The sequence below is a fragment of the Papio anubis genome, chromosome 4, assembly GCF_008728515.1.
Source record: "Papio anubis isolate 15944 chromosome 4, Panubis1.0, whole genome shotgun sequence".
Lineage (NCBI taxonomy): Eukaryota > Metazoa > Chordata > Mammalia > Primates > Cercopithecidae > Papio > Papio anubis.
The window spans coordinates 105,341,105-105,413,193 of record NC_044979.1 but is presented as its reverse complement, the minus strand read 5'-3'; the positions used below and the strand labels follow the sequence as shown (position 1 = coordinate 105,413,193).

At 41.2% G+C, this 72,089-nt stretch overlaps 1 protein-coding gene and 1 long non-coding RNA gene across 2 annotated transcripts; both read left to right on the top strand.

Annotated features, from left to right (window-relative positions):
- The first annotated feature begins 35,013 nt into the window (after window positions 1-35,013).
- LOC103882903 lies at window positions 35,014-62,004 on the top strand. The gene is made up of 5 exons (XR_644875.4): window positions 35,014-36,221; window positions 37,238-37,372; window positions 38,267-38,391; window positions 43,031-43,105; window positions 59,707-62,004. It is a non-coding gene; the product is annotated as an uncharacterized LOC103882903 (long non-coding RNA).
- On the top strand, window positions 52,594-53,678 carry LOC101013299 (CDGSH iron-sulfur domain-containing protein 2). Its single transcript, XM_031665355.1, has one exon. It carries the CDS (start codon window positions 52,657-52,659, stop codon window positions 53,062-53,064), a length of 408 nt encoding a protein of 135 aa, XP_031521215.1. The 5' UTR covers window positions 52,594-52,656; the 3' UTR covers window positions 53,065-53,678.
- Window positions 62,005-72,089: the final 10,085 nt, after the last annotated feature.

Genomic DNA, 72,089 nt, shown 5'->3' with positions numbered 1-72,089 from the left:
AAGATGTTTTCACCAACTGTCTAGAAACACAGAAAAAAGTAGGAAATTAACCATGGTCTAAGTAGCACAGCTATCACAGATGGTGAAATAAGAATTTTTCAAAATCTAGATTTAACAGAGACTTTTCATCCTTTAAAGAAAATTAAAGAATCTTAATTTAAAATATATATTATAGTCCAAAGTCAAAACTGTTGTGGAAATGCCTGGCCTTTCCAATTCACACACATAAAAAACACTTTTTAAAGATGATCATGTTGGTTAGAATTTAGAGCTAGAGACTTGAGGAACATGTAAGTAATTTACAGTAGAAACTCAGTATTTTTTCTCTCAGCCACATGGCCAAAGCTCAAAGGTATAGTGCTCTCAGCACCAAGGGATAGTCTGAACATGGTAATTCAAACGCCAGAAGATTCCAAGTTAGGCCCTATCAACTGGCCTATAAATGGAAGTGTAGGGACAGCCACATCCGCAGGAAGACTCAGCTAAGGGGACTTTATGAACTCTGGGGCTTCCCTTCCCTGGTGGTAGGCCTACTTTGAAATTCTGCATCCCTCACCATCAGGAACAGCACCAAACTTACCCCCTAAGGCTTTGCCATGCAAGTAATCTGGAATTCGTACCAAGATACTGAGGGGCATGGAAGCATGGTTTTCACACTAGCCCGGCAGGTGCTAGGAGTCTCAACTCCCTAAAATGAGGTGGTGATGCCGTGTGTCAGGAAGGGAGTCCAGAGGGACCTGTGCAGGTGCTCATGTTTCATCCAAAAGTTGGACCCTAAAAGCTGCTGGCTACCCTTTGGGGAGAAGTTTGAGGTCAAGGTAAGAAAATGCCTACCAGGACTATAGAGAAATGACAGAAAAAAGATTTATACAGCACAAACAAGTACTGATACAATTTCCAAAACCTTACATTCACTTTGTGGATGTTTCCTTGTCTCCAAAGAGGAGATAAATGCACAGGTCAGTCTGCAGAGCAAGGAAGATTATCTATGTGGATCTCACCTGACCTTGTCATCTTCCTATTTAATAGGGGAGATCCCCTTGTCAAACATGCATAGTTTTGGGTTTCACCTCATGGAAGAGTGTTGGCAACACCGGATAGTTCAATGTTGGTAGCTACTGAGGTCTGACACTCATTTTACTACAGAGTTATTGGAGCTTGGCAAGGGATAGACTTTATTTAGCTGTAAGTTATTTATAATTTATCATAATATGATAAAAGCTGATATTAATTTACTTCACCTGGTATATGAACCAGTAATTTGTGATGCTGCTAATAAAGATTTAAAACACAGGGTTATATTTGTGACTCATTACAAGATCCTACAGCCTGGGATATTGTTATTGAAAATAATTTCATTAAATATGAGACACAAATGCTTAAGGAAATAGGTAAACGATCGATGCCAATGCTAAACTAAAGCATTAAAAGACCAAATAAAAATGATTTCACCTTTGCCTCAGGGTTCCTACTTGAGAGAAGATCTGCAGGCTGCCAGGTTTGCAGATTCTATGCTGCTCTCTAGGTTTCCCTTCCCAGGTGTGCTATACTGTAGAAAACAGCCTTTCGGCTGGTGATCTTCTTAGACCTGGTTCAAGCTCATTCACTGAATCCCAGTGGAAACAAGCAGAGAAATAAGCATGGCAGTTTGTAGCAGCTAAGAGCTGAATTCTAATTCCAGTGGCTCTGCTCTTGACTTGCTGTATGGACTCTGTGAATCTCATTTTGCTCTGTTGTAAAGCGAGGTATTTAATCAAGTCCTTGAAGGAGCCTTGTGTGAGCTGGTGTTTGGGCAGGTGGAAAGCAGCACATGAAGTCCAGTCAGCTGCCTTGAGACGGTCCCTGTGTTTAAGCTAGACCCATGCCAGGCTTCATCCAGAGTTAGTGGCTTCACTGCCAGTTGCAGGGGGTGCCTGGGCAGGCTTTGGCATTTGCAGGACAATGCATGAGGATGGTTCTAAAATGCTGAAGACCCAGGTTCTTTGTATTCTATTGTCCTTCTCTCCAAGGAGGGAGCCTAGGCATGGGGAGGGCCCACTGGGCTGCAGAACCAGGAAGGTCTTCCCCATAGTTGCAACGCTGAAATAGGTGGTGCAGAGTGTTGAGCTGAAATAGACAGCCAAAACCAGATAATTCATCCAGGGGGAAAAGGAGCAAGAGCCAAGGACAGAATTAAATGGTGCCCAGAATGTCATGGAGTTGAGGCATACTGGCATGAACAGATGCCTGGAGGAGTCCCTAGGAGAAGAGCAGGTGCTTGTAGCACTTTTATTCTTTCCCATAGCGCTTTCTAATGGCAATCTTATGTTGTATCATGTAGACAATCATGGGGGTTGAAACTGACCAGAGATATAATCCAGAGACATGGACACTTTGCCTTATGTTTTCAGCACCCGCTTAATATCAAAGTCAGAATTCCCCAGCTTCTAAATGTCCATGTCCTGACTACTCAGGCTTCACAAGCCAGTGAGTATGGAGGTGGCTGCGTTAAGCGGACCCTTGAAGGCTATGAGTTCCACAACTGATCTGTAAGCATTTCAGTTTTGGGAAGAGTTTCCCTCCCTGACCTGTATCATCTGGAAAGTCTCAAGGGATGCATGCATGAGTCTGAGAATCAGTTCTGGTCATCGCTGGCTACTATGGCTGGTAAACAGATGGCCCTGTAGGTATCTCAGAGATGCCCCTCTGAACCAAACCCTGACCTGCTGCCCACACCATTGCCCAAGGGTAGAAGAGCTGGGCCACTGGGGCTTTCTGAGGCTCAGGGTCAAGGAAACCTGACCACCCTCAGGGCAGCTGCAGCTGGTAGGCCATGCCAAGTTTCAGTGTTAGAAAGCTGCAACCCTTCTCAGCCTCTGCACATGGAATCCAAGTTGCTCTCCCGGGGATGCGAGCACCACCCACTCCCTCACCTACCCCCACCTCCCTTGACGTTAAAATCTGCTGAGGGCAGAGCAAGACTCTTCAAGCCCCCTCGAGTGACACAACTCTTTTATCCCAGGATATATACCTGACACTTAAGTAGCGGCATGTATATGACAGGGAATTGGGGTCATTTTGTGCACAGAATCTCACTTACTCCTCGTGTGGGGTCCCACAGCTGGGCTGAGCTGCAGCATCAGATTCCTTGCCCCTCATGATGAAGTTTTGCTCAGGGGATTCTGCTGTCTTTCTCACGGTCTGACTTCAGTTTAGACCAGGATTCCTATCAGACCCAAAATGCTACTCTTGGATCATTCATTTTTTCCACTCTCTGAGTGACTTGGACTCACAAAACTCACAAAAACTGCTCCCACAAGGAAACCAGGACGCCAAGCACTGGTGGAAAAAGAGCAGATTGTCAAAGGGGCATTTGGAGCATTTGACCTCCTGACTTCACTGGGACCAACTCGGTCTGTCAGTGTCTATAGACATTTAAGTCCAAATTCTGTCAGGATTCGAATTTGTTGTTTATATTATTTTATTTTTATGTATTGCTAGGAAATGCTCGGCACCGGTTTAAGTCAGAGAGTGTAACTGATCACAGGGTAGACAGTTTTTGTTTTTGTTTGTTTGTTTGTTTGTTTTTTTTTTGAGACAGAGCCTCGCTCTCTCACCCAGGCTGGAGTACAGTGGTATGATCTCGGCTCACTGCAACCTCTGCCTCCCAGGTTCAAGCAATTCTCATGCTTCAACCTCCCAAATAGCTGGGATTACAGGCATACGCCACCATGCCTGGCTGATTTTTGTATTTTTAGTAGAGACCCCCAGGCTTTCACCATGTTGGCCAGGCTGGTCTTGAACTCCTGGCCTCAAGCGATCGACCCTCCTAGGCCTCCCCAGGTGCTAGGATTACAGGTGTGAGCTACCGTGTCTGGACAGGTAGGCAGTTTTATCACCAGCCATGAGGCCTGGCCTTGGGGATGTTAATGGAACTACTGTGGGGTGACCAGTACTGGAAGAGGAGACTGGATTGGGTTTGAAAAGACATAATGTAGTGGTGAAGCATCTGGCCTGCCCATGTTCAACTCCCAGCCCTCTCACTCACTGGTTGTGTGACCTTGGGCCACTCACTTTGCCTTTTGTGCCTTGGTTTCTTCATCTACAAAAGACAGACAACACTAGTGTCTACTTTATGGGGTTATTGTGATGATCAAATGAGTTAATCTTGTAAAATGCTGGGCCTGGTATCTTAAACAATAATTAATCTTGCAATTATTATTGAGTTTTAAAGTCATCAAACACATCAAAACTCCCTGAACATTAAATCACCAAGGTTGGGTGGGGCAAGCATCTCAGTTAGTATCCGACAGAGGCCTCCTGGATTCTTCTGCTGTTCCCTGACCTGTGTAGCAGAGCAGACGAGCTGCCCTGACTCACAGCATTCTTCCCGGTGTGGAATTTGAACCAGGATTCTTACCAGGCTCAAAATGCCACTCTTGGACCATTTTTCCACTACCTGAGTGACTCGGACTCACAAAAACTGCTCCCACAAGGAAACCAAGACGCCAAGTACTGGTGGGAAAAGAGCAAATTGTCAAACGGGCATTTGGAGCATTTGACCTCCTGACTTCTAATTATTTTTCCTGTTATTTATACAGCTGAGTCAGAGGTTTCAGGAGAGTGAGGCAATTCCAGGGGGACTTGGGGGAAGGGAGAGTTGAAGGAATGAGAAGAGAGAAAGAAAGAGAATTGGAGGGAATGTTTTTGCTGGGAGTAATCAATTGATTCAAGCTGGTTTGGCACAGAAATTTCAATTTACTGGACATATCGTAGGGACTTTCCAGTACCTTTATAAAAGGATGTCTTGTCCATACCATTTTGGCAGTTTTCACTCTTGGGTTTAGCCAAAATTTAAAAGTTTGAAGACATAGGAAAGTCAATAGTGAGATCACAAAGTGTTGAGGCTATGACTGTAAGCTTTGGATTGAAATTGGTTCCTTCTTTTCATGAACGTCATTACTAGTCAGAAAGACTACTAGAAGCGAAGTGTGTTTATATAGACTGGAAGCCAGGCTTAGAGGATACAGATTGATGCATTCTGCTTGAAAATGTCCAGGGGTCCTCTCAGAGGTTAAAGGGGAACCTCATGTATTTTCTTTTATTTCTTCCTTGAGTAAGGGCTCCTGTGTTATTTAAGGATTTTTTAAATTATAAAAAATGTACCATGGCAGTTTCAGATTGCCTTCCTTGTTTTAATATAATATTAATATTATATGTAATTAATATTAGTGGAATTAATCTCATCTTTGTTGTTTTAATCTAGCAGAGTTTGTGTTTCAAGTAGCTATTAATATCACCAACTATTTTCAAGTGCTCTCCCTGCCCCCGTTTAGGAGAACCCACATTTACTAAGTATCTACTATGTTTCCAGCCTTCTCCTAGGACAATTATGTGAGGGATACTATTGAAAAGAACACTGTATGGTATATTCTGGACCTTCATTTTACTATCTAGGAAATGGAGGCTCAGAGAGATCAGGTGATTTGCTCGAGGCCACACAGCGGGTGGAAGAGGCAGGATTCCAACCTACATTAGCTGTGTCCCAGCTCACAGCTGATTCCACTCACTCCTTGATGCCTGAATGCCCTTTCAAACAAACTTTCTGTTGTCTTTCCCTTTTGTAATTTCCCATTAAATAGGAGGCTCTTTAATTTCATGAATCCCCTCATCCTTGGCCACTGCCTTGGTCCACAGCCCATAGCCTGTGGCCACAGCTCTGGCAATAGTTCCTCATTCACCTCCCGGCACCCACTCTGTTTTCCTCCAGTGTGTCCCTGTGCAGCAGCCAGAGTGAGTGTTTTTTTAACACTTTATTATGAAAATTTTCCCACAGAAAAGAGCAAATTTTACAAGGAATGTTTATATACCACTCCTTGATTCAACTATGAACATTTTACTGCACTTGTTTTATCACAGATCTCTCCATCTCTTTTTTCCTCTCTCTGTCCCTCAATCCATTTTTTGATGCATTTTTGCATTTTGATCCATTTTTGGTGCATTTCAAAGTAAATCACAGACGTGGGTACTCTTCCCCATAAATATTTTAGCATGTATATAGAATGGATTTTTAAAAAAATGAGCGTCAGATTATCTCCTTCCGCTGCTCATAACCTCCAGGGTGCTCTTTACCCTTGAATAAAAGCCCAGTCCTTGTCATGGAGTATAAAGTCCTGCAGGATCCAGCCTTGCTGCCCTCCAGCCCAACTCCGCATTCCCTTTCCCTCACTCATTTGGTTGCAGCCACGATGGCCACCTTTCTGCTCCTCAAACCTAGCCAGAACTTCCCTGATTTGGGGCCTTTGTGCCTGCTGCCCCCTGCCATGCCTTCTCCTTAGAGAAGCCTTTTCTGATGCCCTCATCTGAAAGACTCCCTCTGTGCCCCACTCCATCCATGTTACTGTGCTCCACGTTTCTTTGTGTTGCTCATCATTACTCAGTGTGATGTCCCACATTTATTTATGACATGTCACCCAGAGTAGAATGCAAGCTCGATAAGGACATCAATTTTTGCCTTATTCTATGCCCAGGCCCTGGAACATTTCTGGGTTATAGCAAGTGCATAATAAATATTTGTTGAATAAATAAATGGAGAAAGGAAGGAAGAAAATAAGGAAAGGAGAAGGGGGAGAATAATGGAAGGAAGGAAAGGGAGGAAAGAAGACAAAATGAAGGCGGGAAGGAAGGAAGGAGAAAGGAAGAAAGGGAAGACTGATTTTTGACATGTTTTTCAGGAGCTGCCCTGTAGCACGTCAATGAAAGGATCAGGCTCTTTATCCATGTGGTTCCCTCCTGAACGGTTTCCCCGGAATCCAGTCCTGGACAGAATGTGCACAGTGGTGTCGTGGTGTCGTGAGTGTTGGGAGCAAGGCAGGGGCAGTTTTCAGCTGGTTCTGTGCCAAATGCCTCCCCTAGCAAGGGCTGGTCTCACTACTGATAAGCGGCTCGCAGGGGCCATGGGGGAGCTTCACAGTGGAGGGGTAATTCTAGTTCAGCGTCTTGAATGTCTACTCCTTTGGTTCATGAAGTAGAAAAATATTGCTTCAGGAAACTCTAGACCATCACCAATTATGTCTAAAATGCCATAAAGTCCAAGGTCTCCCCACACCATTTCCCTGTGGATTTTTATCATATTCAATAATTATAACGGGCCCAAATCTCTCTGGTTGCCTCATTCACTTGCCACACACAGGCCCTCCAGAAACACTCAAAGTCTCATGCAGTTTGTTCTTGGAGTCTCTGGGCAGTGCTCAGTAGATGATCAAGCATGTTCTTAGGGCAACCAATGGTCGTGAAAGAATTTGGTATTGTAATAAAAGTATTTGATAGGTCATCCATGGGAAATGAACCTTGGACTTGCTGATACGCTTGAATTGTTCAGTATTGCTTTTAGCTTGATTTACACAAGAGGTCTGCATCGTCTCACCTGGTCCTTGCCTAAAGGGCTGGTATCCATGGGGCTCAGATGCAGGTCTGTGTGTCCTCACTCTCACCCCATCCAGGCAGGCTTTTCTATGGGAAACTGCCCCACCTCCACCTGGGCCTCCCCCGCCCTCATGAATTCATGTCAGGGCAGACCATTAGTTGGCCTGCAGCCTTATAGCTGGCTAGTCAACCATTCTCATGGTCGGACCTCTGATTCCCCACGCTCTTGACTGTGGCATGGGAAACCAGTGTTGTGCATTCTGGGAGTAATTCCCCAGGGCCCAGCCTCCAGCCTACTCCTCCACATGCTTTCATGAGCATGTAATTCCCTGTCTTCATGTGCTTTCTGGCTAGTGTGGTTTCTGCTTCCTGCTCTGAACCCTGACAGATAGGGCATGCCTGTTCCATTTCATTCCTACAATATCTCTGAGGTAGGCATTTATGTCCTGCTTCCAGAGAAGGAATCTGAGCCTCATATAAAATACAGACACAGGCCATCTGTGACAGAATTCAGTTTCCGAAGGGTCAGCTTGTAACTGCCCCATTGCTCTGCTTCACTCGAAAGGAAAGAATGAGGGAGGCAAAAAACATCAGGGAAGAAGGAGAAAGAAGCTCTGCAATGCTAGGTAGTCCTTTTATCAGGCAGAGGGGAAAGAAGCTTTGCAATATCTAGATAGTCCCTTCCTTCTCCCCACAACACCGGGCTTTCTTCTCCCTAAACTCCAGCATAACCAGACTGCCTGAAAGTATGTGCACACCCCAGCTGTCAAGTTAATTCCCTGCTCTAGGAATACAAGAGGGCAAACAGGGACCCTAACATCCCAGACAGTTCTAGAGAATTGCTTGTGGAAATTCTATACCAACTCTTATGGCTTTATTCATGTGTGTCCTTCACTTACTCGCCAGGCTCAGATAATTTCTCTTATCCTCTGAAATCTCATAGTTGTCTAGGTAGTTCACCTGTGGTTTCATTACATTTTCCTTATGGTGTGGTTACTTGCATATGGATCATACCTCTTCTAACAGACTGGAACTACATCTTACCGTTGTATTCCCCATTCATTTATTAGTGCACATTTAATGAATATCCACCATGTGCCAGGCACTGTGCTCGGTACCGAGAATTCAGAGATGAATAAGACATAGTCCCCAGAGTCAAGGAGCTCCTGGTCTGGTGGGGACAGGTAGATGCTGTATAACACAACATAAGTATAGAAATAGAAAGATGCTGAAGGGGCTGGGGCAGGGGCTGGTCATTGCAAGGTGAGGTTTTGAAGTGTGGGTGGGAGTTTTTGAGACAGACAAGGTAGAGGAGGGCATTGCAGGCACAAGGAAAAGCATGTGCTTGGATGAATTTGGGGTGGCCTGAGCTCAGGTTGGGTAGGAGAAGCATGGAGAGAGGAGGCAAAGGGGAGGTCGCAAAGGAGGAAGCCAGAAAGGACTCAGCAGGTGTTTGGCACAGGTAGGTGCTGGTGATTGCTTTTTGCATGATAAAATGAATTATTGTATTATTAATGTGTTGCTGCTCCTCTTTTGCAAGGCAAAGAAGCTTTTGCTCTGTGAATTTCCTGAGCTCTGTTGAGGGCAGAGCTCTTTTTCTGGGCCTGTGTGAGCCATCCATCATGGTGAGAGCATGTCCATGAAGGCTGGGGGAGGGAAAGGGTGAATGAATAGAGTCTAGAGAGGGAGAGGGATAGGGAAGGAAGACTGCCACCCACGAAGCCTCCAGCAGACAGCCAAGTTGCTCTTTAATTGGGGCTCCATTTATCACACTTTCCATGTATTCAATTTGTGGCGGCTCTTGATTTGGCTCTTACAGAGCTTGCCTCATTCCTAACTTCAAAGCCTGTGTTTTTATTAAAGGCTCTGAAATTGTTTCGGCCCTGCAATTTTGGTTTCTTCCCTTTGTCCTTTATCATCCTGGCAAAGAGACTGAGCTGTGCGTCCTACTTTGGGCTCCGAAATGTGAACCACATGCTGTCCCTTACAGCTTCCCAGGCAGGCGGCAGGGTCCGGTGGCCTTGGTGCATGCCATTGAGATACTGTCTTTCTACCTTTTTTTTTTTTTTTTAGAGACCAGGTCTTACTCTGTCATCCAGGCTGGAGTTCAGTGGCATGATCAAGTCACCGCAGCCTCAAACTCCAGGGCTCAAGTAATCTTCCTGCCTCTGCCTCCTGATTAGCTAGGACCACAGGTACATGCCACCATACTCAGCTAATTTAAAAAAAAATTTATAAGGATGGGGTCTTGCTATGTTGTTCAGGCTGGTCTCAAACTCCTGGCCTCAAGCAATCCTCCTGCCTTGGCTTCCCAAAGCACAGGACTTACAGGGTGTGAGCCACTCTGCCCGACCTTCTACTTTTTGAGATAGGCATGTATTGCTACAAACTTCCCTGTTAGTATTACTTTTGCTGTGTCTCATAGATTTTGATATGTTTCATTTGCAATTTTATTTGTTTGAAGACTCAAAAAAAAGTCCTACTTAATTTCTTCATTGACCTATTGGTCATTCAGGACCATGCTGTTTAATTTCAATGTGTTTGTGTAGTTTCTGAGGTTCCTCTTGTCATTGATGCCTGTTTTATTATACTGTAATCAGAAAAGATGCTTGATATGATTCTTACTTTCTTGAATTTTTTCATCAGAATTTTGTGGCCTAAGATATGATCTATTCTGGAGAATGTTCCATATGCTGATGAAAGGAATGTGTATTCTGTAGCAGGTGGGTGAATTTTCTGTAAATGTCAGTTAGGCCCATTAGGTCTAGTGTGTAGTTTAACTCTGCTGTTTCTTGGTTGATTTTCTCTGTGGATGATCTGTCCATTACTGAGAGTGGAGTGTTAAAGTTCCCAACTATTATTGTAATGTAGTCTGTCTCTCCCTTTAGATCTATTCACGTTTGCTTTATATAGTGGAGCTCTGCTGTTGGTGCATAGATATTTATAATGGTAACATCCTCTTGCCGAATTGATGCCTTGATCGTTATATAGTGACCTTCTTTGTCTCTTATCCACAGTCTTTCATTTGTAGTCTATTTTATCCGACACAAGTATAGCCACTCCTGCTCATTTTGGTTTCCAGTTGCATGGAATATGTTTTTTCACTCCTTCACTCTCCAGCAGTGTGTTTCTTATAGGTGGAGTGGCAGCCTTCTTGAAGGCAGCATATAGTTGCTCTTACTTCTTTTTCCATTCAGCCATCTTATGGCTTTTAATTGGAGAATCGAGTTCATTTATATACAGTGTTATTATTGTCATTTTGTTGCTTGTTTTCTGGTTGTTTTGCAACTCCTCTCATCCTTTCTTTATTTCTTCCTATCTTTGTGGTTAAATGATTTTCTCTGGTAGTATGTTTTGATTCATTGCTTCTTATTTGTAGTGAAGCTATTATAGGTTTTTGCACTGTGGTTAACATGATGCCTACACAAAACATCTTGTACATTTAACAAGTTATTTTAAAGCAATGAAAACTTAACTTACATCACAAAGAAAAGAATAGAAACAAAGAAAAAACCAAAACAACAACAAAAAAATGCACTTTAACTCCATCCCTCTCTTGCATTTTGACTTTTAGTTGTCTTAGCTTATGTATTTTTATATTACCTGTCTCTTACCAGGTTGCTGTAGCTATTACTGTTTTTTATATATTTGTCTTTTGGGCTTTATACTAGAGTTATGAATGAATTGTGCACTATATCTATAGTATTATGATATTCTGGGTTTGCATGTGTACTTAATTTTACCAGTGGGTTTTATGCCTTCAAATGTTTTCTTTTTGCACATTAGTGTTTTTTTCTTCCAAATTGAAGAATTCTCTTTAACATTTCTTATAAGATGGGCCTGGTGGTGGTGAATTCTCTCAGCTTTTGTTTGTCTGGGAAAGGCTTTATATCTCCTTCATATTTGAAGGAAAGCTTTGCTGCAATCAGCATTCTTAGATGACAGTTGTGTGTTGTGTTTTGTTTTGTTTAGTTTTGTTTTCCAGCAGTTTGAAAATGTCCTTTACTCCTTCCTCGCCTGTGTGATTTCCATTAATGAGTTTGTTGCCAGATGAATTGGAGCTCCCTTACATGTTATTGGCTTTTTCTTTTTTTTGCTGCTTTTGGATCTTCTCTTTGTCCTTGATATTTGAGAGTTTGACTATTATATGCCTTGGAGTAGTCTTATTTGGGTCAAATCTGTTTGGTATTCTCTGACTTTCCTAGACTTGGATATTTATATCTTCCTGAAGTTTAGGAAAGTTTTCTGTGATTATTTCTTTAAATAAATTTTCTACCCCTTGCTCTTGCTTAACTCTCTCTTGAACACTAATAATTCTTAGATTTGATCTTTTGAGGTAGTTTTCTATATCTTGCAAGTGGTCTTTATTTTTTTCATCATGTTTTCTTCTGTGTTATGTATTTTCTAATAGCCTATCTTCAAGCTCACTGATTCTTTCCTTTGCTTGATCCATTCTTCTGTTGAGAGCCTCTAGTGAATTTTTGAGTTCAACAGATATATTCATCAGTTCCAAGATTTCTGTTTGATTTTAAAAATTATTTCAACCCCCTTGTCAAGTTTCTCTGATAAATTTCTGAATTGCTTTTCCGTGTCATCTTGGAGATCACTCAGTTTCCTTAAAACTGCTACCTTGATTTCTTTGTCAAAGAGCTCACATTATCACTCTCTCATTAGGGTCAGTCACTGGTTCCTTGCTTTGTTCATTTGGGGAGATCATAGGTCCCTGTTTGCTGTTGCTTCTTTGTATGTCTTTGTCTTTGCATTGAAGGATTTTTTTATTTATTCCAGGCCTCTCTCTCTGGCTTGTTTCGGTTTTTATTAGATAAATTTTCTTAGAGATTCTTTACCACTAGGTCACTGGCTTCTTTTGGCTCCAGGTGGCACCTTAACCCCAGGTTCGTCTCAGCTCTAGTGAACTACAAGAGTGCTACCCAACCCAAAAAGGGGAGATCTGAAATGGAATAACCCAGTAGTGTGGGAAGGCTGGGTTCATGCCTCTGGGGCTTTTGGAACATACCTTGCATACCTTTGTTATTGTTGAATAGCTACTCTGATTTGGTGTCTCCTTTGGCCAAGTTATAGAGCACGGTTGTCAGAGTTGAGGTTGGTAGTTCCACCTCCCCCCTTTATCTCTGCCTGTCTTCAAGGATATTTCTCTCTTCTGGCACTTACAATGCTTCCTCTGGCACTTGTGATGGGTTAAGGCAGTACTTATATTGCCTTGACTCATTTTGCTTTCCCTGGCACTTGCTCCTCTGGCACTTGTGATGGGTTAAGGCAGGGACAGTTGCCCTGCTAGGAAACCTAAGATGTTGGGAAAAATTGGTTGTCCAACTTGATCTCACTTTTTCCAGTGTAGTAACCATGAATTGGGGGGAAAATTTTTCATGTGCTTGGTTCCACAGAATGGGGGAAGTGTTGTCACAAATGTGGAAGCATTATTCTCTTACTATTTACTTGGAGTATTTTCACTTCCCTGTGGTCCTGGAGAATGTGTCTCATTCTCATATACTAATTTTGTGTTATTGCTGGTGATAATCTCAGGGTTGTATACTTGTTTTTTTGTTTGTTTGTTTTCTGGGTGGCAGGCAGAGGAGAGTAAAGCCAACTTAATTTTATGCTATCATTTTGAGACCAGAACTCACTATTTTCTCTATTTTATTTATTGCTGCCTTAATCTTTATTATTTTTTCTTTCTGCCATCTTTTGGGTTAGCTTCTTTCTTGTTTTCTAGGGCTTTTTCTTTTTGGTCTTTTTTTCTCTAGTTCCTTATGTTGTAATGTTAGGCTGTTGATTTGAGATATTTCTTCTTCTTCAACATAAGTGTTTGTAGGTATAAATTTCCCTATAGCATTGTTTTTGCTACCGTCTGTAAGTTTGGTGTGCTGCATTTTCATTTTCTCTGGTTTCAAATATTTTCTAATTTCCCTTGTGATTTCTTCTTGGAGCCATTGGTTGTCAAAACTTGTGTTTTTAAACTCCACATATTTGTGAATTTTCCAGCTTTTCTTTGGGTTGTTGATTTCTAATTTTATTCTGTTGTGATCAGAAAAGCAATTCTGTGTAATTGCTTTGCATAATTTCAATCTTTTAAAAAGTATTAAGATGAGTTTTGTGGTCTGACATATGGTCTACCCTGGAGAATGTTTCACGTGCATTTGAGAAAAATGTGTATTCTGCTGCTGTTTAGTGGAGAGTACTGCATATATGTCTGTTAGGTCCAATTGCTCTATAGCGTCATTCAGGTCCTCTCTTTCCTTGTAATCTTCTGTCTCATTGTTTTATCCATTACTGAAAGTGGAGTATTGAAACTTGCAACTATTAATGTTGAGCTGTCTATTTCTCCTTTCAGTGCTATCATTGGTTGCTCCATATATTTTGGAGCTCTAAAGTTTGGTGTATATATTTTTATAACTGTTATGTCTTCTTGGTGAATTGACTCTGGTAGCAGTTTTCAGCTTTAAATATATCTGATATTAGTTTAGCCACCCTAAGTGTATCTTGGGATCTAAAGTTAGTCTCTTGTAAGCAGCATTCATTTGGATTTTTTTTTTTTTCTATTCTGCCAATCTATGCAATTTTGATTGGGAATTGAATCCATTTACATTTAAAATAATTACTGTTGGGGAAGGACTTGTATTTGTCATTTTGCTATTTGTTTTCTGTATATTTTATAGCTTTTTTGTTCCTTATTTTCTCCCTTACTATCTTCCTTTATGTTTAGTTTTCTTTTTTATAGTGACACATTTTGATACCCTTCTCATTTTTTGTATGTATATTCTACAGATATTTTCTTCATTGTTACCATGGATATTGCATAAAATATCCTAAAGTTATAACGACCCATTTTGATTTTATACTTACTTAGCTTCAATTGCATACAAAAATATCTATTCTTATACAGTTCTGTCCCCTGTCTGCAGTTTATGTCACAAATTACATCTTCATGCATTGTGTACTTGTTAACATATAATTATAATAACTTTTGTGCTTTTGATTTTTTAAACCTATAAGAACAAAAAGTAGAGTTACAAATCAAAATTATACTAATATTATTATATTTGCTGATGTATTTACCTTTACTGGAAAACTTTATATCTTTATATGATGATGAGTTACTAACATCCTTTTGTTTCAGCTTGAAAGGCTCCCTTTAGCATTTATTATAGAACAGGCCTAGTAGTAATAAACTTCATCTACTTTTGTTTATTTGAATATGTCTTAATTTATTCCTCCTTTTTGGACAGTTTTTCCAGATACAGAATTATCTATATCATCCCACTGCCTTCAGGCCTCCAAGGTTTCTGCTGAGAAATTGGCTAATAATCTTATTGATGATTCCTTGTGTGTGACATGTCACTTTTCTCTTGCTGCTTTCAAGATTCTCATTCTTTGTCTTTGGCTTTCAAGAGTTTTATTATAATATGTGTCTGTGTATCTTTGGGTTTATGATACTTGGTGTTTATTGGGCTTCTTGGATTTGTAAATTGGTGTCTTTCCTCAAATTTGGGTAATTTTCAGCCATTATTTCCTCAGATAATCTTTGTCTTTTTCTATCTTCTTCTTTTTTTTGGAATCCCAGAATGTAAATGTTGGCCCATTAATGGTGTCCTCTTAGGCTTTGATCACTTGTCTTTTTTTTAATGCTTTTAACTCCTTACATTTGATAATTTCAAATGTCCTATCTTCAAGTCTGCTGATTTTTTTTTTTTTTTTACTGCCAGCTCAAATTTGCTGTTGAGTTACTCTAGTGACTTCGTTAATTTAGTTATTATATATTTCAGCCGCAGGATTTCCTTTTGATTCTTTTTATGATTTCTCTCTCTTTGTTAAAATTCTTATTTTGTTCATGTATTATTTTTCCGATTTCTTTTAGGTCCTGGTGTTTTCTTTTAGCTCTTTGAACATATTTATGAACATTTTTTTTTTGAGTTTTCACATTTATTCAAAGAAAATCTACACACTGATTATGTTGTTATTACAGAAACTCCACATCCTAAACATGTCTATTCTAATCTTTTGTCACTTACCTGTACTTCATGAATCACCCTTAAAATACATGTCAATTAGCTTTAAAAGTTATTTTCCTGTTTACTTCCCATACTGGATTACCAGTTTTCCATTAATAACCCATATAATGTAGTATCTGTCAAATTCAGAAATGTAAAGAATAATTATAAAAATTATCACAATGAAATTAGATCCATTTATGAACACATTTTTTAAGACTTTGTCTAGAAAGTCTGATGTCTGTGTTTCCTCAGGGATGACTCCTAGAGATATATTTTGTTCCTTTGAATGGGTCATATTTTTCTATTTCCTTGTATATTTTATGAGTTATGTTGTTGTTGAAAATTGGGCAGTTGAAAAATAACCACCTTTAACAGCCTTTGCAGACTGACTCTGTGCCAGGGCATTCCTCTACTCATTACCTGGGCATGATTTGACCCTTGGAATCAGCCCATGGTGAAGGCTTAGGTCCTCTCAGGTTTTTTCTGAGCATGTATTTTGCCCAGACTTACGTGTGGCTTTTTCAGTCTCCCTGTGTATATGTGTATTAGTCCGTTCTCATGCTGCTGATAATGACATACCCGAGATTGGGTAATTTATAAAGAAAAAGAGGTTTAATGGACTCACAGTTCCACATAGTTGGGAAGGCCTCACAATCATGGCAGAATGTGAAAGGCATGTCTTACACGGCAGTAACAAGAGACAGAAGTGAGAACCAAGTGAAATGGGTTTCCCCTTATAAAACTATCAGATCTTGTGACACTTATTTGCTACCATGAGAACAGTATGGGGGAACTGCCCCCAGGGTTCAATTATCTCCCACCGGGTCCCTCCCACAACATGTGGGAATTATGGGAGCTGCAATTCAAGATGACATTTGGGTGGAGACACAGCCAAACCATATCAACATAGTTGATTTTTGTTGTCTTAATTTTCCAAAGAATATCACCTAGTTTCTCTTAGAGGCCTTGTGTTATCTAGTGTATGCCTCCATTTGTACTTTCTTACCCCAGGTACCTGCAGGTCTATAGTCCCCTTGAAGGTTTTATGAGCTGTTCCTGCTACTCTTGGCCACTTTTCCTAGTCTCAGATCCAAGCTATGCCACTTTTCCACCTGAGCTCCAAGTTAGGCAACATAGGGTGCAGCCCTGCTGGCAGCAGCCCCCAGACAGACTAAAACATGCAAGTAACTTCTGTTCTGTTCCCCCTGGTTCCAGAGAGGGATTGTGAACTAGGTTGCTACCTTCTCCAGACCAAGACTGCACCATGTGGGGGAGAGGAGGGAACTAGGGTGAGAAAAAACATCACACAATTTCCAACTGTTTTTAATGTGTGTGTGTGTGTGTGTTTTTTTTTTTTTTTCACTTGATCAGGCATTTGTTTAGCTGCCATTGACTTTTGGTTATTTTCCAAAGCTCCCACAAAATTTTATTTGGGTGCTTTTTGTTTTATTAATGTTTCTGTGGGGAAATGAGACCTGAAGCTTCTTAGTCTTGTCATTTTTTTTAAACTAATACTTTTAATTTGTCTTCTCGTTGATATCTGTATTTAAAATTTTATATAAAGAACAGCAATTTCTCTTATAATGAGAAAAGGTTAAAATTGCTGAGAAAGAGACTATTTTGAGAGGGATCTCACTTAGAATAGCAATCAAAGAAATATAAACTGTATGGGAATAGACCTTACAATAGATGCTTATGAACCCAAATAAAACTATATGTTGCATAGGAGTTAAATCACAAACTGAGCTCTCACCTGAAATCTTGTACAGTCAACATAAACACAGTATCACATCCAGCACCCTGAGATGCCTACACCATGAGAGATGTAAGGAGCCGAGGCTAATCTCTCATTTCACTCCAGGATGTGCTCTGTAAGTGGACCATAGGCAGAGTCTCCCACACTGCTTAAATTCTCTGTCCCTTAAATACATGCAGTTAATTTACATCATTATTTACATGTATATTTGTTTAGTCTTCAGTCTATATAAATAGGATTACAAAAGGTTATAAACAGATATAAAAGAAGACTTGAATAAACAGCAAGACGTACCATATTTTTAAATAAAAGATCATGTATCATGAATATTTTATCCTTTCCCATTCATAGATTGGCAAGATGCAGTTCCAATAAAATATATACAGGATGTTTTGCAGGGAACATGACAAAACAATTCAAAATCTCACATGACAAAAGAGCTAAATCAGGAAAATGAAAGATGACTCTGAAAAAAGAGAGTATGGAGCAAGGGGCAATGCCTTCCTGGTATTAAGTCACACTGTAAAGTTACAATAATTTAAACTTGTGGCACTGATTCAATGATAGCGATGTCAATTGAATAGAATAGATTATATAGAAATAATCTTTTATATTTAAATTGAGTAGTTTATAAAATAGACACTATAATTTAGAAAAAGAACCAACATTACATATCAACGTGTAAAATAACAGATTAACATTTTGTAATAAAGTGCTATTTAGACCATTATTTTTATTATAAACCAATATCAATTCAAATCAAATATTAGGAAAGATTGGAAATTTGAATTAAGTATTTATCAGAGCTTTTGTGGAGGAAGAATTTATAAATTTCAAAGTAATGAAAGAAGTTCACAGGTAAAAAGTGCAATTGATTTTATGCAAACAATCTCAACTGCCATTAAAATGATATGCAAAATAAAGACAAAAAACACTGGAAAAGATTGTCAGTAAATTTTATTGAGAAAAATTCAGTATCTTTATTATACAGAGTGTTCATCTAATGATGGAAAACATAAAAAACTCAATCAATTACCAAATAGTAATTTATAATTTATAAAGTAGGAATTGCAACTAATTAATAAACAGAAAAAATATTCAACCTTACAAATGACCTCAGAAATGAAAGATTAAATAAAACTTAGGAACACTACTTCATCCTTCAAATAAGCTAAAATAAATGGTTTTGTTTGTTTTAGGAATCATTAATGTCTTATTTAACCCATGTTAAAAATTTCCTCCATCATACTATGCAACCATAAAAAGGAATGAGATCATGTCCTTTGCAGGGACATGGATGGAGCTGGAAGCCATTATCTTCAGCAAACTAACACAGGAATAGGAAACAAAACACCACATGTTCTCACTTGTAAGTGGGAGATGAACAATGAGAACGTATGGGCACAGGGAGGAGAAAATGAACACTGGGGCTTGTCGGGGGTGGGGCAGGGGGAGCGAGAACATTAGGATAAATAGCTACTGTATGCTGGGCTTAATACCTAGGTAATGGGTTGATAGGTGCAGCAAACCACTATGGCACACATTTACCTATTTAACAAACCTGCACATCCTGCACTTAAAATTAAATTAAATTACATTAAAAAAATTTTCCTCCATCAGAATTTTATAAACAATCCAGAATTAGGTATATAAAAGTTGTCACAATACTAGAACTCAGTGCATTTTTTTCCTTAAGTCTGAATCCGTTTAAGTTTAATAATAGCACACCTGATTTTCCTTCTCTATAAGGGAGAGAATGGGTCTTTTGAGTGGATAATGACATCACACAGTGGTAGAAAAATTATCCTAGCAATATGAATAGCTTTTCCCATAGCTGTATGTACTTGTGTATACGTGTGTGTGTGTGTGTGTGTGTGTGTATGTAAATGCATATATTTTGTGTTTTGTTTTTTCTTTTTTTTAAAAAAATAAATGTTTTTAATGGTGGTGCCAAATGCGAAGATAGAGTGTAAATGATATTTGTACTTATTACTGATGGTATTATAAAGCAATACATACTAATCACGATGAGTTAGGCTATGCTGCTATAACAAGTAACATAAAAATATAAGTGGCATAACAAAGAAGCTTATTTCTCACTCATGCAAAGCCCAGTGGGTGCTTGTTGTGGCTCTCTTCCATGTGGTGAGTCAGGGGTCCATGCTACTATCTAATGTATAGCTATTAGTTCTGCTTTGCTAGGTAGAAGGGAGGCATGGAAACACCTCTCTTAAGTGTATGTTAGATGTGTGTCATTTCCACTCATAGCCCATTCGCCAGAACTAATCACAGGACCCTAAACTAATTACAAGGAGGTTAGAAATGTAAGGGAGTATATTAGGTATTTAGTGAACACTGTTTCTGACACAAGGTACAGCTGTTTTGGAAATTGATTCACAGCATAAATCAAACGCACTAGTAATTTTACTTCTGAATATGTATCCTTGGGAAATAAAAAAAGGTAAAATCTACATGTATAAAAATGGTCATCACTCCACAACTTCATTATTACCATCTACAAAATGGTAATCCATTGCCCTGTTAGAGCAATAAATTTGACCCAGGCTGCAAGGTGACTAGAAAGGTGCACTTAGAACACACCTTCATGCCAAGATAGGATCTCCCAGAAATAAGCTGCTGTTCACTAAATCTCCTCTTATGACCCCATCACCTATTATGTCATATGCATTTTAAATTCTGAACTTGGCTCCTGATCCTGGAGTTCTTTCCAGTGGGTGTGAGGCATCTTCCACTGTGATTTTTGACAATGACCCTGGCTTTGACCTTGACATCACCCTTGCCTCATGTCGTGGATTTTGTGTTTGATTGAGACACTGGCAGTCTGAGAGTCACTGATGGCCTTTGTGCTTTGTTTGACCTACACAGTGTTTTGAAAATGTTTGAAATCATAGCCAACACTTAAACCTGGGAAATTTCACATATATATCCAGATTTTATGCTTTTTTCAAAAAAAAAGGAAAGCCTGATAACCTGTATCGTGCAGTGTTTAGGCTGCACAGCTTGTCACGGTGCAGCCCTCTCTGTCTTAATCCTTTTCTGCTCGGCTCACTCAGTAGTGGGCCCTGGAGATTGCTACTCCTTGCTCAGAACAGTTACTCCACTTGTCCACCACCACACTGGTTAGATTTACTTTCCTACCATTTCTGTGACCTCTCGTTGCCCTCAAGAACACCTTTATTATGATTAACAATGGCCCAAATGATCTGCCAGCTTCTTCAGGCTACCCTGCAAAGGCCCCTGGGACCAGATCTTTGCATCTTTAGGGAAGTCCAAGTCCACAATTTCTTCCTCGGTCCTCTGCAACCTGCACCCAATCTTCTATCTCTGGGGTCACCTCTTCTGTTGGAGCCCCAGCAAATGGCAGCTGATTGGCCTTCTCCTGGCAGGCACAAGTGGGTGCTAATGAATGGAAGAATGTGCTGTCCTTACACCTGATAATGAGGTAATTGACCCCCCACCTCCTCTCTCCACCCTCAGTGTTTCTTTTTATGTTTCTTTTTCTTACACTTGACTGAGAGCTCACAAAATGCTTAAATGTTATTCCAAGGTGCAAAGTTCCCACAAAGTGTCATGACCGAAAACATATGTTTAAATAACACACTGAAGCATGTGACGCTGGTACTGCCTGACCACAGTAAAACAAAGGGCTGAGATGTCCATCTGTCTGTCTGTCCACCTGTCCTTCCATCCATCCACCCTTCCAGGCAGCATTTATTTAATGCCTACTCTCTGCCAGACCCTTTTATGTACTGTTATCCTCACAATGCCAGAAGGAGAGCCCCATTTCATTGATGAGAAAACTGAGGCTTGGGGAATTAAAAAAATGTGCCTAAGGTCATGTAACTTAGAGATGAAAATTTAAACTCTAAAGCCTAAGACCGTTACAATGAACATTCTGCCCTGAAGAAGTTCATGATCTGGTAGAGACATATTTTAGGTGTGATGACTATTAATTCATTCGAAATTTCCCATTAAAAATTCTTACCGTCCCTTCAGTTATTTGGAAGCTTTTGCCAAAAGCCCTTGAGGGATCACATTATCCAGATGATGACTTGACAGACAGCCTCAGAATGTGGACTCTCCTAGTAGTAATAACATCAAAGCCTTGAAAGTGTGCCTGGCAGTGTGCTTCATGGACATATTCATTTGTGAAGCTCTCCCTGGGCTTGCCCTCTCCCACATTCCAAATGAGTCCTTAGCCCTTGTATTTCCTTGCCTTGGGGAATTTTTGCAGGCAGCATGTAAACAAAAACTGCTGGAAGTCTATGATTCCTCCTGTGTTCAGTAAATGCTTATGGCAGATTGGGTAGAGGAGGTGGAGAAAAGAGGGATTCTAAGGGTCAAAGAAAGACAAGAGAAAGCTTACCCCCATCCTGGGGAGAGGTCTTTGGTTAGTGAATGGCACAAATAGTGTGGGATCCAATCCCACCCTATGGCAGCCCCTGGGGAGGTGGCCAGACTGTGAGGACATGGCTCTGTGGGGCCCCTGGAGGCTTGCCTCTGTGCAAGACTCAAAAAACATACAAGGTCCTGGATGGGAGCTGAGAAGAAGGATGGCTCCATCACAGCTGTGAGCAAATTTCCTGCCAACCCAGGAGAATAGGGCCTTACTGTCAGAAGGCAGATGATTACAAAAATTGCACACTTTATTGTGCCAGTGTTTCTCCCTAAAACGCTCAGCATGAAGAATTCTTGCTACTTCTCTTTTGCTTCCTGAATCAAAGTCAAATTTCTCAGAGTGTTTTTCAGGTCCTTTCCCTCTCGCAAGCTGGTCTTTACTTATAGTGGAATCCCTGTTGCCATCAGTACTTGGGACTCCATATTCCAGCCACTGGGGCTTGTTGGCAGATTTCCCTGTGTGCTTTTCTGCCTCCACGCCTTTGCACATGCGGTTCCCTCTGCTCACTGAGCTCTTCTGTTTTTAGAAGTCTCATCTTTCAAGGCCTTGGAGGAGCCTTCCCAGATCTCCCTTCCCACACACACACACGTACACACATATGCCGATAGCAGAAGTAATCATTTCCACCTTTATGCCTGGTGGCACTTTATTGTTTGATCAAAGTTAGGAATTTAGTGCTCATCTCCCCAAGTGGTTGTGAGCACCTTGAAGTCTGGTGTTGTGTCTGAGTCATCTATGGTTCCCCAGGACCAAGCACTGGGCAAGGCACACAGAAGGTGATTCAGCAAATGTTTACAGGATGACTATGTTGGAGCACGAGCGAAAGGACTGGGGGCTGTGGAGTGGGTGCTCCACACTCAGTGCCTGCCATGGATGGGCAGCTCTCAGCAGGGCTCTTCTCTGACCAGGACAGAGGGATGCTGTATCAAATAGCATTACCTGGCTGGGGCCCCACTGGCAGGAAAGTATTTTAATGTCTTGGTTTGATGATGATTCCGGTGTTCATTGCATTCTTTTGTTTTATACCTTTCACTGATCATTTTTTTTTGTTTCCCCTAAACTTGAGACTTTCATAAACAAAGAAACGGGTATTAACTAGGTGCCTGGTTCGGGTTGTTTCACAATGCTATGATTTAGTATCATCATCCCCATTTTAGGGATGAGTCAAGCCATGCTCAGAGAGGTTAAGTAAGTTTCTCACATCCTTACCGTGGATAGGGGCCAGGTGCAAACTCGGACTTGCCTTATCCATCAGGCACCAGGGTTGATGTCTCAATGGAAAGAAGTACCCTCAATCAGGATAATTTGAGAAGTGTGTATGCACAAAGGCACCAAATACAAGCCGTGGGTGGGTAAGGGGGAAGCAGAAGGGGTATTGCAAGGACGTGGGGCTAGCAGCAGCAAAGGACCTAAAAAGAGAGACTTTGGGGAAGCACACGAGCATCCCTGCCCCAGCTCCAGCCAGCCTCCAGCAGCCTCTTGCTGTTTCTCCCTCCTATCTACTGGGCTCCCCACCAGCCAGACTTGGAGGGCAGGGAGCCCATGGATGAGGCCCTCAGAGGTCTGCCTCTATGGCAGAAAAAAGGTGGAGTAGGAGGAAAAATAAATCTAGAAGGACCAGCAGAAGACAGCCGCACACCAGCCCCTTCTCACACAGCTAGGCAGAGCAACGTGATATGTTGGGGTCGGGACACTAAACCAGGTCCTCTGGCTACCAGGGTATGTTCTTACAGAATTCTAATGACTGTGGGCCTTTAACTGCAGGTCACGCTCCCACCCGGCATAGTTGTCACTCTGCTTGGGAGGCCTTGGTGGCTCCTGATGGTCCAAGACTGAGTGATGGAGACCAGGGGAGGGGCTGCTGCCCCCTGTTTAAAGGAGACAGGCACCATAGAAGAAGATCCAGCGGCCCTCTTGGGTCCCATGTCTTCCGAGCATGATTTTCCTTTGAGCGAGAAGAGCGGCAGGCAGCAGGCCTCACTTTTTATTTTCCTCTCTCCCCACCCCCAGCTCCTCACATCCATCCCATTTGAGAAGAGAAGGGCAGCAGCGCTGTCTTTCCATCAATTTCTCTGGCGCTTGCTTCCCTCACCTTTTCTCCTTCTTAATCTTCCTGTGGCTCCTAAAAGGATTAATTAGAAAGATGTGAGCAGAGGTTGGAACGTCAGAAAACAATCGTCACTTTCCTATCTGACCTCTCTCACCAGCTGCAGAATTAACAAATTGAATGTTCTCAGCAGACAGGGGTGGCACATGATGCCGAGTTCATGGCGGGCCCGGCCGGGGCCTGTGCAGAGCCCCGTTTAAACAACTCTTGCTGATTAAATTCCTCCCGGGCACTCCCGCCAGATGCTGTTAGAAAATACTCACATCCAAGAGGTTTTTAATTTTTTTTAAACATGTGCCAATTATTTGCCTGCTATCTGCAGGTGCTGGCAAGCGTCACAGGCCGGCCTCGCTGTCTACACTCTTATCCACTCGGCGCCTGCCTGGGGGGCTCACGTCGTCGGGAATGGGATCCGGGCTCTGCTAGGGGCTGTCAAAAGCTCTCCAGCCACCCTGCGTGGCTGCCTTCCCTGCCCCCAGCCCAGCCCCCAGCGCCTCACCTTCTGAAGCTCACAGCTCTCTAGAATGTTTCAAGGTGACAACACAGACCCGGTGACCTGCTGGAAGTGGGGCCCACAGGGGCAGGCATGCAATCGTGCCTGGGCCGGTGCCAGCTGCCTCTCAGCCAGGCTGTGCTTCAGACCTGAGCCAAACAGGGACATAAAATCGCCACCTCCACGAGCAGGGGGAGGGCGCTTGGCCCTTGCTCACAGGCCCCTTTAAAATATGTCCCAGAAAGCCGCCCCACTCCTGCTGCCACTTCAGCCATCTTGATTACTTTGTTTATGTCTCACCTGATGTTTAATTAAAACCAATGTGTTCTTAGCAGTTTTAACAAACGTCAGTTAATATCTAAAAGCAAGGGTGCAAAATGTAAGCTACAGAATTTTTATCCATGCTCATATATTTTAATGAAGGTAATAGAAACGTTTGACTGACAATAAACTTCGTACTGTGTTCTATGCTAACCACTGCTGCCCTTGCCCCTTCAAACCTATGGGTGGTACCCCATTAGTACCAGCCCTCAGGATGGCACCTTCCCTTGGGGTTTCCTTTGACCCTGGCCACACCTTTGGAATTGGCTTTTTATTGGACTCTCCTCTCTTTACCCAATGTGAGTGGCCATCTCATCTCATTGAGGACAGCAGCACCGCTCAAGAATGTTTCCTGTCCATCTCATTTAGGAAGTCCTGTCTTGCCCTTTGACGACACCCAGAGCAAGTTGATGGGCATCTTTTCTGGTGCTTCCACCTTTTGGTGCTTAGGATAACTTCTTCTTGCTTCCCATTAAATGAACAAAGAACTCCCATGAGTCTCATGACACAACTAAGTCATTACAGAGAATTGCAGGAGTAATTGAAGGACCTGAACTTGTTTATCCCAGAGAAGGGAGAACTTGGGGAGGAGCATAAAACTTCCTGGTGTCCGGCAGGTGCTCATGTGGAAGAGGTAACACACGGAGTCCATATGTGGAGGAACCAGGAGCAATAAGAAGAAAACAAAGGAAAGACACCTTTCAGCTCAATATAGGGAAGGACTTTATAACAATTGGAGTCCCACAGAGATGGAATTGACTGCCCCAGGAGGTAGAGAATTCCCCACCCTGGAGGTGTTACAGCAGAGGACAACTGACCACTGGGTGAGAAAGGACAGTGCTGGTGTCTGTATTAGACCTTTTCCAAAAATTTCTTTCCACTTGAGATTTTATGATCCCTCTTTCAGAAATAGCAAGAGTCCTGTAGGGTCTTCACATTAAGAGGGCCATAGTGGTTCTAGAGGAAACCCACAAGACATGATAGCCCCACACACATATTAGAGAGGAGAGAGAAAAAACCAAAACAGTTTTGTAAAGGGCAATAGGTTGGGAGAATTTAGTGTAGGGACATTGTCTTTTACACTTTAATGGCTTAAAAACAATCACTTTGTTAGAACCCTGTACAATTTTGTATATTTATAATGGTCATTGAGCCAGAAAAGTTAAAATTAAAATTCAATGGAATTTAAAATTTAGAGGAAGGACTTCTGCTTTAAATTGGTGTTACAATGCCTGATATGTCCCTCTTTTCCCCAAAAATGCTGGTGTAAAACTCATGTAAATACAAATAAACTAACAAACAAAAAGCAAGTACTGATATTTAAAAAAATATAAGCAAAGACCATATGTTAAATTCTAGGGAGAACTGTTATTAATTACCACACCAATAGGAAAGGATTGAGAAATAATTTTGGAGCATACTTTCTTTAGTTAAAACTGCCAAATCCAATATGAAGTAACCTAAATACCTTCCTGCTGATGCCCCTGTCTTTAAGACACAGGGACAAGTACTAGGAAAACAGGCTGTCTCTCTTCCAATATCTTCCAAACTAGGTAAAGCTGCCAGAGTCCTGTCTTTCCCCAGATGTCCCCTGCCATCCCCTCCCCGTCACACCACTGCCTTCAGACCACCTTTATCTTCATCCATCCAGAAGCCACAGTTCCCACACAGCAGAGGGGAATGGAGGAAGCACATTGCATCTTGGTGCACTTAGATACCTAAAGAGAAGCATCAGAAGCAGGGTGGAGTCAGGAAGAGCCCTGGGCACAGTACTGGATAAGGGGTGTAATCTTTCATGTTCTAAACTCTACACAAGAGGAATAAAACCTGTATCTTATCCAAAGAACCTGATAGTTGGACCAAGGAAAATCTAACTTCAACCCAGCAGCATTACTCACAACAAAAGCCTGCATGTATTGTACATTGAGTTAGTGGTTGATTTTTAACTCTGTACCTTAGAAGGGAAGCTTCCAGGAGCTAAATGCTCAATGATGGGGGTTGCTGGAAATTCCAGGCTTAGATAACAATCTTTTCTTTCAAGGATGAAGAAATAGAAAAGATCAATAAAGAGCCTACAGAAAGGTACCACAAATTATGGGAAAGTGAGACTTTACCTGATGATTCACGGCTCTAAAGTCTTATCCTCAGAGATAAAAAAGAGAATTGTGGACTAAAACAAACCTTTCTGCTGTCTGCAATAATAAGGGCATGGTGTGGCTTTTATGAAACAGGAACAGGAAGCTGTAAAATTAGAATGGGCTGAGATGAAGGTGGTGTGCAAAAGTAGTTGGCTGAAACAAGAAAAACATGCAAGAAAATTCCAAATGCAGTAGCAGAATTAAATCCAATTGAAGATGGCAAGAAAACTGGTAGAGCTTGCAAAACATTATAGTAGTCATATGGAGAAGAAACTTGAGAAATCCCTCCTTAAAAATAACAATAGACAGGTATCAAGGCTTGAGAATGTACAACAGACCTGAGAGTTTTACCCATCCCAGAGGAACCAAGCCAAATGTGTAATAGTGCTCACCTTATTGGCGTTTCCACTCCAAGAGGAGAGGTACAAATGTCCCTTTAAAGATATTAGCAAGTTGGATTTGACAGAATACTAAAAGTTACTTATCTATCATAACAAAAATAAATTTAATTACAGATATGTAAAAATTATAAAATTCACCGTCAGTGGGGCAGTATAGTAATTTAGTAATTAATTAATAGATCAAAAATAAAAACAATATGATCATTTAAATATATGCCTTAAAATGTTTGGTTAAATTCAATACCCTTAGACCCCAAGTCCAGCCAGATTTTTCTGTTGCATATACCCATATTTTCTGCTAAAATTTTTTATGCTAGTTCCTATGGTAAAATTTAATATTTTCAGCATGGCTGGTGTTTCATAAATAGTAATAAGATTTTAGGTCAACCACCTGAGTAAATGTGAAAACTACTCCTTGTCCCTGAGTCCCGACTAACAGTGTCCCCTGCATTTCTCAATTTGAAATGCAGAAATTAAGCATGGTTTAACTTACTAAGGGCTTTGAAGGCTCTCGGTCTTACTTAACCTAAATTTCTAGATGAAGGCTAGGATTAGTGGGGAAATTGGTAAGAGGAGGGTGGTGAGGATAATGAGTGGGGGGATGAGAAGTGTGGGTTTTGTGCTTTCGAAATGTCATTTTATTTTTGTATTGTTGGATATAGCGAATAATGTTATGGAAGTGGTGTAGATTAGGCGTATGTAAAAGTATAAGTTGAGTAGGGTTATGATAATTATGATAGTGGGAATGGTGAAGTTATTGTTTTTTGTAAGTTCTTGGATGGTAATTCATTTGGGCAGGAAGCCGGTTAGTGGGGGTAAGCCTCCTATGGACAGGAGAGCTCCACTGCCCCTCTCCAGGGTCCCTCCTAGACCTTCTGCACTCCAAAGTTTCCATAGACATTGCCCTCCAGATTCATGATTTACCAGGGTGGCAGGTTGGGGATATAAGGTGGCACTTATCTAGAACATACCTCACATTTATGCCTTGATCCCCGAAGCTCCTGTGGAAGGAGATGCAGACTTTCATTTCACAGAACAATAGCTTTGAGTGGGGGAACATACGGGCTTAAATCCACATTGAATTGTCAACAGTTGGTGTTGAAGGAGGGCATGGTAGGAAAAGGGTAGTTCCCAAGCACTTGGGGCTGGGGAAGGGAGCAGGAGAGGCAGATCAAAGAAGCAATATTAATCATTACTCATATTCTGATCAGAGTTAATTCTGTCACTATCTGCTGTTCTCATGGGTTGATGGTGGTGGAATGGACACCAGGGATGGGCACAGCAAAAGGCTGTAGTCCTGGCCACATAAACATAGAACTTCTGGACTGCTCTGCAGAGTCTGATGTCAGCCCGTCACATTTTCCAGTGAATCCTTAGATTTATGAGATATGGATTGAATAGCTGAGAAATGAAATTGGCTCAATCCAACCAATGTATCATTCTTGCATGCTTCTGTGCCTTTGTACATGCTGTTCCTGCTGCCCAGAATCCCCACCCTACCTTGGTCCACCAGAAAAACACCAGCCCAACATCTCACAGGCAGAGGGAAAGGCACCTTCCTCTGTGCATACCCCTTGCAATAGAACAAGCTGTTCCCAGGCCTGTCTCCAAACTACAGAACATGTTTCTCCAGGGCAGAGGTCATGGCTTACCCATTTCTGTATCCCTGGCCTTACATTGTGCTTATTACATATTAGGTCTTAGTAAATATCACTGTGATGAATAATAAAGAAACACAGAATGCAGGTCTCCAAAACTCCACACTGGGGAGGCTCAACTTGAGGAGAAGATAGGTGTTCAAACCTAGCAAGGGAATACTGTTTTGGACATCCTTGGTTCTTAGTGGCTAACCAGGGCTTGGTTTCTCTCTGAACAGGCCAAATTAAGGGTGGGACTCTGATGAGCATGTTTGAGCCCTCCGGAAGCACATATATCATGAGCTTGTGGAAGCTCAGGCCGTTGGCACTCCTGGTGAGGTCTTCACATTTGTTTCTTCTTTCAGAACACATTGGAAAATCCTGATGCAAAAAGCAGCTGTAAAGGACTACCTACATCTGATGGCAGAACACCAATGGCTCCCATTAAAAGAGCCATGGATTCTGAGCTAATTAATAGCAAATGACCACAGCTTTCCCCTGCATAGTTGAGGTCCTAGATCTACAACAGAGAAAATTATGGGATAGTCTGGGGACAAGAAAGATCATAGATCTGGGAATCAGGAAACCAGGGGCTTCACTCTGAAAGACTAGTATTTTTGAGTCAGCCTCTTAATTTCTTGGGGCCCTGGTTTCCTCATGTATTAAATGAAAATACTGGATTAAATAACATCTTAGATCTAAAATTCTGCATTATTTTAATCAGGCATATTCTATTCAATTCTTTAAGCCAACCAATGATCAAGAGATGGAATAGACTACTTTCTATTTTAATACTTTCCTGGTTAATTGATCTCTTGATTGCAGAGAACAACAAAATCCAAGCTCATCTTATATCGATATTCAGTCATTCTTGTCATAGAGGGATATAAGAAGTTCTGAAACTTGCACCTTACATCTTGGTGAATATATGAATTAAGATCAAACATTTGTACTTCATTTATAGTGGATTGTCTGTTCACTATCTTGATTGCCAGAGTTAGAATATGAAAGACTGTTTTATCATGTAACAATCAATAGTCAATTGACAGTGATCAACATCCACTGTGGGGCCAACACTGTGCTGAGAACTCAATTTGCACATTCGCTTTATATAGCACTTTCTGTGCACTTGATCTCATCCAGTCTTCACCTCAGTCCTCCTCCTTCCTAGGAGTGCCCACCCAGGCATAGCACAGACCACTTAGAAGTGTTGTGTTTGGAAAATCATCAGCAGGGCCTTCTTCCTCACAGAGGAAGATGTCACTCTGACCAAAGAAGGTGTGACTCTGCAGCTCCCCCCTGACCCAGAGGGCACCCTGAAGGACAGTCACTTCTCCAGAAATCTGGAGTCTACCCAAGACATAGCCTTAAGCCTCATAAGAACAACCTTGTGGGATTTCTTATCCTTCCAACTTTGACTTGGCCAGAAACGTCCTGAGACCAGCATTTTCAGCTAGATTTTAGCACTTCTGCTCTGGCTTCAGCAGCAGCACCAAAGGGTAAAGAGATGTGAGACACTAATAGTATTTCACCCATGCACCCTTAAAATAATCTAGGCTTCCTGGGAATGGTCAATGTTAGTTCTGTTTAAGTTTCAAATGGAGGTGAAGTGGCAATGGGTCTCCTGAGCTTTCTCCTTTTCTGCACAAAGGCCATGGAGTCAACTTTTGGCTCCAACAAGAGTGCTAAGCACTTTGGAAATCAGGAAAAGAATCAGATGATGGGCTTCTCTATTTATCCTTTGAAAACATCTTTTTAAAAACTTTGTTGTGCTATACACAAATGGCTCTGAGGTGAAGTGAAATAGGTGCAATCTCTGTTCCTTTAAGGGATTCCTAGTCTGGACCAGTAAAGTGATAAAATATAATACAGTGGCATGGCAGAAATGGAGTTGCCTACATGCTTATGTGATGAGCCATTCTCCCTCCTTTCTTGTGAACGGAACTTCAATTTTCTTCTTGTTTAGCCTTCTCTGCCTTGGTGGATCAATTGTGATTGGTCTAAATCAGACACAAATCTGATGCCCTTTTCCAGTGACCAGCCTAGGGGTGGGTATAACACCCAGTTCTGGCCAGTGAGACTTCAGGGCAAGTCTTCTAGACAACTGAAAGGGAGAAATCCCTGTTAAAAGGTACTTTAAAGAGGCAACCTTTTGTTTCTTCATCCATTCTTCCTGCTTAAGATGCTGTTGTGTAAGAATTTGATGCTTAAAATTGGAGAAGCCATTTTGTGTCTCAGAGGAGGGCCATAGACAGCAATTGTGGACGAGAAAGTAGATAAATGGGTGCCTGGGCCCCTGATGCCATCATTGAGCCACAAAGGCAAACCTGAGACCCACCTATCATCTAACTTCCTGTTAAGAAAATAAGCATCCTTCAATTTGAGCCATGGCTAGTCAGAATTTTTTTAATTGCAGCCAAAAACATCCCTAAATGTTAAAAATTAGGAGAGAGCTTAAACAATGTATATGCTACTAAATTCCTGGGAGAGTCATAGAAGGCTGCAAGGTCTTGAAGGATGAGTGGAGGTCACCAGGTGGAGAAACAGGGGAAAGCATTCCAGGCAGAGGCAGGAGCTTGAACAATGGAGTAGAGATATGGGGGGTGGGGGGTAATATTGTTTGGATGTCCCCAATCAAGTCTTATCTTGAATTGTAGCTCCCATAATTCCCATTGAGGGATCTAGTGGGAGATAACTGAATTATGGTGGTGGTTTCCCTCATATTGTTCTCGTGGTAGTGAGTAAGTCTCACCAGGTCTGATGGTTTTATAAGGAGAAACCTCTTTCACCTGGCAATCACTCTTTGCCTGCCGCCATCTATGTAAGATGTGACTTGCTCCTCCTTGCCTTCTGCCATAATGTGAGGCTTCCCCAGCTGCGTGGAACTGTAAATCCAGTTAAACCTCTTTCTTTTCTAAATTGACCAGTCTTGGGTATGTCTTTATCAGCAGCATGAAAATTGACTAATATAGTAAATTGGTACCAGTAGAGTGAGGTGCTGCTGTAGACACCCAAAAATGTGGAAGCGGATTTGCAATTGGGTAACAGGCAGTGGTTGGAACAATTTGGAGGGCTCAGAGGAAGATAGAAAAATGTGGGAAGGTTTGGAATTTCCTAGAGACTTGTTGAATGACTTTGACCAAAATGCTGATAATGATATAGACAATGAAATCTGGTCTGAGGTGGTTTCAGATGGAGATGAGGAGCTTGTTGGGAACTGGAGCAAAGGTGACTCTTGCTATGTTTTAGCAAAGAGACTAGTGGCATTTTTCCCCTGCCATAGAGATTTGTGGGACTTTGAACTTGAGAGAGATGATTTAAGGCATCCGGTGGAAGAAATTTCTAAGCAGCAAAGCATTCAAGAGGTGACTTGGGTGCTGTTAAACACATTCAGTTTTATAAGGGAAGCAAAGCGTAAAAGTTTGGAAAATTTGCAGCTTGACAATTCGATAGAAAAGAAAATCCCATTTTCTGAGGTGTGCCTGTGGGTGCACAGAAGTCAAGAATTGGGGTTTGGGAACCTCCGTCCAGGTTTCAGAGCATGTATGGAAATGCCTGGATGTCTAGGCAGAAGTATGCTATAGGGGCAGGGCTCTTATGAAGAACCTCTGCTAGGGCAGTGTGGAAGGGAAATGTGGGGTCACAGCCCCCACACAGAGTTCCTACTGGGGCACTGCCTAGTGGAGCTGTGAGAAGAGGGTCACCCTCCAGACACCAGAAATGATAGATCCATTGACAGTTTGCACCATGTGCCTGGAAAAGCCACGAACACTCAATGCCAGCCAATGAAAGCACCTGGGAGGGAGGGTGTATTCTGCAAAGCCACAGGAGCAGAGATGCCCAAGCCATGGGAACCCACCTTTTGCATCAGCATGACCTGGATGTGAGACATAGAGTCAAAGGGCATCATTTTGGAGCATTAAGATTTGACTGCCCTACTGCATTTCAGACTTGTGTGGGGCCTGTAGCCCCTTTGTTTTGGCCAATTTATCCCATTTGGAACAGCTATATTTACCCAACGCTTGTACCTAGGAAGTAACTAACTTGCTTTTGATTTTACAGGCTCACAGGTGGAAGGGACTTGCCTTGTTTCAGATGAGACTTTGGACTATGGACTTTTGAGTTAATGCTGAAATGAGTTAAGAATTTGGGGGACTGTTAGGAAGGCATGATTGGTTTTGAAATGTTAGGACATGAGATTTGGGAGAGGTAACGGGTGGAATGATATAGTTTGGCTGTGTGCCCACCCAAATCTCATCTTGAATTGTAGCTCCCATAATTCCCATTGTTGTGGGAGGAACCTTGTGGGAGATAATTGAATCATGGTGGTGGTTTCCCCCATGGTTTCCCCCATACTGTTCTCATGGTAGTGAATCACCATGATCTGATGGTTTTTGATCTGATGGTCAGTTCTTGATTTTTGTGTGCCTACAGGCTCAACACCATGTGGAAGCTACCAAAGCTTGAGGCTTGCACCCTCTGAAACCCCAGCCCGAGCTCTACATTGGCACCTTTCAGTCACACTGGAGCAGCTGGGACACAGGGTACCAAGTACCTAGGCTGCACGCCTCAGAAAATGGGATTTTCTTTTCTATCAAATTGTCAAGCTGCAAAAATCACCAGATGTGATGGTTTTTAAAGGAGAAACCCCTTTCACTTGGCACTCACTCTTTGCCTGCTGCCATCCATGTAAGATGTGACTTGCTCCTCCTTGCCTTCTGCCATGATTGTGAGGCTTCCCCAGACACATGGAATTTAAGTCCAATTAAACCTCTTTCTTTTGTAAATTGCCCAGTCTCAGGTATGTCTTTATCAGCAGCATGAAAATGGACTAATACAGGGGGCATGTTATATTTGGACATGATGGAAGTTCGGTATGGTTGGAATACAGACCAAGGTGGGAGTGATGAGAGAGGATTTATTCAGAGTAAAAGCTACAGTGCTTTAACAAAAGACAGTGGCTTAAAAGATGTAAAAGCTTACCTCTCTCTCATGGAACAGTTCTAATGTGGGTGACCCAGGCTGTCAGGGTAGGACTGCCCTGTGTGGTGGTCCAGTTAAACTTCTTTCTTTTGCAAATTGGCCAGTCTTGGGTATGTCTTTATCAGCAGCATGAAAATTGACTGTGTGGTGGTCCAGGGACTCAGGTTTCTTGCCTGTATTACTTCCTCATCTCCTAGAGTATGGCCCTAAACTGCCCGATCCAGGGAATCTCCAGTTCCCATCCTCCTCAGGGAAGAGGATAAGAAACTAGAGAAATATGTATCTGATGTATGAAGGCCCCCCATGAACATGGCACCAACATACTTCATGTTTGCTGATTTTCAATGAGCAAGAATTTAGTCATTAGCCGCAGCTAGTGCAGGGAGGTCTAGGAAACCACATGCTGTGTGGCCACCTAGCAAGCTCTCTTCAGGCAGGGAGAAGCTCTGAAGAACTGAGGGCAGCTTTTAGCTCGATGTATGGATAAAGGCTTCCATACTTAGAATTGGCCAAAAGCCAACATGTTTAATGATGAAGTCAGCTTCTCTTCATCAGAGATATTCAAGCAGAACCTGGACTGCAGCCGTGCAGATGCCTTGTAAAGCGGACTGGTAATAAAGCAGTGGACTGGACTAGAGGACCCCTGCCATGTCTAAGGCCCTTGGATTTGGCACTTGCCACATCTCTCTCTCTCAACAGTGGTGTGATATGGGTCAATTGGGCAGCCTGAGCCTGGAGACAAGATCAGTTAAGAGGCTGAGCCAAACTGTGAGGAGGTGCCATGAAGACAAAAAGGAAGGAATGTTTGTGAGCAATAATGGAGAGGAAGAGCCATAGTTCTTAGTGTCTGATAGGTTGTCAGGGGCAGGTTTAGGAAACCAGAAGAGTTAATGATGATCCCAAGTTTTCCAGCCTGCGTACCTGCAAGACATCACCAAGCCTCTAGCAGAGATAGATGAGGCCTATGGCATGTTGATCAGGCAGCTGAAAATGTGAGTAGGGAACAGGTGAAGAGGTCCAGGCTGGGGGATTTAGACTTGGGAATTGTCCAAATACATATGATTTTTTTTTTTTTTTTTTTTTTTTTGAGATGGAGTTTTGCTCTGTTGCCCAGGCTGGAGTGCAGTGGCACGATCTCGGCTCACTGCAACCTCCGACTCCCGGGTTTAAGCAATTCTCCTGTCTCAGCCTCCGGAGTAGCTGGGATTACAGGTGCCCACCACCACGCCCGGCTAATTTTTGTATTTTTAGTAGAGACAGGGTTTCACCATGCTGGCCAGGCTGGTCTCAAACTCCTGACCTCAAGTGATCTGCCCGCTTCGGCCTCCCAAAGTGCTGGGATTACAGGCGTGAGCCACTGCACCTGGCCCATATGAATTTTAAAAACAGGAATTGGTAAGATCACCAAGAAAAAAAGTAAGGAGCAGAAATGGTTAACCTGGGATTTACAGGCTCCTGTAGGGTCCATGAATGCACATTGTGTGCTTGTGTTTGTGTGTGTCTGCGTGTGAGTGTGTTTTCATCAGATTCTCAAAAGGACCTGGGACTTAGAAGAATCACAGCTGTAGGAAAAGAATGTTCCTTCAGGGAGAAGAGAACTTGGGGAAACTATTATTCACAGGTGCCAAAGGGAACAATCACTCCAGAAAGAGGATGTTTGCAATTTCAGATGTTCCTTCGATGTCCTGTGGCCTATAAGAATCGAGAAATGGCCATTGGATTGGCCAACTGGAGACCTTTAAGAAAGCCACCTCCGTCCGTGGGAGAGGGTGCAATTCAGATCCCAAACTGAGGTGAGGACGGGGCCAGGAGTGTGGGCCGCCCTCTCAACAAATCTGCTTATGAGAGGAAGTGATGGACCAGATGCTTAAGGGGTAGGGACTAGATTTTGCCTTACGGAGGACAAGTCAGTCCCTGAAGAGAAGCCGCGGAGAGGGACGCAGAAGCACAGCGGGACGCAAGGGTCTCCGGGAAAGTGGGCTTGCGAAGAGGTGCCGAGGCGTTCGCCGGAGGTGCAGGGAGGCCGCTGGGATTCCGCCAGGAGAAACGAGAGTGCGCGAAGAAGCTTCACACAAACGGCCTTGACCTCCCCTGCCCAGAGTTGAGGTCAGAGGTGCACTCGGGGTCTGATCCTCCCGGAGGTGTTTGAACCGCTGGCGTGCGGTGCGAGATGGGAGCGAAAGCGTAAGAGCCCGCGGGGCCGCGGCCAGGCCCCGGAACCTGGCTATACCGCGCGCAGGAGCAGCTCCACCTGGAAGCTGGGCCCACGGGACTGAGCCGTGCGCTGATTGGCCGGCGCAGCGTCGCGCGCGTCAGTTGCCCGCCGCCGCGTGGCCGAGGAGTAGCTTGGGCGTTTGTGTGGCCCCCACACCAGTTCCTCAGTGCCTCCGCCTGTGATGTGATTAGCCGAGACCTGTGCCTTTAAGGAGTGCCCCCTTCCTCGGCCCTTCCCCCTCCAATTACAGCACTAATTTCAGTAATGGAGCATTAATAGAGTAATGGGCGAGTGAGGCTGGCCTGAAGGAACTGTGGAGCTCAGCACAAATTGAGTAAATAAACCATGTATTAGATTTCTAAACAATACTTTTAGTCTAGTCTCCAGGGAAAGAGAGTCTTCAAGACTTACTTAAGTCATCCCTGCAAAGTGTATGTAAAAGAAGCCTCCTTTCAGAGCTTGGTTGTTTGTAGAAGCAGGAAATCTCCCTCTCTCATCCCAGGGATGGGAGAGGTAAGATAGCTGTTGTTCCCACATTTTCCCTTTCTTGTTATGTTCCAATTTTTTTTTCTTACTTTGACAGAGGTATGGGAGGCGAGAATCTCCAAGGATGCTTCCCGCCTGGGGACCCTGGCAGGGGTGGTGGAGGCGGACGTCTCCCCGGGAAAGGTAGCTTGCGCAGATATTGATGATGTATAGGAAGTGGGGGCAGGGGCCAGAAAGGGGAGAAACTTGGGGAGAAAGAGGGAAAATTATTAGCAGATGACCTTATTATGGAGAATGAGGCTGTTGCCTCTACTACTTGGCAATGTGTTATAGGGATGACTTTAAGAAGACTAAAGAATAATAACATGTTACAATAAGAAGGACTGCATCTGTGCTGCTTTAATGGATAATGGAAAGAAGGAAGGTCTGGGTGTCAGAAGATCAAAGATATGGTCTCAGATCTCTTACTTACTAGCTGTAGGACCTTGGACAAACAATCTTACCTTCCTGTGCCTCAGTTTCCTTATCTGTAAAAAGGGAAGAGTGGTATCTTTCTGCCTGCTCCCCAGGGTCATTAGGAGGGCTAGAGGAGAGTGTGTGTTAGTTGCTGGACAGGTGTGTCCTCTGTGCTTCCGATGTCCATGCAGCCCAGCTTCAGCCTCTGAGGGCAGGGAGGACGTGATTCTGGGCTATAAGGTTTGGGCAAAGGTAGGAAATCCCTGAAATATTAGTTTAGGGTTATGAAACGTTAACACATTCTTCACCTGCTCTGTGTTCATGATGGTGACACTCTGAAGCTGTGAAATAGGATTTGAATATTGTTGCTAAAATATGTCCTGACTTAGTTTGCTCCTGTTGCCTAAGCAAGCCCTGAATGTGGGCTGAGGGCTGTGACTTGAAGTACCTGAGAAGGGCTCCCCGTCTTCCACAAGGGCCCTGATGACTCCAGAAAGGCTGATTTACAGTGCGATACTTGCCGTGACTGTGAAGACTCTTTAGGTAAGGCATTGATAGCCAACAGCTGCTTCTGCTAAATCTTCTAAACGTTCTGGGTGTCCCACTTGCTAGAGAGCAGCCACTGAAGGAAAGTTCCTCATGAACCTGTGGTCTGCATGAAGTGGGGGAGGGAAGCAAAAGACAATAGGAAGGAAGCAAGTGAGTTCTGGTACGTTCTCCATCTTAGAGGTTAAGAGCTTGGGTTCTGGACACAAAGTTAGGTTTTAATCCTGCCCTGCCCTGCCACTACCTGGCTCTGTGACTACTATAGCTTGGATATTCGACCATTCAACTCTCACGTTGAGATTTGATCCCCAGTGTTGGAGGTGGGGCCTGATGGGAGATGTTTGGGTTATGGAGGTAGACCTCTTATAAATAGATGAGTGCTCTCTTTTGGGGGTGGGGGATGGTGAGTGAATTCTCAGTCCATTAGTTCCCTTGAGAGCTGGTTGTTAAAAGCAGCCTGGTACCTTCCCACTCTGTTTCTTGCTTCCTCTTTCACCATGTGATCTCTGCACACCCTGGCTCCCCTTCACCTTCTGTCATGAGTGGAAGCGGCCAGAAGCCCTCACCAGAAGCAGATGCTGGTGTCATGCTTCTCATACAGCCTGCAGAACCATGAGCCAAATAAATTTCTTTCCTTGTAAATCACCCAGCAACAGGTATTCCTTTGTAGCAATACTAAACGGACTAAGACAGTGACCCTGGGTGAATTTCATCTCACCCCTGGGCAGCAGTTTCCTACATGCTGGTGTGTGTGATGCCTGTCTTAAAGGGCTATGGTGAGGATTCAGTGACAAATACAGGACTTGACATATCACACAAGTTACTGTCATTTTATGCCTCTGTCTTTGAGCTTTTAATGGCAGTTATGTTTTTTCTTCCTTCTAACCCTAGTAGATATACAAATAAAGACAAGAGAAGAAAGAAGGAAGGAGTATCTATCTGACTGATGGGGGAAGAGTCTGGATTTCTAGCAAGTCTCATCACCTTTAGTGGCCTAAGAGCTGAGTTCCCACTTGGTGAGGCCCAGTGTTCTTACCTGGATTTTTTAAACTGATTCATATCCGGTGTACATATTTTCAGGGTATGTGTAATGATTTGATATATTCATATGTAATCAAATCAGGATAATTGAGGCATCCATCATCTTAAATATTTATCTTTACACTAGGAACATTGAATTATTCTCTACTAGTTATTTTGAAATGGACAATTAATGTTAACTATAGTCACTCTACTGATCTATCAAAAATATTAGCAAAGTATTCCTTTTATTTATCCTTTTTTAGAAATGGAGTCTTGCTATTTTGCCCAGGTTGGCCTCAAACTCCGGGGCTCAAGCAATTTTCCCACCTCAGCCTCCTGAGTAGCTGGGATTACAGGTGTGAGCCACCACACCTCTTACCTGGATTTGTGAGAGTAGTATTTGGTATAGAGACTGTGAATAAAATAGGATTCTCTCTCTCCGCGCACTCCGTGGCCTCTCTGTGTTTCTTTCCAAGATGTTCATTTGAACTGATATTCATCTTGTCAACACTGCTCAACTAGAGTGACAGATTCTTTCTGACGTGGGGCCCAGGTATGGATCAGGGAACCCAAAGTGACGTGCAAGCCCAAGATACACTGCACCCTGACGGCTGCTGGGTTGTGACCACTTCCAGGGCATCAGTGTAGGGATGGAGGAACTGGCCTTGTCTGAGAGGCCACACCAGGGAATTCAGCCTCAGGGACTTCAGGACATCTTAAACATACAAGGCACATGGAAGGGGGAAAAGGCTGGAAAAACAGGGTAAAGGTGAACATTAAAAAACAAACAAACAAACAAACAAAAATCAGGGGGAGAAGAGACTGGAGACTAAACTTTTACTGGCATCTTGACCTTGTTTCTAGTCTTGTCATTATGAACTGACCTCAGAAGAGTCACCTCACCTTTCTGAGTCTGTTTTCTCCCTGCACAGTTAATCATCTGAATCTTTTGCATCAAACAATCCATGCTTTGCATGCATGAAGGTTTGGCTTTTAGCACAAAGGAGAAGTGAATTTGAGTCTTGAGTCTGATAAAGACCTCACATGCCTCAGAGGTTCTGCCTCTGACCTGGTCCTGGGGACCCCTGATCCTTCCTGTGGTTCCTTGTCAGCTGCAAGCATAGACCCAAGTTACTAGAGGGTGGATATCACACCATTTCCCTCTTAGTGGCTGGCTTAGGTGGGCCTCCCAGCATGCTGGTGTCTCAGATTCTTAGGCATAAAAATAATCATGACCCTGTGAGAAGATACTTTGCTACATACATTTCTTTAGGAAGATAAAAATCCAAATCTGCATGTGATCTTCATCCTTTATAAAACAATACAACCTTAAAGTACTTGCTCTAATTGGGTTCCTACTGAGTAACAAACCCTAGAAAATAGCAAATGTATACAATAAATCACAATACATCTCATATAGCAGCTCCGAAGTTTTAGTATTTTGCCCAAATTCATCTTACTAGGATAGAAAGGTCTGATTCACCCAACCTGAAAACTGAAAAAGCGTTCTTCTGGAGATACCCTATATTCAAACTCTAAAGTATCTGTCCCTTGAGGAGAGAAGGAAAACACATTTCTAGTCATGCCCTCTGGCTGTCAGTCTGAAATCCTAATCACACCTGGCCTTAGAGAAACTTTGGTAGACATTTGATAACTGTTGACTTGAGTGGAATCTAAAACTCACTGACAAGGAAGACAAAGGCCTTCTAGGTAATGCTTATATTAATGGGCCAAATGAAGAAAGGACCACTCTTTGGGCCTGTGGCCCGTGGGGTGATTTGAGGTGGTTGCCCAGGCACTTTGAAACATTGTTTGAAAACCCTATGGCCTGGAGAGTGTCTGAGGCCTGCCCCAATACTAATATGCATCCAGTTCTATGAGAATGGAACTAAATGACCTTGGAAGAGCTGTGTATTCCAGGAGAATTGTGTTGTAGTGAGCCACCGAGCATGCCTCCAAAGCTGCCAGGCCAAGACCCCAGAGACACTTGTGGTTCCATTGCCAACTGGCTCAGGAAATCAGCTCAGACTCCTCCTTCAACTCTCTTTCTTGTTGGTCTCTTCTTCCAGCTGATGGCTCCGGTTTTATTCTGTGGCCCCACACCTGGTCCTGCCCAGCCCTTCAGGGAGGCCTCTTAGTTGGATAAGATGCTGGCTGTGTGGCCTCCATGCGGTTCTTGGACATTGACCCTCAGCTTTCTGTATAATCCTCAATATGCTTCCCAGTGCAATTCCACACACCTCCTCACCCTCATACCCCCAGCCTTCTATAGAGGGCTTGGGAAGTCTCTGCCATAGGACTGTGGACAGAACTTCAAAATTAAAAAAGAGATTGGGTTTGATACCTAAAAGCAGTCGGATTTTGTCATATTCTTAAGTGATGGCTAAAACTCAATCTTGGTTGACTCTACACAAAAAGAATATAGAGTGGAGATTAAAAATCTGTGCCATACACTCAGATGGCCAAGGCTCATTTCTTGGCTCAGCCACTTACTCTGTGGCCATGAGCAGGCTGTTTCTCCTCTCTGAGCTTCAGTTTTTCATCTCAAAATGGGAAATACTAATTCCTACCTTACTGAGCTCTCCTGAGTGTTTGTGAGAGGAAGCAAGCCTAGTACCTGCCCTGTAGAAGAAATTTCGTGAATGTTCCTTTTCTTCCCTTTGTTAGACCAACATCAAGAGATGGTCTCCATACTTAGTTTTTGAGGATCCATCGTTGAGGAAACAGTAATAACTTTCTTCATTCCCATTAAGCATACTGAGCATAGGAGGCCTGATGGATACAGGAGCCAGAAGTTTGAAATAATTGATTAGGTTTATTTTAACTTTGTAGAGGTTTTCAGATTTCAGTGACTTAACTGACTTAAGGTGTCAAGTGTTGGGCCTCCTCCCTTATGATAAAAACCCCAGAGTTTTGTCCATGGGACCATGTAATACCACAACAGATGTATTATCATGAGGCTGCACTTAGTACCCTGATTGGCACTGCCTTTAAAACAAAACAACTTCTTAATAGGAGAAATTTTAAGCATTGACAATAGTCGAGTAACAGTGTGATGAACTCCATGTAGCCATCACGGAGACAATCTGGTTTCATCCATATTCTTACCCACTTGCCCCCAACACCCAAATATTTTAAAGCAAATCTCAGACTTCATATTATTACATAAATATTTCCATATGTAGTTGTAAAATAGGACTGTTTTTCAAACATAACCACAGTACATTTTCACCTCTAAAATTATTACAGTAATTCCTTAATGTCTAGTGAATTCTTCTCCTTTTCCCTCTCTCTCACTTTCTACTTTGCATATATAGTTTGTTCAAGTTGGAAGCCAAGTAACGTTCATACATAGTATTATAATTGCTTGGTTTTTCACATGGGCTGCTTTTTTTCTTGTATTAAAAAAAGACTATTTTTTAGAAGAGTTTTAGGGTCACAGCAAAGTTGAGCAAGAAGTACAGAGAGTTTCCATATACTCCCCTGCCCCCACATATACACAGCCTCCCCATCTATCAACATCTCACACTAGAATGGAACATTTGTTGCAGTCCATGATCCTATATTGGGACATCATCATTATCCAAAGTCCATAGTTTACATTAGAGTTCACTTTTGGTGCTGTTCATTCTATGGGTTTGGGCAAGTATTTGCTTAACATGGATCTACCATTGTAGTATTACACAGAGTTGTTTCACTGTCCTAAAAATATGCTGTGCTGTGCCTAGTCATCCTTCTCTCCCCACACATAATCTCTGACAGCCACTGATCATTTTATTCTCTCCATAGTTTCACCTTTCCCAAATGTCATAGAGTTGGAATTATATAGTGTGTAGCCTTTTCAGATTGGTGTCTTTCACTTAGTAATGTGCACTTAAGGCTCCTCCATGTCTTTACATGGCTTGATAGCTCATTACTTTTTAGCAGTGAGTAATATTCCATTGTATGAGTGTACTAGAGTTTAATCCTTCACCTATTAAAGGACATCTTGGTTGTTTCCAAGTTTTGGTAATTATAAATAAAGCTTCTATAAACATCCATGTGCACGTTCTTGTGTGGACATATATTTTCAACTCATTTGGGTAAACACCAAGAAATGTGATTGCTGGACCGTATGGTAAAAGTATGTTTAGTTTTATAAGAACCCACCGAACTGTCTTCCAAAGTGCCTGTGCATTTCACATTTTCACCTGCAGTGAACGAGAGTCCCTGCTGTTCTGTGTCCTTATCAGCATTTGGTGTTTTCAGTATGAATTGCTTTGTAATTCATAGGTTTTTCATCTTACTCTTTTTACCTTTCAGTTTCTTTGTTGAAGCAAGCAATGATTTGTCCTTTAGCGTTTCCCAGGGACTAGGGTTTGCTTATTGTATCCCTATGGTGTCATTTAGCATGTTTTTATGTCTTTGGATTGCCTGAAAATCAGCATTTAGATCTAGAGCTTGATCAGATTAAAATGTGATATTTTGAGCAAGACCATTTCATAGATGGTGGTGTGCACCCTCATCAAGCGGCACTAAATGATTGTCTCTGTTTTTATGCTATTAGTAGCCATTGATCATTGATGCTTAGATATATTAATTTATTCAGATTATGAAATAGTGATATTATATCATCACTTCTTCATTCTTTAGCTGGAAACTGTATAAAGACAAATCTCCCCTCATCAACTATTTGGTTATCCTGAAGTATAGGGTCATACTGATAAGGTGAGATAAATGTTTTATTCTTTCTTTTTTACTTACCAGTGTTAAAAATAATGAATTAGTCTCCTAGAACATATTTGGCATGTTTCAGTCCATTGCAGCAGTTATCATTCCAATCGATGTTCAGATTGCCCCATCTTTGGCCAGTGGGAACCTCTTCAAGACAGCTCCTGAGTCCTTTTGACATGACCCTAGTAGACTCTGCTAACTTCCTTACTATCTGGTATATCAAGAAGCTCTAGGTTTATCCTGTATTTTTCCTGTCCTAGATCTTGAAGCAGTCTTTTTTCCAAGGTTACTTGTAGTGGGTGACTGCTGCTCTTTGCGTCATGTTCTTTAATGTTGATAAAAACGCAAGCTTGGACTATTAGCTAAGCATAGAATTGTATTCATGTTGTAGATGTTTTACACCTGAGGCAGCCTAGGGCATCTTGAAACTCTGAGGGGCATTCCCTGTCTTGGCCATATTCAGGGGCTTCTGTAAAGACTGTTGCTTATTGGCCGGGTGCAGTGGCTCACACCTGTAATCCCAGCACTTTGGGAGGCTGAGGTGGGTGGATCACACGGTCAGGAGATCGAGACCATCCTGGCTAACACGGTGAAATCCCATGTCTACTAAAAATACAAAAAATTAGCCGGGCGTGGTGGTGGGCACCTGCAGTCCCAGCTACTCGGGAGGCTGAGGCAGGAGAATGGCGTGAACCTGGGAGGCAGAGCTTGCAGTGAGCCAAGATCGCAGCACTGCACTCCAGCCTGGGCGACAGAACGACACCCTGTCTCAAAAAAAAGAAAAAAAAAGACTATTGCTTATTTTTTCTTGTGAACTAACAGTCAGCTCAGTCTCCTTTTATCATAATATTACAAGTATAATAACAATAACATTCATCAAATTGTAACTGTGTACTAGGTACTTTACATGCATTTTTTAATCCTCCCAACAACCCCACAAGGTAAGTATTATCATTAGTCCTCCCTCTTTACAGATGAAGAAACTAAGAGATTAAACAGCATACTCAGGATTACAGAGGGAGAGAATTGGTAGTGCTGGGGTTTAAGCTGAGTAGAAATAAGTATGGCAATCTACTCTCAGCAGCAAAACAGGCTTGGCCTGGAAGATGTGCCTATAGGGAAAGCTGTTTTTCTTTGTGGTTGAGGAGATTTCAAATGGAAGATGTGTATTTAAGACATGGTAGCAGTGGAGATAGAAAGACCATAATTCCAGAAGCTGATAAATTGTTGCAGCATCTTTCTAAATCCTCCATGGAAGGTTGGCCTAGCTAGTTCTTTGGTCCAGGAACCTTCCTGACCTTGACTCTGAGCTTGTTGCAGGCCTCTAAAGTGGGGGAAAGGAGAAAGTGGGCATGTGGGAAGAGATTACACCAGGTTTCCTCCAGCAGATGGGTCATGTTCGAATTTATTGATGGCTGCTGTCCCAGTGGAGTCCATTGCACTGTCAGAACTGCATTTGTTGAGCCTGGCAGAGAGACAAACCATGCCTATGTATACCCCTTAGTCTCTGAAGCCAGCACTTTTTTCTTTAATGGCCCTTTGATGTGTTACAAGATCCTAATTAGGGCATTTCAATAAATCAGTCCCTTGGGCATAGACACTTCAACACAGGCCTAATTTGCTAAGCACTGGTAGACATTAACCAGTTGTTGAAAATTTGCTGTGACATTCCTTAAAGACTCATGTGGGGATCCTAGTCCCACGTGAGGACCTGGGTGCCAGATTCTGGCCTTGAGTGTATGTACCCAAAGGTTGATCTCAGATATTCCATGACTAATAATACCGCTCACAGGCCTTTAGTGGATTAAGCTATTGTTTGCCTAACACTCCAGGGTAGACAGAGATATGTAAGTGTTAAGTGGCAGCCTCATGGCTCCAAGTTTCCTGTGGTTACTGCCCATCCTTCAGGATTAATTTGGTGCCTATCTTTTTAGAGAGTCAATCGTCCCATGCAATCCTTATTCATAACTTCCTGCTACAACTGGCAAGACACCAGGATACTCATTCGTTGTCTGCTAGGCCCGAAAGGGGGAAAAAAGGGTGTGGAGAATTGTAGAGGAAGGAAGGGAATTAGGGATGTCTTATCTTCAGAGAGTAAGGCTAGCCTTCCTCTGCATAGGATAAGAATGGCAAGATTTAGCCTCACTGGCATCCTGCATGTCCAGCCTGGGATGGCACAGTGCAAGAAGGATGTGACACATGTAAGGATGAGACATTCCCATCTGATATGAGTGGTGCACTAGCACCTGGGCAAGTGAAATTATAATACCAAGATTTCTTTTTTTTAGACCTTGTTCTAAAAGGCCCTGTGCCCATGACTTTAAATGCAATATTTTATTTAAACTAAAAGGCCCTGCTCTCATGACTTTAAATGCAACATTTTATTTAAACTTCCTGCAGTCCTACATGGAGTAGAAATTACTATTATTTACATTTTACAAGGGATGAAATTGAGGCCAGAGAGGTGAACCCCCCTCCAACCATGCAACTAGCAAGAGGCTTAGGTAGGCTAGTGCTGAACTCCGAATTATGCACATTGAAGGAGCCATTTCCAACCTGTCCCAGGGAGAGCAGCTGTGAGTGTGATGGCTGGACACTGGACCCTGCACAAGCCCTGAAGGACCAGTTATGAAACTCACTTATCAAAGTCTGGTGCAATAAAGTGGTTTAGGAATGAAGTTATTTCAGAGGGAAAAGCCTGGATCTGCTCTAATTTATATTTAAAAAGCAGATGATTTTCAAACTTTAATTCCTATGAACCAGACACTACCTGCATTTCATCTCACTGCTGATCCTGGTATACCTGTGGATCTCTTCATTGTGTCTCATGCATATGGTGCTTAGCTTCCATCTGTCTTGTTAGACATTGCTTTTGTTTCTGCCATCCTTTCTTACATACATCTCTGTTTGGTGTTGACATATGTGTCAGGCCCTGTGTTGGCCGAGAACAGTACTGAGAGCAACAGGCAGGTTTCTGCTATCAATGTGAGCCCAGGCTGGGGCCGGGTCCCAGCGTAGTGCTGTACTTACGAGCTAGGGCTGAGTCAGATTGTCCAGGTTCAATCGTAGCTCTGCCCGGTATCAACCTCTTTGAGTCTTGGTAATTCTGTCATCTTGGTGGTTCTGTAGAATGGGGAAAATAATATGACCTACTTAACTGGGAACAGCAAAGATTAAATGAGATAATTCATTTGAAAACTTGACCCAGTCTCAAGTGTAGAGTAAGCTCAAACAGATATCAACTGTTAGTGTTTTCTGACTTTCTGGGCTTACCCTCTTTTCATGACAGCCAGGGGTTCCTGGTTTACTGGCCCTGCCTCTTGAATCTGTGTTTGATTGATGATCCTCTAACAACATGGTCTTGGTGTTAAACTTGCTCAGGTTACAGTACAGGACTTTGCAGGATCTCACATTCCCCAGCTAGTCCACAACTTGGGTCAGCTGACCTGGGTACTCCTGCATCCAGACCCTGGTTGCCCGTGGGCTCATTTCCTGCCCGTCTTTGTCAGGCACCACAGTTATCTCCACCTCAAATAATATATTTGCGGTTTTCCACAGGATTGGTGACATATTTTTACATTGGCTGGAATCTTCTTGCCATTTCTTTGATTTCCTCTTTTGAAATAGAAAGATCATTTTATAACTTGACAGAACTCGATGAAATACCTATTTCACATACTCTGTCTCAGGCTCTAATGTTATTTGGCACTGTGTGAAAAATACAATGTGGGAACATGGGATGACCCATGTTCCTCTGTAGAATATTGCTCTCGCTTCTGTGTCCCCACAAGCTGTGCTTACTCTTGCCTCTATGCCTTTGTTGGCTGCTTTCCTAGCCTGGGCTGCCTTCCTGTGTCAGCTGCTTTCTTTCTTCAATGCGCATCTCAAAGTTTTATTCTGGCTGTGGAGCTGTGGCACCTTCTACCCATGCTTGATTTCTTTCCTCCCTGTATAAGTGGAGTACTCATTGCAACCCATAACCTGACACTTTTCATGCGCTTGCTTATGTTCAGATTATTCAGCAAACCTCCTAATATTTTCCAAGCCTTGCGTTAAGTATTTTTCACATATATTGCCTCTTTTAATCCTTACAATAACCCTGACAGTAGATATTATTAATTTACCCATAATGTATATGTGACAATTGAGGTTAGATTCAATAGCTTAAATAACTTATCCATTAAGAAAATGAAGTCCAGGTGTGGTGGCTCACGCTTATAATCCCAGTGCTTTGGGAGGCCAAGGCAGGAGGATCGCTTAAGACCAGGTGTTTAAGACCAGCCTGGACAACATAGCGAGTCCCCATCTCTGCAAAAATAAAAATAGAAAACAATTAGTTAAGCATGGTGGTGTGAATGTAGTTTCAGCTACTTGGGAGGCTGAGGTGAAAGGATCACTTGAGCCTAGGAGTTAGCTGCAGTTAGCTGTGATCATGCCACCACATTCTAATCTGGGTGACAGAGACCCCCATCTCTAAAAAGAAAAAAAAAAAAGATAAGCCACCAACTGGGAGAAAATATTTGCAAATATTATTTCTAATGTGTATCCTGAAAATATAAACAACCTTTACAACTCAGCAGTAAGAAGACAGATAGTTCAACTTCAAATGGGCCAGATTTGAATAGGCATTTTTCTCAAGAAGATGTGTGCATGGCTAGTCAGAGCATGAAAATACGTTCAATATCATTAGCCATTAGGAAAATGCAAATCAAAACCACAATAAGATACTATTACACCCACTAGAATAGCTATAATTGAAAAGAGAGGCTAGGCACAGTGGCTCATGCCTGTAATCCCAGCACTTTGGAGGCCAGGCAGGTGGATCACCTGAGGTCAGGAGTTCGAGAACAGCCTGGCCAACATGGTGAAGCCCCGGGAGTCTCTACTAAAAATACAAAAATTAGCTGGACCTGGTGGTGGGCATCTGTAATCCCAGCTACTCAGGAGGCTGAGGCAGGAGAATTGCTCGAACCTGGGAGGTGGAGGTTGCTGTGAGCTGAGATTGCACCATTGCACTCCAGCCTGGGCAACAAGAGTGAAACTCTGTCTCAAAAAAAAAAAAAAAAAAAAAAAGAAAAAGAAAAGAGAGATAATAACCGATTATAAAGATGTGGAAACTAGAACCTTCATGCATTGCTGGTGTGAATGTAAAATGGTAGAATCATTTCGAAAAAGAGTTTGGCGGTTTCTTAAAAAGTTAGATATTTAGCTTACAACTCAACAAATCTACTCCTAGGGATTTACCCGAGATAAATAACATATCCACACAATAATTTACATGTGAATGTTCATAGAAGCATTATTCATAATAGGCCCAAACTGAAACAATCTAAATACATATCAGCTGGTGAAGGGATAAACAAAATGTGGCATATTCATAAAATGGCATACAATTCAGCAATCTAAAGGAATGAATGTATGCTAATACATGCTACAACAGGGATGACACTCAAAAATGTTATGCTAAGTGAAAGAAGCCAGACACAAATGACTACATGTTGTATGCCTCCATTTATATGACTTTCTAGAAAAGATAAATCTATGGAAACAAAAAGCATTCAGTGGGTGTCCAGAGCTAGAGTGAGAAAGAGGATTGCCTACAAGTGGTCACGAGGGAACTTTCGTGGGGTAATGGAAATGTTCTAAAACCAGATCGAGGTGGTGTTTGCACAACTCTATAACTTTACTATGATAACTTTACTAAACTGTATACTTCCAATTGGTAGATTTTATGGTATATAAATTATGCTATTTTGTTAAAAAAGAAATAACTTGCAATGACATTTTGAAAATAAATTGTCCAAGATCTCACAAGTAGCAGAGTAGGGATTCGAACAGAACCTTCCTTCAGTGCTCTTCTTGGCTCTTCATTGCTCTTCTTGCCAGCCTCTGCCCTTTGCTGCGTGTGTATGGCTTGTCTCCCAACAGAAGGAAAGCTCTTTAAGAACAAGGAGCATGCCTTTACATCTTCAGGACTTTCTCAAGTGTCCTCAACAAATATGTGGAACCGAGTTGATAGCACATCATAATATAATGGGATTATTCTGTACCAGAAGGAACAGCATAGGGCTGCTGTTTCTCCAAATGCTGCCTGGAGTGTTGAGACAGAAGGGGTAGATAGTCCATCAAAGGCATGCCGCCTGAAGAACAATGTAGTGACAGGGCTGGCTGACAGCAAGAGACAAAGAGCTGTGCTGTTGAACACTGCCCAGAGCAACCTGTCTCTTCCTGCTCAGCCCAGCAGACTGTAAATGGACCACAAAAGGCTGCTGGAAAGAGGACAAGAGCTTAAGAATTTGCTGAATGTGTTACCCTTGATAGCAAGAGTAAACCCGAATGACCTTCCTGGGACACACAGTAGAGCTCATTAGAATATAGGCCAGACCTGAATCCAGGCAGGGAGGTGAAAATAAGTATTTGAAGACATTGGAGTAGGCTCACACATATTTGACCAACTCAAATTTTTCCAACTTTGTTGGAAACCAGTATTAAAATCAGTTGTTCCTAACTTAAGGTGTTATAAGGAAAATTTGTCTACAACTTGAAAACAGGCAAATAGAACTGCTTGCTGGGCAAGCAGTTCAGTGACTTGCTGGGCATTGTCTGGCATAACCTATAAGGAGTGCACTTTTGATTGGCTCTCCACTGATTAGGCTTATTTTATAGCCATAGGGGTAGAAGTTAGCTTATAGAAAATTTGATAATAATGCCAATGATTCTTGTCCACAGCAAAGCAAGTGATTTAGAAAAGCAGCAGATTTAGAAAAGATAGTCCTAAACATTACATCTTATTGCCCTTTCAGATGTTAACCAGTTTTGCATCTATTATTAACTTTAATTCAACATTCCTGACTGCCTTTAGATACCTCTGTTCTTCAGGTTCTCCTTTGAACCAGTGTGAACAACTTATGGGTTCTCCCATTAATTAGTGAGTCAAATAAAATCTTTTATATTGGCACAGGAGTCATAGTTTTAACTTTTTGACTATTACATTTTAAGAGTGTGCATTGTAACAGTTCAGGTTCATTGCTATGGAGACCACAATTTCTAAACCAAATGTGGTAGTCTAGCATCTTATCAGACAATTAAAGGAATCCCTACCTTCCTACAATCTTGAAAGTCTCCTGTTGCTTCTCTATCAGTCTGACAGGTGCTACTTTCTTTACCAAGAATCTTCCTCTAACCGTTAGACTGAGCTTGATGTCTTTGTTCTATGAACTGTCTTCACTTGCTTTTCTCGCAGCACTTAGCATAGGCACAGCCACCTGAAAAATGGTAAAACTCCAGTGAAGTCAGAACAGTTACTGAGGAAGCAGTGGGCAGGGCAGGCTCTGCGACCAGTTTAGACCGTGGTTAAGTGCCAGGGGTTGGAGAAGTGTCCAATATTACACAAGTAGCAGAGTAGGGATTTGGATTGAACCTTCCTTCGGTGCTCTTCTTAGATCTAGGAGGTCAAGGCTGCAGTGAGCCATGATCATGCCACTCCATTCCAGCCCGGGCAACAGAGTGAGACCATCTCAAAAAGAAAAAGAAAAGATTAATAGTAGAAATGTGGTTGAATAGCCAAGGTTCAAGGAACAGGTGGGCAGTCTTGGATTGGGTACCAGGTGGGAGCCCACCTACTGCTTTTTTGGGCAGATCATTTTCTTCTTCAGTCAAGCCACCCAATCAAAGTTTCATTGCCCACAGCTGGTCCAAGGAGCCCAGAAACCAATGGTGATAACTTTTAATGTCAAGATTAATAGCAAAAGGTTGGGTGTATTGGCTCACACCTGTAATCCCAGCACTTCAGGAGGCTCAGGTGGGAGGATTGCCTGAGCCCAGGAGTTTAAGACCAGTCTGAACAACATGGCAAAAACCTTTCTCCACAGAAAAGTTAAAAAATTAGACAGGTGTGGTGGTGCAGGTTTGTAGTCCTGGGTACTCTGGAGGCTGAGGCAGCGGGAGGATTGATTGAGCCCAGGAGGTCAAGGCTGCAGCGAGCCATGATTGAGCCACTGCACTCCAGCCTGGGCGACAGAGTGAGACCATCTCAAAAAGAAAAAGAAAGGTATTAATAGTGGAAATGTGGTTGAATAGCCAAGGGTACTTGTCCTAGACAAACAGAGAGGACTCGTTAAACTAGTTCAAAACAATTACAAGTATTTAAATAAGCACATTCTAATTCTTACATAGGAACTAGCTCTACAGCACCTTTCTCTTTTCTTGCAATCAAAACTGAGTCTCAGAGAGATTATCTTTTATGTGTTTTAAAAAATAAGTTTAAAATTGCCTTTTTCTATTTTTCATATAAGATTTAGGTGAACTTTAGCAACGGCTGCAGCCCTCTTGTGAAATATTGACACTTCAGTTGGAATTAGTTGGCCAAAATATTTCTTCAAAGTTTAGTAAGGATGGATGATTTCTACCTTTGTGGATAGCCATGCCTATCTGCAAATTATAAAATTTATAACAGACTATATTATTAGTTAAAAGAAATGAAAAAGCCTGTGCGTGCATACTACACATGCATAACAGAAGAACTAACACAATGACAAGGACATTAAATTCACAATACCTAGTCATGATTTTAAAACTCTCATAAAACATGAAAATATTTAGAGATTGCTTGAACCCGAGAGGCAGAGGTTGCGGTGAGCTGAGATTGTACCACTGCACTCCAGCCTGGGTGACAGAGCAAGACTCCTTCTCCAAAAAAAAAAATTTTTAGAGATCATTAAAAAATAATTTATATTTTGTTTACAAGAGACAAACTTAAAGTGATACAGAAAGTTTGAAAATAAGTTTTAGGAGATAGACATGAATATACATGCTGATACAGGTAAAGAGAGAACAATGTTGGCAGTATTAATATCAGACAAAGGAAAATTCAAGGAGAAAACTTCAGGGAGCAAATGTGTTTCGTATAACATTTTTAAGAAAATGATTTGCAACAAAAGAGTGCCTCTTACACATCGGATAGGGGCAAATGCTATCATCACAGTGTAATTGCCAATTGTGCTATAGTCAGTCAACATATTTTTAAAGTCATTTTTATGAAATTCTAAATACTGAGTAAACATCAAATCGTCTGAGAAGAAACTATTAGAGGTAGAAGGGAAAACTAAGATTTTGATTATAACAAGATTTTCACACACTCAGCTCAATCACAGACAGAGCAAATAGACAAAATAAATAAGGATATAGAGGACTGGGATAATATGATTAATGATATTTGCTTAATAGATCCATGTGGAAAATTACAGATTACAAATAGAGAAAATATTCTGTTCAATTTCAATGGGATTTAACAGAAATTAATCATTTATTGACACACTAAAGAAAGCTCAAGGCTTTCCAAAAAGTAGAAATTATATGGGCTATGTTTTCCATCTATGATGCAATAAAACTAGAAGTAAAAACAATGTTAAAAATTTAGAACAAAAAATGTCTGAGAACTTAAAAATTTTTAAATGAGTTTTTAAAAATGGGTGAATAGGGCGCAGGCGCTGCAGCTTGGCCAGAACGGAGGGGGCTCAGGAGAGGAGTGGACGCCGCTGGCCAGGATGGTGCTGGAGAGCGTGGCCCGCATCGTGAAGGTGCAGCTCCCCGCATATCTGAAGCGGCTCCCAGTTCCTGAAAGCATTACCGGGTTCGCTAGGCTCACAGTTTCAGAATGGCTTCGGTTATTGCCTTTCCTTGGTGTACTCGCACTTCTTGGCTACCTTGCAGTTCGTCCATTCCTCCAGAAGAAAAAACAACAGAAGGATAGCTTGATTAATCTTAAAATACAAAAGGAAAATCCGAAAGTAGTGAATGAAATAAACATTGAGGATTTGTGTCTTGCTAAAGCAGCTTATTGCAGGTGTTGGCGTTCTAAAACGTTTCCTGCCTGCGATGGTTCACATAATAAACACAATGAATTGACAGGAGATAATGTGGGTCCACTAATACTGAAGAAGAAAGAAGTATAATAATAATATTATAACAATATTTTCTCATTCTTTGTGTATAGAAAATTTTAAAATGGTGGTCTTAATTATTACTGCTGGTTGAACAATTATCTCTTCCAATTTATTTTCTTGCTGCACTGCACTACTGTTTGTATTTGATCCTTTGTATATTCAGTCACTTAATTAGAAATTAAATTGTCAAGCCTCTTATTCTGACTTCAAAGAATTAATGTATCTTCCAACAATAAAATCACTTCTGATTTTAATTTAGGAAAACCTAAATTGTGGCTATGGATCCAAAGCTGTTTGTTTCTTTGAATATCAATATTTTCAACAGGATCTTGTATTTAAAATTCCCACCTACATTGTTAAATATATTTTTTTAATATCTCTTTTGGTTTTGATAATCTGAAGTGTGTTTTTCTTCTTTTGGCCTCCCAAACTTCATTTGTTTAGATGAATTAAGAAAAATATTGCCATCAAGAATTACTTGTGTTTTCACAGAGATAGACTCTACTTTATAGAGATTGTTGTGTATTTAATATGAATATCCTAACTTTAGAAAAGAAGTAAACTGGATATAAAAAGTTCCATTGAGGAACAGTTATTTACAGCATAAAAGATTTGTTTACTTTCCAAAAAAAAAAAATGGGTGAATAAAAAAATAAAAATCACAGTTAAAAAATGACAGTAAGAATATTACTTCTCAAACAAAATATATTACCAAAGTTTTTGGGTAGATTGTGTTCATCTTTCCAATTATTTGCCATCCTCCCTGTGACAGCAGTATGCCCTTCTCTTTGAATGTGTGACATTGGTTTGACCCACTAGAATGTGAATGGGGTGGGGGCAATGTTTGCCTTGTTCAAGCAGAAGCTCCAAGAGCCTCTGCATGTTTCAACCACAGGAACAGCATGTCCCAGAGAGGAGGCTGTTTGTTCAGCCTGGATCTCAGAATAAAGACGTTAAGCAGAACTGCAGTCAACATGCAAAGAACATGAAATGTAAAAGATAAATAAACCTGGGCTGTTGTAAGCCAGTGAGGTTTTGATATTATTTGTTCCTTCAGCATTACCTAGCAAAAATGAGCTAATACAGCTATACGCAGTAAAGAAAACTATAGTCTCAAGTATGTTTATTATTAAAGAAAGGAAACAACAAAATAATCTAAGCTTTTAACTCCATTCAGAAAGAGAAATATAAGGGAATCAGGAGGAAATAGCATGAAATTGAAATTAAAATTAATTACAAGAGTGAAGAAATGATAGTAAATCCAAAATCCATTCTTTGAAAAGAGCCAGTTACGTTGGCGAGCTCCTCACAAGTCTAATCAAAACAAAAAAAGAAAGAAAAAAATACACAAAAATTCCAACGTAAAATATCAATGAGAAGTAGATTTAGGCAAAAATACAAAAGATATTATGAAAAATTTTGTGAAAATACCATTTTTTTTGTTGATAAACTCAAAAATCATGATTAAATCAAAGATTTAAAGAATAAAAATGAAAATGATCAAGTCTTATAAAAGAAGTTGAGAATCCGAATAGAGAAAACAGAAAGCATAGAAAAGGTAGAAAATTTTGTTAAAGATCTATTGTTAAAGGTACTGGATCCAGAGAAAGTTAGAGACAAGTTATTTCAAATCATCAAAAACACATAATTCCTGTGTTATTAAAAGCAAAAAGGAAGGGAAATGGAAATCTTTTCCATTTCTTTTAGAAAACTCGATAACCCTGATACCAAAACTTGACATATTAGAACCCAAAAGAGAGCCAGGTATAGATGAAATATAAAATTGTAATAGTCTGTGATGGCTGAAACTGAGGGTCAACTTGATTGGATTGAAGGATGCAAAGTATTGACTCTGGGTTTGTCTGTGAGGGTGTTGCCAAAGGAGATTAATGTTTGAGTGAGTGGGCTGGGAAAGGCAGATCCACCCTTAATCTGGTGGGCACAATATAATCAGCTGCTAGCAAATGTAAAGCAGGCAGAAAAACATGAAAAGATGAGACTGGCTTAGCCTCCCAGCCTACATCTTTCTCCCATGCTGTATGCCTCCTGCCCTCGAACACTGGACTCCAAGTTCTTCAGTTTTGAGATTTGGGTTGGCTCTCTTTGCTTCTCAAACTTGCAGACAACCTGTTGTTTGAACTTGTGATCATGTAAGTTAATACTTAATAAACTCCCATATATATATATATATATATGAAATTCTAAATATTGAGCAAACATCAAATCATCTGAGGAGAAACTATTAGAGGTAGAAGGGAAAACTAAGATTTTGATTATAACAAGACTTTCATATATATATAGTTATATATAGATATATAGATAGATCATATACATATGAAGTCTTGTTATAATCATATATATATTTCATATATATATGAATATCATATATATATGATCAATACTTTGCATCCTTCAATCCAATCAAGTTGACATTCAGTATTAACCATCACAGACTATCACTTATCATTTTATATTCCATCTATAGTTGGCTCTCTTTTGGGTTCTAATATGTCAAGTTTTGGTATCAGGGTTATAGAGTTTTCTAAAAGAAATGGCAAAGATTTCCATTTCCCTTCCTTTTTGCTTTTACTAACACGGGAATTATGTGTTCTTTGATGATTTGAGATAGATATATACGTATCTCTTATTCTGTCCCTCTAGGGAACCCTGACTAATACATAATCACACATGAATTACTAGTAAATCAAAACTAGAGCTTTATTTAAAAAAATACTATGACGAAGTAAGTTTATTCTAGAAATACAAGAATGATACAATTTCAGGAAATGAATTAATGTAATCAATCATATTACTAGAACAAAGAAAATTACTAGTACTAGTATTTAAAACATTTGATGAAATTCAACATCCATTCCTTTTTTTTTTTTTTTTTTTTTTTGAGAGGGAGCCTCACTCTGTCGCCCAGGCTGGAGTGCAGTGGCCGGATCTCAGCTCACTGCAAGCTCCGCCTCCCAGGTTTACGCCATTCTCCTGCCTCAGCCTCCCGAGTAGCTGGGACTACAGGTGCACACCACCTCGGCCGGCTAATTTTTTGTATTTTTTAGTAGAGACGGGGTTTCACTGTGTTAGCCAGGATGGTCTCGATCTCCTAACCTCGTGATCCGCCCATCTCGGCCTCCCAAAGTGCTGGGATTACAGGCTTGAGCCACCGCGCCCAGCCCATTCTTGATTAAAAAAAAAAATTCTTAGAAATAAAGATTTTTAACCTAATTAAGAATACTGGCCGGGTGTGGTGGCTCATGCACTGTAATCCCAGCACTTTGGGAGGCCGAGGTGGGCAGATCACCTGAGGTCAGGAGTTCGAGGCCAGCCTGGGCAACATGGTAAAACCCTGTCGCTACTAAAAATACAAAAATTATCTGGGCATGGTGGTGTGCGCCTGTAGTCCCAGCTACTCAGGAGGCTGAGGCAGGAGAATCACTTGAACCCAGAGTTGGGGGTTGCAGTGAGCCAAGACCATGCCATTGCACTCCAGCCTGGGTGACAGAGCGAGACTCCTCAAAAAAAAAAAAAAAAAAAAAGTCCTGAAATTAATAGTATAAAAGTAAAAATATTTCTCTTCAAGTTAAAAACAAGGCAAAGGAAGATACTTACTATAACAATTATTATTAAGTATTGCTTTTAAAGTTTAAAGAATGGCAATAAGGTAAGAAAACAAAATCAGAGGTATAAATGTTGATACAGAGGAAAAAATAAAAAAGACTTTACAGAAGACAATCTATCTGGAAAGACTAATAAATTCATACATAAAGAATATTGAGTAAAGTGGCTTATTAAAAACATGTACAGAAAAATAGCTTTTTAATACTAGAGCAATAACCAGTGAGAAAATAAATACAAATAAAGGAAAAAATCCTATTGAAATGGTAATTAAACTATAAAATATCTAGGAATAAATTCAATAGGAAATGTTCAGGACATATATAAGGAATCTATAACATGCTTTATTAAATTCTAGACACATGATATCCATGTATAAGGAATGTTTATAATGATCTATTTTGTCACCAAGTTAATCTATAAATGTTACGCAATCTCAATAAAACCTCAATGGGATTTTTTTTTTTTTTTTTGAGATTGGCAGTCTCACTATGTTGCCCAGGCTGGTCTCGAACTCTTGGGCTCAAGTGAACCTCCTGCCCTGGCCTCCCAAAGTGCTGAGATTACAGGCATGAGCAACCAATACCTGGCCCTCAATGGAGATTTATAAGAAAATGTGAACATATGATTCACATGTGTTCCTGAAATAATAAACATAGGAGAGTAAATGAGAATTTTTAGCACAATGTATAATGAGGAGAGAATTGCCTATCCTGATATCAAAACAATTTTTAAAACAGCATGGTACTGGTGTAGAGAGACAAACCCGATGAAAAAATAGAAAGTTTAGAAAGAGATTCAAGTTTAGATAAGGACAAGGCATTTCACATCAGTGACAATGGTAGTTTGATTTGACTGGGAAAGGGCACGTAATTCAACAAATACTTTTGAGACAAATTGCTTACTATATGGAAAAATGAAACACTCTATTTTGCACTCTAAAGAGAGCAAAATAAGGCCTACATGATTTAAAAACAAAAAGCAAAATAGAAAAAAATGTATACACACACACATACACACACACACACACATACACACACATAGAGTCTTGGTATATATAAAATGTCACTAATCCTGATGCAAGCAGAGAGAAAACATGAAGGAAAACATTAGTTTGATTTTTAAAATATTCTATGTAGCAGAGAACACAATAAGTAAAACTGAAGGGCACAGGATAAACTAAAAAAAGTAAAACTCATCTAAATGTTATTTGCTTGGATAAAGAAGTCTTATAAGTGTTGGAGATCATCCATCCAGTAACTATTGAGCACTTATTTTTGCCAGGCACAGTTATAGGTGCCCCAGAGACCTAAATGAACAAACAGACATACATCCTTCCATCATGGGGCTTACCTCATCAGGCAACTTATTTAAACAAATTTAAATAAAAATGAAAAACAAGAAAAAGACCGTCATTAGCAAAGGAATGTGAATGAAAATGTTTTAGTTTTTCCCTATTTTAATCAGTAGAGATTTTAAAAAGTTGATTATACTCCACATCATCAAGGATATGGGAAACATGTTTTCATATGTTTCTGGGAGAAATATAAATTGGAAGAACTTTCTGGAAGGCTGTTTGGCAATCTTAAGAAGGTTGACCAGCAATTCCCCTTCTAAGAATTTATACCAAGTAAATAAAAAGATAATTGCAACAACAATTTAACTACAAGAATATTTATTGTTTATAAGACCAAAATGTTGGAAACAGTCTAAATTTGATATACACACACAATGAGTAACACATAAAAATTGTATCATGGAAGAGTAATGATACAGAAATATTGTTAAATGAAAATATATAGTATATACTGGATTGATTCCATTTTAAATAGAAAATATACTGCTTAAAACTAGAAAGATAGACAATAAAATGTCCATGAAGATTCTGTCTTAATGTGCAATTTTGGATGCTTTTAATTTTCTTTTTTGTATTTTATATGGTACAGGTTTTGTAATTTTAAAATAGTGTTGTTTCTTTAAAGTTAATGTACAGATTAAAGATATCTATGTGCCTTAGAGATTTTATATTTTATTGGGTCTGATATAATTATTGCAGATGCAGTTCCTTCAAAACTGCGTTAATTCTCTCAGGTTAGAGCAAAGGCTGCCAGAAAGAAGGGATCGGCAGGGCCAGGTGAAGGGAATGAGGTGAATTGTGCAAGACAGAGTCAGATACTGCCTTTACTTACAATTATGATAATTTGTTCATCATCTTTATTTATTTATTTATTTATTTATTTATTTATTTATTTATTTATTTATTTAGAGATGGAGTCTTGCTCTGTCCTGCAGGCTGTAGTGCAGTGGCGCAATCTTTACTCACTGCAAGCTCCGCTTCCCGGGTTCACACCATTCTCGTGCCTCAGCCTCCCGAGTAGCTGGGACTACAGGCACCTGCCACCATGCCACGCCCAGCTAATTTTTTGTATTTTTAGTAGAGACGGGATTTCACCGTGTTAGCAAGGATGGTCTCGATCTCCTGACCTCATGATCCACCTGCCTCAGCCTCCCAAAGTGCTGGGATTACAGATGCGAGCCACTGCCCCCGGCCTCATTTTGATTTTTAAAATATTGCATTAATATTTTTTCTTGAATACTGAGTTTTTTGGCATCCCTTGCACTTTGCACCTGAGATGTGTACCTCACTTACCTCACCCTAGCCTCAGCCCTGCTTACCAGCAGCCCTCTGCACCCTCCATGCTCCCCAAACAGCATCTCTTCATGTCCTACATCTGCCTCCTGTCCAGCAGCTGCAGTGCCCTCCTGGCAACACAGAACCAAGCCTAGATGCTCTGGGTAGAGGAGGGATGGCAGCAATCCCAGCCATTCATGGAACATTTCCTTTGGCCTGGGTTCTGTGCAAAATACTTTATCAACATTATCTTATTCAGTCCTCACAATAGCTGGATATGTTGGGTAGCAGAGACTGATGTGCATCTCCTTATATCATTGTTTCCTTTCCATAGTAGTCTTTCCCAATTGCATCTGGGTATGTGGACATCCAAAATAAAGACTTCATGTCTCTTGCAGCCACATGTGGTCATGTGATTAAGCTCCAGTGAAAGAAGATAAAGAAGAGTTTTGGTGCAGTTTGCAGACATGTCTATAAAGGGGAAGACCATTCCCTTCTTCCCCGTTTTCCTAATTCCTCTGTGTGGAATGTGAGTGTGAAGACTGGAGCTGGAGTTCCATCTGCAAACAGAAGATGAGAGCCACAAACTGAAGATGGTGAAGCAAATAGGTGAAAGAAGACAGAGTCCTTCCTGATATGGGGTTGCCATACCCCACCTGGACTGCTATGTTTACATGAGCTAGAAAAACTTCTATTTTGTTAAAACTACTGTTGTCTTAAATTACCTGCCATTTGCAAACAACCTAGTCCTAATTCATTCACATATTACAATTACGTCCATTTTGTAGATGAGAAAACTAGGATTCAGAGAAGTTAAGCACCCTTCACAAGATTACACAACTATTAAGTGGCAGATCAGAATCTGAAACCAGGATGTCTGACTCCAATGTCCCACCTCTTAATCCTGTGCTGTTAAACTTCTGTGCCCCAGGAAAATTTCCAAATCTGAGTAAAGGGCTTGCGGGCCTAGAGTTTGGATACTCATCCCTCTATTTTTCTCCAGCCAAATTCCTAAACCCTTTGGTAGCTTCAGGGATTGGATCACATGCCATTTTCAGAGCCTGTTGAAAGACTAGGAATCCCTTGGAAATGTCTTAGTTACTACCCATATGTATTTTTCTCAGGCCAGTGTGTGGTCCCAGCACTGTTGGTTTGCATCAGGACTTGAGGATCATTCATCATTGTTACCCAGGACAAAAGTTACTCTGCTCTTCTTACAATGAGTGGTGGGAGTGGCATGCTGGGGAGGTCTGCATCTTTGCTGACAGTTCAATCAGAAATCCCACTGCTTTAAAAGTCTCATGGAAAACCCAGTTTCAGCCTTGCAACACTGGGTAGCCCTGTGGCATTTTGACATTGGGTGTCTCTGCATTGTTGAAGTAACTCAGCACATCGCCATGCATTTATCCTCTTAGGTCAATGCTAGGGGAAGTTCCTCACTTCTGCTTCTACAGTAACTGATGTCTGGTGCATCAGCTGAATACATTTCAGGCTTATAAGCAGTTCCCCTGGATCTACAGGCAAAAAAGCTTTTCACCATCCCCACCTCCCCCATGAGTGACCAATGTCTCAGCATTAATGCATCTGATGGCACTGAGCCTTAGTGGCCTGAGGGAGGACAGTCGCCAAGCAGAGATTGAAATCACATTTTTATTTACATTATTACTTTTCCACAGCTTGGTTTCTTGCAGGGTTTTGATCTATTAGGCCACACTATTTAGTCTGGACTGAATCCTTGAATTACTTTACTTGGTCTTCCAAGACTCTCAAAGAACTTGATAAACTTGTTCTAATTAATCAACATATTCATCCATAGTGTCCATATACCAGATCTAAAAATGAAACACTGCTTAATGCACATAGCATGAAAGACAATCTGGACATTTTCAAGTGTAGACTTTGCTTGTGACTCTTTTGTGATGAATAATCATTATTATTTTAGGAAGACACTGGTTTATCCAACTCTTGTTAGAATTGGGTAAGTGTGAATCTCCACAATAGAATGGAAATGTGAGATCCAAGCTTATAAAATAAACTCATATTATCATTTATACATGTCTGGTCATTATGTTAATAAAATCAGTTTGTCTTGGAAGAAACACATGGTTGGATTTTATAATAGATGTGAAAATGGGATTATAGATCATTGCTCTTTTTATTCTGAACATTAGGTTGTATTTATTGCCAAACTCTTTTGACAGCTCCTAAGGAGTAAATTTTAAGTGCATTTTTGTTGTTCTCTAAGAACAAGCTGCCACTTCAGTTTCACCACATCTCTCTTCCACACACTGATGAAAAATATGGAGACAGCAGGAACTGAAGTAGAACCAGAGGGATTTGTTAGGACAGACATTTGCATTCATTCATTCTGATTCTCACTACGGTCAGACAGTGAGTAGAATTCACTGAATTTTTCTTTTGATAAATAAAATGGACAATTTTCTCAGCCTTGGTTTTAGAAGAGCAACTTTAAATGTACTACTGATTAGTAAACTCTAAACTACTTTCTGTGTATTTAAAAAAATTTTCAACTTTTATTTTAGATTGAGGGGTAGATGTGCAGGTTTGTTATAAGGTATATTGTGTGATGCTGAGTTTGAGGGTAGGATTGAACCCATCACTAAGGTAGTGAGCATAGTACCCAAAAAGTAGCTTTTCAACCTTTTCCTCCCTCCCTCCCCCTTCTTGTAGTCCCCAGTGTCTACTGTTCCGATCTTTATGTCCATGTGTACCCAATGTTTAGCTCCTACTTATAAGTGAGAACATGTGGCATTTGGTTTTCTGTTTCTGCACTCATTCGCTTAGGATAATGGCTTCCAGCTGCATCCATGTTGCTGCAAAGGACATGATTTCATTCTTTTTTATGGCTGCATAGTATTCATATATATATAAAATATGTATATATATATTATATATGTATGCCACATTTTCTTTATCCAATCCATCATTGATAGGCACCTAGGTTGATACCACGTATGCTATTGTAAATAGTGTTATAATGAACACATGAGTGCATGTGTCTTTTTGTTAGAATGCTTTATTTTCTTTGGGAATATACCTAGTTATGAGTTTGCTGGATCAAATGGTAGTTCTATTTTTAGTTCTTGAAGAAATCTCCAAACTGCTCTCCATAGTGACTGAGCGAATTTATTTTCCCACCAACAGTGTATAAACATCCCCCTTTCTCTGCAGCCTTGCCAGCATCTGTTGTTTTTTGACTTTTTAGTAATAGCCATTCCAACTGGTATGAGATGGTATCTCATCGTGGTTTTGATTTGCATTTCTCTGATGATTAGTGATGAGGAACATTTTTTCATATGTTTGTTGGCTCCTTGTATGTCTTCCTTTGAGAAATGTCTATTCCTGTCCTTTAGCTTCTTTTTAATGGGGTTGTTTTTTGCTTGTTGGTTTATTTAAGTTCCTTATAGATTCTGGATAGTAAATCTTTGTCAGATGCATAGTTTGTGAAATTTTCTCCCATCCTATAGGTTGTCTGTTTACTCTGTTGATAGTTTCTTTTGCTGTGCAGAATCTCTTTAATTTAACCAGGTCTCTCACTTGTCAAATTTGGTTTTATTGTAATTGCTTTTGAGGACTTAGCCATAAATTATTTGCCATGAATGATGTCCAAAATGGTATTTCCTAGGTATTCTTCTAGAACTTTTATAGTTTTTGGTCTTATATTTAAGTCTTTTATCTATCTTGAGTTTATTTTTGTATATGGTGTTAGCTAGGGGTCCAGTTTCATACTTCTACATATGGATATAAGTCAGTTATCCCATGACCATTTATTATAGAGGAAGTCCTTTCCCCATTTCTTATTTTTGTTAAGTTTGTTGAAGATCAGTTGGTTGTAGATATTTGACTTTATTTCTGGGTTCTCTATTCTGTTCCATTGGTTTATGTGTCTGGTTTTGTACCAGTACCATGCTGTTTTGGTTACTGTAGCCTTGCAGTATAGTTAGAAGTCAGGTAGCATGATGGTTCCAACTCTGCTCTTTTTGCTTAGAATTGCTTTAGCTGTTTGGGCTCATTTTTGGTTCCATATAAATTTCATAATATTTTTTAAAAATTCTGTGGAAAATGGCATTGGTAAAGTTTGATAGGAATAGTGTTAAATCTGTAGATTCCTTTGGCAGTATGGATATTTTAAAAATACTGATTCTTCCAATCATATGAGCATGGAATGTTTTTCCATTTGTTTGTGTCATCTATGATTTATTTGACAACGTTTTGTAGTTCTCCCTGTAGAGATCTTTCACCACCTTGGTTAAATGTATTCCTGGGTTATTTTATTCTATTTTCTTGTGGCTATGGTAAATAGGATTTTGTTATTGACTTGGCTCTCAACTTGAATGTTTTTGGTATCTAGAAATGCTACTGATTTTTGTACAATGATTTTGTGTCTTGAAATTATAAACTTTCTTCTTAACACTGCTTTTGCTGCTTCCCAGAGATTTGGGTGTGTTGAGTCTGTTTTCATTTATTTCAAATAATTTTTAAAATTTCTGCCTTAATTTCATTGTTTACCCAAAAGTCATTCAGGAGCAAGTTGTGTAGAACCCATGTAATTGTGTGGTTTGAGAGATTCTCTTGGTATTCATATTTGTATTTCATTGTGGTCTGAGAATATTTTTGCTATGATTTTTATTTTTTAAAATTTATTGAGATTTGTTTTATGACTGAGCATGTGGCCAATCTTGTTCCATGGATGAGTGGAACATGGTCAACTGAGCATGGTTGAGTATGTTCTATGTACAGATGAAAATGTATATTCTGTGGTCGTTGGATGGAGTATTCTGTAGATGTATTTTAGGTCCAGTTGGTCATGTTTTAAGTTTAAGATCAGAATTTCTTTGTTCATTTTCTGCCTTGATCTGTTTTAATGCTGTTAGTGGAGTGTTGAATTTCCCCACTGTTGTGTGACTGTCTAAGATGTTTTGTAGGTCTAGAAGTACTTGTTCTATGAATCTGGGTGCTCCCATGTTGGGTGTGCATATATTTAGGATAGTTTTGTCTTCTTGTTGAATTGAGCCCTTTATCATTATGTAATGGCTTTTTTGTTCTTTTTTACTGTTGTTAAAGTCTGATAGAAGAATAGCAACCGCTGCTCTTAATTGTTTTCTGTTTATGTGATAAATCTTTCCCCATTCCTTTACTTTGAGCCTATGGATGTCATTACAAGTAAGGTGGGTCTCTTGCAGACAACAGAAGGTTGGGTTTTGGTTTTATATCCAACTTGCCACCCTATGCCTTTTGAATGGAGCATTTAGACCATTTACATTAAAGAATAATATTGATATGTGAGATTTGGATCCTGTTTTGGTGTTATTTGCTGGTTGCTTTGTAGTCTCAATTGTATACTTGCTTTATGGAGTCTGTGGGCTATGTACTTACGTGTGTTTTTAGGGTGGCAGGTATTGTTCTTTCCTTTCCAGGTTTAGAACTCTCTTAAAGATATCTTGTAAAGCTTGTATAGTGGTAATGAATTACCTTAGCAGTTGCTTGTTTGGAAAGGATTTTATTTTTCCTTTGCTTATGAAGCTTAGGTTGGCAGAAAATGAAATCCTTCATTGGAATTTCTTTTCTTTAAGGATGCTCAACATAGGCCCCCAATCTCTTCTGGTTTGTATGTTTTCTGTTGAGAAGCCCACTGTTAGCCTGATAGGGTTCCCTTAGTGATATGATCCTTTTCTCTAAATGCCTTTAAGATTTTTTTCTTTTACGTTGACCTTGGAAAGTCTGATGATTATGTGTCTTGGGAATGGTCACCTTATATAGTTTCTTGTAGGGATTCTCTGAATATCTTGATATTGCATGGTGACCTCTCTATTGTGGTTGGGAAAATTTTCATGGGTTATTTCCCCAAATATGTTTTCCAAGTTGCTTACTCTCTCTCCTTCTCTCTTAGGAAGGTTATTAAATTATATGTTTGGTCTCTTTACATAATCCCATATTTGTTGGAGGCTTTGTTCTTTTTTTAAAAAAATTTTTTTTTCTTTATTTTTGTCTGACTGGGTTGACTCAAAGGACCAGTCTCTGAGCTTTGAAATTCTTTCTTCAGCTTGATCTAGTCTGTTGTTAAGGCATCCAACTGTATTTTGAAATTCCTATAGTGGATTTTTCAATTCTAGATGTTCAATTTGATTCTTTCTTAAAATGGTTATGTAATCTTTAAAATCTTGGATCATTTTCCTGGCTTGTTTGAATTGGATTTTAACTTTCTCTTGAATGTTGTTGAACTACCTTGCCATTCCGACTCTGAATTCTATGTCTGTCACTTCAGACATTTCAATTTGATTAGGATCCATTGTGGGGGGCTAGTGCAGTCCTTTAGAGGTAAGAAAACACTGACTTTTTGAATTGCTGGAGTTCTGGTGCTGATTCTTTCTCATCTGAGGGCTAGTGTTTATTTTTCTTTTTGAAATTGCTGTCACTTGGATAAAGCTTTTTGTTTTTATATATTTTTCCCTTGAGGGTTTGACTATGGTGTATGTTGTGTATAGCAATTGGCTTCATTTCTTGGTTGTTTCAGAGGACCAAGGCTTTGTAGAGGACCTTTGTGTCAGAGGACCAGAGTTTTGAAAGAGTTTCATGGCTGCTGCATGCTGAAGATGTTTTTGTTTGGTGGTGTAATGCAGGCTACGATGCAGTAGATGGCGCTTAAGAGTAAGGGCCAGAAGATAGGCCCTTACTGAGCTGCAGGCCTCTTGTATTTTAGTGTATATGCAGCAGTGTTCTGGGGAGAGGTGAAGGAGGTGGCAAGAGATGACTCCATCACCAAGTCTGTTCCTGGGCCTTGATGGAACCCTCTTCAGTTACTGGATCCGAGCTTGTATTTCCTTAACCTCAAGGGAGCTTTGGCAGGCTGTGTTCCCTCTTCCCATAGGAGCAGTCCAAGTCAAAAGTTAGGTCACCCGGAGACCTACAACTCCCTGGGGACCTGCTGGTCCTCTGGACTTGTCAGAGTCAGAGTTGGTTGTGGTGTATGTCTGTGGGTGGACTGGTGATGCAGTGGGTCAGGAGTGGAGGATCCCCAGGCAAGATGGTGGTACCGTGGGCGTGTAACTGGTGTGCCACCCATGGCCTGAGGATTTTAGCCCAGTAGACTGTTGTGGGACCCACCGAACTCACACTCCTCTGATCAGGTCTCTCTCCAGCATCTGCCTCAAGCGCAGACCCAACCAAGTAGACTTGTTCCAGCCTTCTGTGCCCAGATCACTGGACTCTTCCAGGTGTTCTAGGCTGTGAGGCTTTTTGGGACAGAAGCTGTGGTTGGCTAACAGGCTACACCCTTCGTAGACTGGGCTTACAAATGGAGGGATGCCCAGCTTCTACAGTGGCACATGAACCCACGCCACAATCTTCATAGTGTTCTGAGAGAGGGGGGCTCCTCCTCCACTTAAACTCAGAGCACATATCTCAGCTCAGTACCCCTGGGTGATATGCTCACATCCTTGGGTGGATGGGACCAGGCCTGCATTTTTTTTTCCCCACTGGCCCCTCAGGGTTAAGGGTCAGCCATGCTTGGGGGACTGAACTACTCTCAGGCTGCTGGCAAAACACTCCAGTGGGGGAGTGTGGATGAAGGGGGCATGCAGATCAGATGCACTCTGGTCATGCAGGAAAGGTAGCCCTTCTCTTTCCCAGCCTGGTGGTAAGCAGGAGCTACAGTCACTCAGAGAAAGATAGTGTCTTGGGGGATAAGCACTTATGGTCACATTTTACTGCAGCTGCACTGCAGGCTCTGAAACCTTCTGGGCTTCACTCAGGTTTGAGCTCTGCTTCTATCTGCTCTCTGGGCAGTTTCCTCTGACAATTCAAATGTCTATGGAGGTCGTGGGATCTCTTGAAGCTAGGATCTCAGAGGTTTGCAGTGGGAGTGTGGTCCCCTGGAGTTCCTTCACCCACTCCTTCCTTAGGACCTCTTCAAGACTTGGAGACAGCCCTGGTGCTCAGTGACTTCATGCAGGCTTCCCAGCTTCCTCCCTCTTCAAACATGGTGTCTATTTTCTCTCAAAAGATTTGTTCAAAGTATGATAGTTTACTTGCTATTTTGGTTTTTCTTGGTTGGAGAGGCATTTCCTGGTTGCATCTAGTTGGTCATCTTTGGTCACACTCCCCGAATACTGGTGCTGAGCCCAGCCCAGTATCATCAGTCACCAGACAGGCTCTGGCTAAATCTGTTTTCTATGTACTTCAAGAGTGAAGGATGAGAGAAGGACAAAGGATGCAGCCAAGCTGTATCCATTGGAATTGAGGAGGGGCCCAAGGAGAGCAGATGTAAAAGTTGGCATTGTCCCTTTCTGGGCCTTCTGGGATGGTTGGTATTGTATAGGATTGCCCAGAATTTCCTTCCCTGTGTGTTTTTGAGTTAGGGTGGACCCAGGAAACATTCATGGCAGTGACACAGCAGCCATTGTACTCCAAAGATAGCCCATGTACCTTGTCAGTGATCTGTTGGCTTACCTTGTTAAAGTAGGGTGGCAGCCAAGACTGCAGCTCTTGCTAGATCTCCCCTTCAGCTTCTCTGAGCCTTGAGCTACGTGCATGTGCAGTGCTGAGGCAAAGGGCACTGTCTTTTTATGCAGGTTACCCACATCATCAAGGTTGAAGGTGCTGAGAGGCGGACATGGGTCATCATCTCTTCTTGTGGTTTCCAGTTTGTCCTCCCTCTCCTCCACTTCACAGCTTCTCTTTTCTACTGTTGGCCATGAGCAGTCTAGACTTCTTCACTAGCCTTGTGATTGGATAAGACCTAATCTTGTGCTGTCCAGTACAGCAGCCACTAGCCATGTGTGACTATTAAAATTAAAATGAATTAGAATGGAATAAAATGCAACATTTTCTCAATTGTACTAGCCACATTTCACGTATGTGTCTAGTGCCTGTGTTATTGCACAGTGCAGAGGTATAACACTTCCATAATTGCAGAAAGCTCTATGGAATAGTACTGGTGTAATTCCTTTAATAAATTCCTCATTTCATAGCATTCATAGGGATTCTGCTTCCCTAATCACACCCTATTAGATACCCTCGCATTTCGTAAAGACTGGTCTAGGCCAGTGATTCTCTTTTTTTTGTCCTTCTGAGCCTCTTTCACTGATAACATTGTGAAAGATGTGCGACATATTTCAATGGTCCTACTCAGATTGTGACAAAATCCCTCAAAAATTTTCCAAGGAGGAAAAGCAAATAGGTGAAATAAATACAGCATTAGTTAACCATTACCCCTGCCCCCCACTTTCTTTTTTTTTTAACCACTTTAGAAAATATACCAAAATGTGTATGAGATGACATTTTATTGATGTTAGATGTTTCTTCTTTTTTATTACAGGCATTTATGCTGTAAATTTCCCTCTAAACAGCGCTTTCATTGCATCCCATAAGCTTTGGTGTGTAGTATGTTCATTTTGATTAATCTCAAAATATTTTCTAATTTCCCCTGTGATTTCTTTGACTCATTGGTTTTTTAGAAATATATTATTTAAGTGCCATATGTCTGTAAATTTCCTTCTGTTATTAGTATGTTGTCTTTTTGTTGTTATTATTGTTTGTTTGTTTAGTGACTTCTCTGGACTAATTCTGTAAATCTGTATTTTTGCCATATGTGGCTGCTGAAGTCTCTACTCAGCTTAGTGGTCAGCTGATTATTGGGCAATTATTTTCTTAACTCTCTGGAACAAATAAGCCTCCCAATTTTTGCCAATGACTTGCATGTTAGGGCACACATTCAATTCTCAGCAAAGTGGTTGGAAACTCTGCCTTAGCCTTCATTTCCTGCTTCTGTAGAGCCTCCAGGTCAGCCAGAGGTGAGAACTTAGGACCCCCTCTGGTGTTTCCTGAATATGTGTACAGCCTAGTATGTGCGTGTGGTCTTCTAGATTCCCTTTAACATGTTGGAGTTTTTCAAATCCCCTATGACCATCTGATTTCCCATTTTTCCTTTAAAGTTTTTGGTTTGTCTATTGTTTTTTCCAGCTGCTATTCTCTGCCTCAGGCAGCCATGAAGTTAAACAACTGCCTGCAACCAATGCCCCTTGGAGAAAAGGATTTTTGTTTGTGGGGGATAGGAGTCTGGAGGCTTTTTGCAGTGGTTGAGTTCCAAAACAGATTAAATAAAGACAACTTTGTCATGGAGGTCTTCCAGGGAACTACCGGACAGGTCAAATTATGGCAATTCTTGAGAAAAGATGCTTTGAAAGAGTGCCAGCCTCCATTGGTAACTGCTAGCCTGCTGATTTTCACAATGATTGTGGGTAGTTATTTTTCAAGGCTACTCCAGGGTAGGGAGAGATGAGAGTAGGACAAGATAAAATGCCACAGAGCTTGCTGTTCTTACCAAGATTCAGACATTTTTTTCCTTGAATGTATACTCCACTGCTTGTTGTAAACTTTTAATTTTTAGAGCTCTGAAAAAGTTGATTCTGATCATTTTTGTCAGATTCCTTTGATGCAGGAAAGAATTTTCAGAGGTCCTAACTTCACCATTTTTTTAAGACATCACCCAAGGTTGACATTTTATACAGGTAATCACAAATTATACTTTTCCAACAGACAAAACAAGACCAAGATAGAAAAGAAAATCACTCAATCATCCAACCTAAGTACTCCAGCCTTAGTCCATAGTAAAATAAGAAATATTACACGGGGGAGGCTGAGGCAGGAGAATGGCGTGAACCCGGGAGGCGGAGCTTGCAGTGAGCTGAGATCCGGCCACTGCACTCCAGCCTGGGCGACAGAGCGAGACTCCGTCTCAAAAAAAAAAAAAAAAAAAAAAAAAAGAAATATTACACGGATACTACCTGAACATGGAGGAAGACTAACTACGTGTTTTCTTAATTATTTGAATTTCATGAGGGCCACTTGCCTAGGATCAATGTGAATGGCTATTGAGAAAATATTAAAGACACTGAGATGAGCAAAGAGGGTGAGTCCTCTCTTTGGAAAGAGATGGGAACCTCACATAATTTATCAGGCCCTCTCCAGTGTTCACTCTTCCTATCAGGTGCATACTTCCCTGGGATCAGTCAAAGCCTCAGGGGGTAGGGAGAGGTAGCGGAATACTGTTTTCTCCTCCTCCAGTCTCTCCCCTGCTCTGTGTCATCCCCTCCTCACTCTGTCACCCAAGGACCTAATACCCCTTCACCCTTCAACTGAACAAACCTAATCTCTAGAAAGGTACTTCTTCTGTATCCCACATTTCAGCCTTAGAAAACAAGCCCCACCTTGTCCTATTGCAATCAAGTTAGCTTTTACAAACCTCAGCAGTTCCTGAGTAATCTACTGAATGTCTCTTGTCCTGACAAAGGATTTCTCAGACATAGCTGAGAGGTGTGTCTTCTTTTACTGGCAAGAAAACGTACTTATTTTTTCTCTGATGCTCTTTGATTTATTTCCATTGAACACTTATAAACAATTCACCACCTCAATGGTAAGCACATTTATAGACTAATTCAGTATTTCTGAGTTCTTTTGTAGGCATCTTGTATCTGCTCCTTGAGTAACAGAGGCAGCTGGGGCAGATTAAATGCAGTAATTCCTGTGAAATAAATTAGAATTTCTTGGATTCCCTGTGAGTACAAATTATTTTGCTCTATCTTGTTATTTTAAAGGAAATAGTAAATGTCCTATTTGTGTGGCACCTGTGGAATTTTTTCTCAAAGGACAAGATGCAGATACACCTGAGTGCTGCCTTCTCTGCTTTACTATTAAAAACATAAACACTGAAGACTTTTTAAAGACGGTCACTAAAGAACAGTAGTTTAGTGTGCTGACATATGTTTTTTGTTTGTTTTGAGACAGGATCTTGCTCTGTCATCAAGACTGGAGTGCAGTGGTGAGATCTCAGCTCACTGCAACCTCCGTCTCCCAGACTCAAGTAATTCTTGTGCCTCCACCACCTAAGTAGCTGAGACTACAGGTGTGCACCACCATGCCTGGCTAATTTGTTTGATGTTTTTTGTTGAGACAGGGTCTTACTATGTGTCCTAGACTGGTCTTGGCTTCCTGGGCTCAAGTGATCCATCTGCCTTGGCCTCCCAAAGGCTGAAATTACAGGTGTGAGTGTGCCCAGCTGTAAACTGATATATGTTATTAGAATCTGCACCATATCCAAATGAACTTTAATTTTCTTCGACTCTTCAAGTTTGGAGGAAGAAACACATCATTTTTATTGCTGGTGTTAATTTTTTTTTTTTTTTTTTTTTTTTTTTGAGACGGAGTCTTGCTCTGTCGCCCAGGCTGGAGTGCAGTGGCGCGATCTCGGCTCACTGCAAGCTCCGCCTCCCGGGTTCACGCCATTCTCCTGCCTCAGCCTCCTGAGTAGCTGGGACTACAGGCGCCCACCACCGCGCCCGGCTAATTTTTTTGTATTTTTAGTAGAGACGGGGTTTCACTGTGGTCTCGATCTCCTGACCTTGTGATCCACCCGCCTCGGCCTCCCAAAGTGCTGGGATTATAGGCGTGGCTGGTGTTAATTTTTAAGAAAAAAATTTCACTTTAACAAAACCAGGCTTTTAAGATGAAAACAAAGTGAAATCAAACAAAAAGAAACAACAATTGCCCCCGGCCCCCACCGCCCCCCACCGCCCCCCAGCTCTCCCCTCAAGGAAAAACACCTGTGCCGTTGCTCAAAGGATCAGTCCAGGCCTCCTGTGGCCACTAGCTGCAGTGGTTGGTTGTGTGCACTGCACTGCCCTCTGCTGGGTGGGCCAACTCACATCTTAATTTTTTTTTTTTTTTTTTTTTAATTTGGTAAGAGTGCTTCACAAGAGCTCTA

What these genes read in the sequence shown, in the direction of transcription:
- LOC101013299 (XM_031665355.1), top strand. Translation starts at nt 52,657, where the DNA reads ATGGTGCTGGAGAGCGTGGCCCGCATCGTGAAGGTGCAGCTCCCCGCA.